The sequence below is a fragment of the Macrosteles quadrilineatus genome, unplaced genomic scaffold, assembly GCF_028750875.1.
Source record: "Macrosteles quadrilineatus isolate MER2022 unplaced genomic scaffold, UCM_ALF_1.0 Scaffold_8__2_contigs__length_117827958, whole genome shotgun sequence".
Lineage (NCBI taxonomy): Eukaryota > Metazoa > Arthropoda > Insecta > Hemiptera > Cicadellidae > Macrosteles > Macrosteles quadrilineatus.
Genome location: NW_026542601.1, coordinates 90,836,332 through 90,908,420, shown reverse-complemented (window position 1 = coordinate 90,908,420; position 72,089 = coordinate 90,836,332). Strand labels below are relative to the sequence as shown.

The 72,089-nt window shown below is 36.3% G+C and overlaps 1 protein-coding gene across 1 annotated transcript; it reads left to right on the top strand.

Moving 5' to 3' along the window:
• The first annotated feature begins 34,550 nt into the window (after positions 1-34,550).
• On the top strand, positions 34,551-37,154 carry LOC129000562 (uncharacterized). The gene has a single exon (XM_054427524.1). It carries the CDS (start codon positions 34,551-34,553, stop codon positions 37,152-37,154), a length of 2,604 nt encoding a protein of 867 aa, XP_054283499.1.
• The last annotated feature ends 34,935 nt before the right edge of the window (positions 37,155-72,089 follow it).

Below are 72,089 nucleotides of genomic sequence, written 5' to 3'. Positions count from 1 at the left end.
ATTAGCGTATGATAAATTTTTAATAAAATATAAATTTTTGTATACAGGGTGAATTTTAAATGAGTTCCCCCCCTACTTTTTTCTACATTTCTTAAGATATCATCTCCGGACCACGTCAGATCATTGTTTAGTAGTAAGTACTTCATTTTGACTGGGTATGCATTTTTGGCCGCCATCTTGGATCCGCCATATTGGATACAAAGTTTTTTTTTCAAATATAAAGGTAGGGTTGTGACCCATTATTTCAAACTAGAATTTTACGCCGATTACAATGCCGCAATTAGTTTTTAAAAATCTTGATTCGTTCTAAAGTTATGAGGACTTTTTATAACTTTATTTTTAGCGCATTTTAACTTTGTGCATTTACAAACTAAGACCATAATCTCAAAATAGTGCTAGATAAAGATAAGTATACACCACCATTCATTGTCGACATATTTTCACTTGGTTATGACGGATGTAGTTTTTTCAGCCGCCATCTTGGATCCGCCATTTTGAAATGTGATCAATTAATTTAAATATGAAGATGGTGTTGTGACCCATCATTCTGAGGTACTTTTTTATGCTGAACTTAATGCTGCAATCCGTTTTTCATTTGCATCTTTGGATTTTGAAATATTGAAATTTTAAATAAGAGTATTTTAATATTTCATCATGAAAGCTTGATAACCAAAAACGGATTGCAGCATTGAGTCCAGTATAAAAAAGTAGTTCAAAATGATGGGTCACAACACCACCTTCATATTTAAATTAATTGATCACATTTCAAAATGGCGGATCCAAGATGGCGGCTGAAAAAACTACATCCGTCATAACCAAGTGAAAATATGTCGACAATGAATGGTGGTGTATACTTATCTTTATCTAGCACTATTTTGAGATTATGGTCTTAGTTTGTAAATGCACAAAGTTAAAATGCGCTAAAAATAAAGTTATAAAAAGTCCTCATAACTTTAGAACGAATCAAGATGGTGTTGTGACCCATCATTCTGAGGTACTTTTTTATGCTGAACTTAATGCTGCAATCCGTTTTTCATTTGCATCTTTGGATTTTGAAATATTGAAATTTTAAATAAGAGTATTTTAATATTTCATCATGAAAGCTTGATAACCAAAAACGGATTGCAGCATTGAGTCCAGTATAAAAAAGTAGTTCAAAATGATGGGTCACAACACCACCTTCATATTTAAATTAATTGATCACATTTCAAAATGGCGGATCCAAGATGGCGGCTGAAAAAACTACATCCGTCATAACCAAGTGAAAATATGTCGACAATGAATGGTGGTGTATACTTATCTTTATCTAGCACTATTTTGAAATTATGGTCTTAGTTTGTTAATACACAATGTTAAAATGGGCTAAAAATAAAGTTATAAAAAGTCCTTATAACTTTAGAACGAATCGAGATTTTTAAAAACTAATTAGGGCATTGTAATTGGCGTAAAATTCTAGTTTGAAATAATGGGTCACAACCCTACCTTTACATTTGAAAAAAAACTTTGTATCCAATATGGCGGATCCAAGATGGCGGCCAAAAATGTATACCTAGTCAAAATGAAGTACTTACCACTCAACAATGATCTGACGTGGTCCGGAGATGATATCTTAAGAAATGTAGAAAAAAGTAGGGGGGGAACTCATTTAAAATTCACCCTGTATAATCACCCCTACATAATAGATATTTATCTATCCCCCAATCAACCTCCACCATTTTCTTACCCTAGTTGTTAATACACAGAGGGGTGTAAAAGTAGGTATTCAGTTTTTTTATGATTCAATTATTTTTACATAAATGTTTGTAGCCTACGTGTAAAAACATAAGCTACATTTTTATTGCAACTAGCTCATTTTGTTGTTTGTTCCTATCACGCGTGCTAATTGATTTTTTATTGTTTACATAACAAAAAAACGAGTTTCTAATAAATATTGCGTTCGTATGTGCCTAATTGCTAAATCTTCTATAACTTTAATATACGGGAATAAAACGGCTATATCTTTACCAATCTAGTATCCGAACGTAATAGAATTGTTTAAATATCACACGTAGAATTCGATCTCTCAGTAAGTTCGTTATATGCGTTATATGGGATAACCAGATTAGGGAAAACACTGGATGGTCAGATGGAGTAAAAATCGGATTAGAATCGGTGGTCTTTGAGTCAAACCCTTTAGAGGGAATGTTCGATTATGAGAACACCTGTGTCCAGAGAAATGACCGCCATCTTGGCTGTCTGGGAGAAATGTGGAGGGAATCTTGCTGCTAAAGGGGTGCTATGTCTTGGAAGTCCTAGACAAAGAGGACACATAGGGTGCTATGGAGTAGATCAAGAGGATCACATATTTAATACTTAATTGTTGCATGATAATTATAGGGAGGTGGTTTTTAAAGCAGTTTCATGAGGGTTTTGACGACTAAAGAAGACGAATGATTGAATGGCGAGGCAAACCTAAGGTACAATAAATTTAGTTCACAAATTAGTCTCTTACTTCAGGTAAAAATTAAGTTTTTAACTCTATGTAACCCAAAATATAAAAAGTAAATTAAATTAACCTTTTCCATTGTTTTTTCCAATTCTGTTTTATTTCTCCCCCCTCTTTTACTATAACACTGTTAGTTCTACTTCAGTTACACGGTTAGTCAAAGTTATCTATACTTACTTATTTAATACGCAAGCAGATTTTTTGTTACAATTACTCTACACCTCCGAAACTACTGAACCGATTGTCATGTTTTTGATGTCATTGGAAAGAGCGTAACGTGACGTTGTGCAGGAAACTTTCTTTTTAGGGAAATAATGAGAGAGTGAGGCCCTGGAGCCCTTTAAAGTTTCGTATTTCTCCATAAGATTAACATGGGAAACAAAAATTGTTATGGAACCCTTGCTGTTGTCAGAAATCAAAAGTGAGAAGAAGAGCATATGTTAATTGTAAACAGTCAATAATTTTACTAATTTAACATTTGTTTGCTACAAACATTTGCTGACTTGGTTGAAATTCGTTTTAAAATAACGCCTGTAATACTTAGCAATTGCTCGAATTCGAGCAACAGTACTAGTATATAATACAACTACTATAATACATAATACTAGTATATAATAATGTGTTAGTTCAGGTTACAAACATGGACTAGAATTATTGGTGATCTTATATATTGGCGATTTATAATATATTTTCGAGGTACCGAATAAACGTATTGGAAAAAATACACATGGTCTGAAACAAATCAACAAAAAGCTCATACGACCAAATGGCTGTTCACTGAAACAGATTCTGCAGTTAGTTTTTACATCGGCAACAAACATTTCCATCCGAAACACAAAACGATACCGTGTGTAACTTGTAACATAGCCAATGGAGAAGGAAAGGGCAGGAATCTAGTTTCAATAAAATGCTGCTATCGAGGATCGGTTGAGCTCGCAAATTCGGGCGGAAACACGGCTATTTTTTGTTGCGCCGTTTTTATCGAGGCAATATAGAAATGTAAGCGATACGGCTCTGTAATCTTCGATGCGAGAAGCCGAACCGATGAACCGTGAGCACCGACATTGTTGATACATGAGCTGGTTGATTGGATAACCCCACACATACACACATACACTTATATACTTACACGCATGCACACATACACGAATACATACATACATCGCACATACATACTTTCTAACTTGCACAGACATTTTGGTGTGCCATAAGGTTCTGTTTTTTGACCCGTTTTATTTGTTGTCATTGTAAATTAACTGCCGTTTGGTATTCAGTTATAAATAGCTTTTCCCTATACGGAAAATTTGATGGCGACAAAAAATTTTTACTGTTAAATAAAGATTTATTTGCAAAGTGTAAATAGAATAGTTTGTGAAATTCTGAATCAGGCTGTCACATAGTTTAGAGTCAATTGTTTTGTAAGTAAAGAATCAAACACAAAAATCTGTACAACCCATGAAAAAGCTGGCATATACAAAACATTCACTTAAAATTACTAGGCGTGAATAAAAAAATGTAGTTAAAATTTCCAGGAGGCGCTTTATTGATTGAAACTTCACTTGGAAAAACTAGTTTAATTGGTCTGTAGTAAATTGTCAAATGTATTTTATTCAAAAGTTTGTATTAATACAGAAAGATAATTTATTAATTTAACAAACAATTCCATGGATAAAACAATAAAAGCAAGGATATCAATAAAAGTCTGTTGGTTGATGCGTACTACAAAATAAAATTTCCCTCCACTTTTACAGCCAAGACGCAAAGGTGTAAATGAGTGCAAGTTTTGCGAGGGAAGGTTAGCTGTTGGGAAGGAGAGGGGTAGATTCTCAACACAAAACAAATCTATAAAGTAGCCCAACTCAGGGGCAATGGATTGCACCATTAGAAAATTAAACAGTTGCTTGATAACTCGATTATTCCAACAAACTTTCTATTTGTCCGATGAATAGAACTTATTTACTAATTGTTCGGAGCAAACTTTATAATACAGAGTTGGCCGCGGTGCGAACGCTGTTTTCACTTAATTCGCAATTAAAGCGTTGTGTTTTCAACTGTAAACGTATTAATCAACTGTTTTCAGGTTGTGTTTATGGGTCAAGCTTTAAAAAAATACTTGGTTGTTTCAAATATGAATAATTTTAATTGTGTAGTAAATGGGTGTATAATTAGTTTAGTTTAAAACTTATGTAAATTTTATTTTTTTAACTAAGGAGGGGGATAGTTGGTCCTTTGGAGCCTATTTTAGTTTGTATAATAAATAATGTCTACAATAATAGATCGACAATAATAGATAATCTTCTTATCTACAGTTGAGTTTAGCTTACATTATAATTCAAACACGACTTTTTAATGATACTTATACAATATCAATAGACATTGTCAATAGACATACGGCTCTATCCTATACTCTAATATGAGCAAGGTTTGCTTGTATGTATGTATGCTTGCTTGCTTGCAAAAAATATCTCGAAAACGTCTCCGACGATTTTCTTCAAAAGTTGTAAATAGTTTATTTCTGGCCTAAAACGAGTTTACTGCAGTTAGAACTGTTAACAAAAATATAATTAAGAAAAAAAATGAAACTGAAAGTCAAATTTTTTTAACATTAGTCTTATGAGTTGCTACGTAACCATGTTGATTGAATTAAATAACAAGGAAAAAGTAAACAAAAGACTTGAAGTTGTAGCATGTGTTCATAATAAGCCATCTACCCACAGTATACTAGCAAATTACAAATACAGTACAAAAGGAAAAACATCACTTGTTACTATTGAGCAAAGATTATACTGAAGATTACTCGATACATTGTAAGCCTAGTAAAGGCTAGCAGTGCGAAGTGTGGGATCTGTTTTTATGACGATTATATTAAGGTATATGCAATCCTAAAATGCTATGGGAAGGGAAGGAAACAGGTCCGCAACGTAGGAAGTGGTGAAGGAAGTAGTCAAGGCGAGCAGTCCGGAGTGTGGGAACTGTTTATAACGATTAGATTAAGGTATTTGCTATCCTAAAATGCTATGGGAAGGGAGGGAAACAGGTCCGCGACGTAGGAAGTGGTGAAGGAAGTAGTCAAGGCGAGTAGTCCGGAGTGTGGGAACTGTTTATAACGATTAGATTAAGGTATTTGCTATCCTATAATGCCATGGGAAGGAAGGAAAACAGGTCCGCGACGTAGGAAGTGGTGAAGGAAGTAGTAAAGGCGGGCAGTGTGGAGTTTGGGAATGGATTCATGTATCAGCAATACTAAGACTGCTTTCAGAGTAGACTAATGATTTTCCCCGAGCAAAGCTTGGTCCCCAGTTATTTAAGCATTATTCAAGGATGGTTTGTGTGACGTTTGGTGCAGATCCGTCAAAAGAGCTCCGCCCCAGTGGCTTTGGAGTTTCCCATGTTAACCTTATGAGTACTCATATTTAAATGGAATTACAAAATCTTAACAGCTGGTTCAACTAAACATTTGATTCTGTGATGTTAAATAGCATTAAAAAGTTAATAGGTTCACCAACAGGGTGCAGCACTATTTTTTTAAATTGATGACAACAGCTAATTTGCAACCAAAAGGTCAGTGAGCGTAGCAACCGAACTTTAACCTGGAGGCGAGTTAGCGTAGCGAACGAGCTAAACTTGAAGGCAAGTGTGAAAGAACGAATGAACGAACTTGAATAACTTGAAGCGAACGAACTTCAAGCAGGACGTGATTGAGCCATGCGAACGAGCTCATCTTGAAAATAGACGAGCATTTGACATAAAACCACATTAGGACAGGACGACGTCTGTTGGGCCAGCTAGAAATAAAATAATACAAAAATATTACAACCCTCTCATTTACAAATTATTATCTCACGTATAATATCACATTTCAACTTCAAAACCCAAAATCTTACAACCAAGCCAAAGATTTCAAGGCGTGAACAAATTGTCCACTTATTAGAACTTTGTTACCCTCACCTTCGGAGCAATTCTCTTTTTAGAGCCAAAATGGCGGCCGTTATTGGATATTTAGTGTGCAGCGAGCGCGCCCGCCCGGTCATATATCGAGCCGGCTTCAACATCATATAAATTCCACAAGATAGAGTAGAGCGGAGAGCGTCAATAGAGAGTGGACACGGGCAAGCGCGTGCGCACCCCGCACCCCTACACTGACCACCCACATATCATCCCTTTCTTTCTTTCTCTTAAACTTTTCTCCCCTTCCTTCGCAAAACTCATAACACGTAAGAGCGGCCTATAACCCAGGCACGTCTGCTGACCAGGCTGTGGTTCTCCCCCACATAAATTATGGCCGCTATAACCATGTCTAATTATTAAGACTAATGCACCTCCTCGGACCATCCTTCCTGTTCTCATTAACGGGATTAGTTACATAAACTCACCTTAACACACACTATTGCTTTCCGCAACTATTTCACCTGATTAATTTTCCACTTTTGTGGTTTCTATTGTTTTGGGTGGTTTGGGTTGGAAATGATGAATGTTTTTTGGTTGTTTCTTGGGAGTTTAATTATTTAAAGCAGTTTTTTTTTATTTGAAACATAACACCAGAGTGCAAAGTATTATAATACGTTTGGAGAATTATTTAGTGGTAATTGGTTTAGCATTTTTGTGTTGGACTTTTTTATTCGCATCTGTTTATTCTACAAAAAATTACTGCTGTACAACGGAATCATACAAATTACAAAAACATTTGAATATGACGTACCTTCGGTAATTTCAACCCTAACCATACTTGATATAAACTAAAATAAACTAACCTAAAAAATTTAACCTAATAGTACCCTATCGCAACTGGATTTAGCTCGTTCGCATTGCTCAATCACGCCCTGGTTGAAGTTCGTTTGCTACGCTTACTCACCTTTAGGTTGGAGCTCCTTCGCTGCGCTCACTTGCCTTCAGGTTTAGCTCGTTCGCTACGCTAACTCGCATTCGGGTCGAAGTTCGTTCGCTACGCTCACTCACCTTTTGGTTGCAAACCTCGTGCTGTTGTCATAAATTAAAAAAAAATAATAGTGCTGCACCCTGTTAGTAAACCTATTAACTTTTTAATGTTATCACATCGTTATGAACATCACATAATCAAATTGTTTAGTTGAACCAGCTGTTAAGATTCTTTAATTCCATTTAAATAAGTACTCATAAGGTTAACACGGGGAACTACAGAGCCACTGGGGTGGAGCCCGAAAGGATTTTTGAGATAAGAATATGCCTAAATGTTAATCGGGAATGTGAGCTATCATCATGCCAAATTTCAGCCCAATCCGTCCAGAAGTTTATGTGGGATTGAGCAACACACAAACACACAAAAAACGCACAAACTCACAAATTTTCAGATTTAAAATATTAGTAAGATAAGATATTGACTATAATAATATAATATTATATTAATTATATTATTATATTAATATATTATTTATTTAATTTAACATCAAAAAATCACCAAAAAGGGTTTGACAAAAATTTCAGTACATTTAAGGAAAAGTAAAAATTCACGCAGTGTCGCAGGGGGGAGCTGCAATTAACTAGATTAATACGGAAATGCAAATACATTTAACGACGTTCCAAAACTCATTTATAAAAGTTGGAATAAAACTGAAGCGAGCTCGGGGGAGCTGTTATGTCACCATTATTAAGATTTCCTCTCCATTCAACATCTGCATAATTCTTCCTCAAAATCTGCATAGCTCTCCCTCAAAAAAGAAAATACAATCTGCATAACCGTTTCTTTCTCTCTGTATAGTTTTAGTACCTGCATAATTCTTTTGCATATTCTTTCTCAAAATGAAAAAGAAACAATCTGCATAGCTCTACACCAAAAAGGGGAAAAATTATCTGTATTACTGTATCTCTTCTGACCGGATTTCAACGTGTGCATAATATTCTTCCTCGTTAAGAAAAATAGGTTTATACTCAATGGAAAAATAAACAATCAGTATAACCTCTGACTATTGATACAGCTCCAGTATCCAATATTCGACGGTGTAAATCTGCCTCATAAAGAAAAATAAACTGTCTGTTTTATGGTTTAATTCTCTTTGGCCAATTATAAGCATCTGTGCAATTACTCAAACAAATATGCATAATTGCCCTTTTAAAAGAAAATCACAATATGCATAACATTATTAATTTCTCCGAAGGTTTTTCAGCATCTGCATGATTCCTCCAAAAAGTCTGCATAGTTCTGCATAGGCCAAGTTTATGATTTATACATCGCCATAAACTGTTTAATAACATAAAGGGAGAAGATGCTCCTGTCTCGGTTTTACCAGCAATGACATTTTTCCTTCCCCTCCATCTTGCTTCCATAACGGACGAACGTTATTATTTCCCGATCAATGGCGGCCGCTTTTCCCGCTGTAAAATGTTTATTACGGCCCGTTTACTGCCCCTGGACCACTGCATTGATCGCGAGTAAAATTTCGAATTCGAGCGAATCGTCGGAGGGAGGTACACAGGCTTTACGTATTGAAAGATTCTATGCGATTAGATATTAAGGAGGAATAGTTCTCCTCAAATATTTTTTTCGCAAAAGATACTAATGTTTTGGATAAAAATGCTACAAAAGGGTAGAAGATCATACACAAAAAGATGCCAATTCACTACTTTATATTCTATATATGAAAAATAGAATACACTGAGCAAAATTCGAGAACTAATGAAGGTGCTATTTACTTTCATTACTGATCAAAAAATTAAAATTTTCGTCAATAATTCTGTCTTCAAAAACCCTTAAAACTATAAAAATTACTTTCTATAACAACCTTCTTTGGTAATCACGTTGTTTTAACTCTATAAAACTCTAGTTATAAAAACATAAGTAGTGGCAAACTACCGGTTTAAAGTCACTTGGGGCACGTTTTCCCATAAGAAATAACATGGGATCATTTTTTGGCCACTAAAACCAAAAATCCTGATCTTTTGCCTAAATATCCCAATATAATTGTCAAACCTTATTTCTTACTTATTCCCCATAAATATATTCGATATTAAGCTAAAAAAGCTATTTTTTACATTTATTGACCCTTACAAGTGTAAATGTAGAGTAGAGGCAATATGATGGTCCTATGACACTTTAGGCACGTTTTCCCCATAAGAATAACATGGTGAGCTTTTTTTGACCACTTTTTTAAAAATCCAGCTCTCGGCCTATACAAGCCTATATAAATGTTCAATACCATTGTATAACACTATTACAATTTCAAATCCATATCTATTCACATGTATATTCTCAAAATCGATCGAGGTTTGTACGCGAACTCGGGCGCGCTCCCGGCTCATGGCGTGCTCCCGACTTATGGTCAGGCTTCTCGCTCCCGACTCATGGTCGGTTTTCTCGTCTCTAGTGGTAGCTCTTGATTAAGCCTTGGGTGGGTGACCTCCCGTTGAAATAATTTCTAGTTAAATTGTTTAAAAGTTTTTTAATTTCTAGCTAAAAATTTTGAAAATTTCACAATTTCTGGTTAAAAATTTTTGAAATTTTCGAAAAGTCTATAAATAGAAGTGACATTCGGGTGATATTTCATTCTGGACCATGAGGCCCACCTGTCAACACTGCTCCGTGTCGCTCTCCACCAAAAGTAACCTGATTCGCCACTACAAGGTAATTCATCAAATGAAGGTGAAACTGTGCAAGGTTTGCAATTTAATCTGTGATAATAATGTGGCTCTAAAGTCGCATATATTACAAAGACACAAGAGTTGTAATTTTTGTAAAAGAAATGTTGTTGGACATTTTAAAAGACACGCCAATTCTTGCATGAAATGTCCATACACAATGATAAAATTTGTTGGTGAATCGATTAGAGCTGACCTTGAAAGTACTCTGAAGTCTTGTCCTCTGCCAATAAAATGGACTTTAGTTAGGAGAATCAAATTTATAAAATATTCAATGGATCAAAATGGAAAATTAGTTAATGAAAAAGAATGTATTGCAGATTTTAGAAGCCTTACTACCTTAACTATTGAGAAGAGAGATTTAAAGTCTCAAATTGAAAATGCACTTTTAAAGATTGATGCTTCTATACACAAATACCAAGCCCAAGGTAGTGGATGGATATATGACTATACAAAGTATTGGCAGTTGCACGTTTACAAGTATAAGCCCTTAACTCCAAAGTCATATATTCCCACACCAAAAACTATTCAATCGAAACATGCAGTTTTAAATATAAAAAATGCTGATAATAAATGCTTCCTTTGGTCAATTTTAGCAGCTTTACATCCAAGGAATTGTATCAATGAAAATGCTGAAAGGGTCTCTCATTATCTACCCCATGAAAGTCAGTTAAATATGACAAACATAAAGTATCCCGTAAAAATATCTGATATAGATCAATTTGAAAGACAAAATAATATAAGTGTTAATGTATTTGGGGTTGAAGACCAGAAATTCATATATCCATTAAGAACAACCAAACCAAATAGTGATACTCATGTAGATCTATTGTTATTACAAGATGGTCGTAAATCACATTACTGTTTAATTCGTGATTTTGATAAGTTAATGTTCCACTCTACAAAAGATGACCATAAGAAGCATTTTTGTAAGTTGTGTTTACAACATTTTTACACTAATGATATATTAGAACGTCACATAACATATTGTAAAAATTTTGATGCTCAACGAGTGGAAATGTCTAAACAAGATACATTACAATTTAAAAATTATAAATATCAACTTAAAGCTCCATTTGTGATTTATGCAGATTTTGAATGCTTTATAAACTCTAACAATCATACTCCATCTGGATTTGCATTTGTCTTAGTGAGAGATTCTAAGATTATTTCTGAAGAGTTATATAGTGGTGCAAATGTTATGGATGTGTTTTTCAAAAGGTTATTTGAGACTTATGACTTCATTAAACGTCAAATGGCGATATATATTCCCCTAGTAATGACTCCTGAGCAAGAGGTATCTTTCCAAAACTCAACGCATTGTCACATTTGTGAAAAGCCCCTATATCTTGATAGGGTGCGAGATCATTGTCATTCATCTGGTCAATACCGTGGAGCTGCCCACAATGATTGTAATTTAAACTATAAAGTAACAAAGAAAATCCCAATATTCTTCCATAACTTGAAAAATTACGATGGACATTTAATAATGCAACACTTGGGAAAATATAATCGTAAATTAAATTGTATAGCTAAAGATATGGAAAAATATATATCATTCTCTGTAGACGATTTAGTATTTTTAGATTCATACAACTTTCTGTCCCTTCCATTGTATAAATTGGCTTCCAATTTAAATAAATTTAGATTCATACAAAATCCACTACTACAACGTAAAGGTGTATATCCCTATGAATATATGACGGGACCAGATAAGTTTGCAGAGTCTCTACCCCCAATTGAAGCATTTTACAGTACTCTAACTAAAGAACATATCTCTCCCATTGAATATGAACATGCTAAAAATGTCTGGACCCATCTTAATATAAATAATTTACAAGAATATCATGATTTATATCTTAAAACAGATGTATTGCTACTGGCTGATGTCTTTGAGACTTTTAGAGACCTGTGTTTAAAGGATTATAAACTTGACCCCGTACATATGTATTCACTTCCTGGATTAACATGGGAGGCCTGTCTTAGAATGACTGGTATAAAATTACAATTATTTCAAGATATTGACATGCATTTGTTCATAGAAAGTGCAATCAGAGGAGGAGTCAGTATGATTTCCACACGTTATGCTAAAGCCAATAATAGATATATGGGTGAACACTATGATCCCAATCAAGAGAGTGTGTATTTAATATATTTAGATTGTAACTCGCTATACTCTACAGCAATGTGCGAGCCACTGCCTGTGGATGAATTCCGTTGGACTAATGAGATAGACTACAAATACAATCAAAATTATGAGTTTGGTTACATTTTAGAAGTTGATTTAAAATATGATAAAAGCTTACATGATTTACATAATGACTATCCATTGGCACCAGAGAAAATGAATGGGAAATTAATACCAAATTTAAATGACAAAACTAAATATATTTTACATTATAAAGCATTACAAAAATATGAGGAATTGGGGTTGGTTGTTACAAAATACCATAGAATTTTAAAATTTAGACAATCAAAATGGCTTGCACCCTATATTAATTTTAATATTGAAAAACGAAAAAGTGCTTATAATGATTTCGAAAAAGACTTTTACAAATTGTTAAATAATAGTCTCTTTGGTCGAACAATTATGAATCAACGAAAGTTCCGTGACATATATCTCAAGGATGAGTCACTATTAACAAAATATGTCACTAATCCAAGGTTTGACTGTAGCAAAAAGTTCGATAACAATTTACATGCTATACATTTAAATAAATTAGTTGTAAAGTTTAATAAACCAATATATTTAGGAATGACAATTTTGGATATTAGTAAAGTAATAATGTATGATTTCCACTATAATTATATGTCAAAATTTAAGAATAAAAGATTTCTAATGACAGATACAGATTCATTAATGTATGCTATAGTTACAGAGGACTTTTACAAGGAAATAGAATGTGACTTGCACTATTTTGATACCTCTGGATATAGTAAAGACCATTTCTTATACTCTGATAAAAATAAAAAAGTCACTGGAAAGTTTAAAGATGAATTAGGTGGTCATATTATGTATGAATATTGTGGTTTAAGACCAAAGTTATACTCTTACATTCCTCTAAAATGGTTATATGAAGAAGACAAGCAAGCTTTAGAGGTGAAGAAAGCTAAAGGAGCTGATGGTGCCACTGTTAAACATCTCCTCAGACATCAACATTATTTGAACTGCCTTGCAACTGGGCAAGATTACTATGAGAATGTGACAAGAATTAAATCTACAAATCATCATCTTCAAACCTTGACCATGAATAAGAAAGTACTATCCTTTGACGATGACAAGAGGTTTATTCTGGAAGATGGTATCAATACTCTTGCGCTTGGTCATTATAAAATTGATCAAACATAGTTATGTTCAAATGTATGTAGATATATTTAATGTTGCAAAATAAATACAAATGTTAAAAAGCTCCAGTCTTTTATTTATTTACCCTTACCATCCTCTTGATAGAATTGGTCAAACATAAATCTATATTTGCCATTATTCTTTGACCTTTCTTTGTCTATTACGAAAAAGCCATATTTAGTTTTATCCCAACATTGATGACAGAGATTTTTAAATTGGTCAAATGAAAAGTCATTACCAACATGATTGTGATATACATGTTTTAAATTTAAATCATCTTGTTTGAATAATATTAGGAAATTTACATTATCACGTAAATGTTTGTGTACTTTGCTGTAAGATTGACACAAGTAAAAACAGTTAATATTTTTGTGTCGACCCATTGAGAAAAATTGTGTAATATTTGGACTATTTATGTCATCAAATACAACAACTGACTGTGATTTTACATCATTTGGTGTGATTTCACAGTCAGTAAACGTGTGTAATTTCACTTCGTCACACAAACTAAATATTTCAATTATTTTTTTATATTTTTCTTGTTCTAAAGATTTAGATATTAAATATAAGTTTGTAAATTTTAATCCTTCCTTTCTTACAATTAAATTGTAAATTACAACCGTCTTCCCACTTCCACTTGGACCACAAATAACACATCGAATATTGGTAGGAAATAGACCCAACTTCTTTGGTATATTTTCCTTAGTATGTACTATTTTAAATTTATGTTTTTGTTGAATAAAAGACATTTTTTATATAATAAAAATGGTAAAAAATGATAAGAAAACATGTAAAAAGGGCAAAGGTTTATTCCTAAAGCCTTATAGGGGTCGAGGGTTATTGAATACTCTTATAAATAACCTTCCATTCCCACTTCACATACCATCATATCAGTACTGTGGACCTGGAACGAATATACGTGGGAATCTAGCCAAAAATGTACCTCCAAAAAATAAACTAGACTCTTATTGTAAAGAGCATGACATATTCTACATGAATAATCCCGATACCGCTGCTCGGAACAAAGCAGACATGAGATTAGCAGACTTGGCTTGGACTAGAGTTACGGCCAAGGACGCAAGTCTTGCTGAAAAAGCTGCTGCTTATGCCGTGACAAATTTGATGAAGGCAAAAGCAAAAATGGGAATGGGATTGAAATTTAATAAAAAAGATGGACAACTACCAGCTGTTAGAGGCCGCAAAAGACGTGCCTCACTTCAGGGGGGTGTACCTAAAAAACGAGCTAAAAAATCTAAAACCAAGAGTAAAAGAATGCGGAATAGTTAATTTGGATAGCTCATCTGGCACACATTGGACAGCATATCGTAAAAATAAAGATATTGTAATTTATTTTGACCCATTTGGAATCCAACCTCCAAAAGAAGTAATTAAATATTTTGAGGGATATAAAATCTTCTATACAACCGATCAAATACAAGATTTAAATAGTTCTATTTGTGGAATTTTATGTTTATCATTCATAAAAAATTTTTGTTTATAAAAATGGATTCATTTACTATAACATTTTCGGGTACAGAGCAAGAGCTTAAGTCAGTGTTCTTTCCTCCCATAGAATTAAATGATGATTATGTAATTGGATTAGTAGATTTTCAAAGTTATAATTCTATATTTAATGTTAAAAAACCTCTAAATACTTTAACATATTATAAAGTAGAGAAAAAAACATTACCAAAAGGAGATATCTCAGTTGATGATTTAAACCAGTTATTAGATGGTAAACTTAAAGTTATAATAGATAAAAATGGAGACGCATTAATTAATACTAAATCCAAACTTTTATTCAAAGGGCTTATTCCAAAATTAAATCAACTTAAAGGCAACAAATTAACCATTGGAGAAGGTGATGATGTTTTCTATTATGATCACAATGCTCCAGTTACAATAGAAATTTCTGAAGGAACATATGAGGTGGTTGAGCTTGCAAAGGAAATTCAAAAGCAAATCCCAGACTTTTTCCTTACAGCTAATAATAAAACTATGAAAGCGACATTACTTTCTAGCCATGTGTTTGATTTTACAAAACCATGTTTAGGGTCTGTCTTATTGGGATTTAAAGGTGTTTCTACTCCTGGTGTTCAGTTTGAATCTACAAATAAAATAAACATTAATAATGTAAATGTGATTAGAGTAAAATGTAATATTGCAAACGGGTCCTATTTAAATGGCAACAAATCACACACCATACATAGCTTTTATCCAGAAGCTCCTCCTGGCTACAAAATTATTGAAGTTCCAAGAAATATTATATATTTTCCTGTAAATAAGAGAAGTTTAGATGTTGTCAGTATTACATTTGCCGATCAACACGACAAGGCAATTGACTTTAACGGAGAAGAAACTACAATTACTTGTCATATAAAAAAGACATGAGAATTTATAAGAATTTATCCATAAGTGTACAAAATGCTAGGTTCCTAAAGTCAATAGGACTAAAGTTAAAATTTTCTATTAATAAAAATGGAAGATTTTCTAGACGTTACAGGGAAATCCCAATTCGACGATAGTGTGGTTAAAATTACAAATCACTCCTATGTTCCCCACAACACTTTGGCAATAAATAATTCTGATGAAATTCGAATATGTATTAATAATCAAGATTTGCTAACTCTCCCATGTAGGAGTTATCTGTATATTAAGGGAGAAATTGAAAATCATGATAAAGGTCATTTTATAAATAATGCATTTGCGTTCTTATTTGATGAAATTAGATATGAAGTTGCAGGTAAAGAAATAGACATTGTAAGAAACCCAGGAATTTCTAGTCTTATGAAAATATTGAGCTCTTACAATAAAACTACTAAATTGTCAAATGTAGCATTTGATTCTGACACGAATTTAAAAGAGTTCCATAAAGGTGGCAAGTTCAGTACTTGTTTGCCATTAGAGTTGTTAATGGGTGTATTCGAGGATTTTAATAAGGTTTTAGTAAATGTCAAACAAGAATTGGTGTTGAAAAGATCCAAAAATGATTTGAATTGTATATTAACAACCACTAGTGCTCCAGCCAGTGGCACTGCTGATACAATTCCCAAAATTACACTTAACTCTATTCAATGGGTCATGCCACATGTGATACCATCAGATGGGGAGAAGTTACAATTACAAAAGATGTTATTGCAAAATAAAAATTTGCAAATTGCATTTAGAAGTTTAGAGTTGCATGAACTTCCATCATATCCCAATACCACAAGACATACATGGTCAGTAAAGACATCTTCAAGTTTGGAGAAGCCTAGGTATATTATATTTGGTTTCCAAACAGCTAGGGATAATAGTGCACGAAAAAGAACTGACGAATTTGATCACTGTAAATTAAAAAATCTCAAAGTATTTCTAAACTCTGAATATTATCCTTATAGTGATTTAAATCTTGACTTTGAAAATGGAGATGTCTCTAAAGCTTATGAGATGTTTATGAGGTTTAGAGAGACTTACTATAATACTATCCCAGATCCTATGATTAGTAGGGCTGAGTTTATGAAGAAATATCCACTAATTATAATAGACTGTTCTAGACAGAATGAAACAGTGAAGGAAGGAATTGTTGATATTAAATTAGAGATTGAAACTGCAGACAATGTGCCAGCAAATACATCTGCATATTGTTTGATAATACATGATAAAGTGTTTGAGTACAATCCTTTGTCAAATGAGATAAATAAAATGTAAATAAAAGATGAAAAACATTCAACAAGAATTGGTTGACTCTGCAAATCAAATACGAGAGAAATATAGAGCTTTAAAACGTGGCAAGTTTCTAGAGGCTGAAGAGAGGTTCCAAACATTCCAACCTTTAATAGAGCCATTACAAGAATTAAAAAAAATCACAGCTATTGGCAAAACAGAGAGGCCTCAAATGGAGATACTCCCAATGACTCCATCTAGAATATCAATGATACCAAGATTACAACCATTACAACCATTACAGCAATCCACTCCACAGAAATTAGATTTTGGTCTTTTAGCATCAGACTATTTAGGAAATTACCTCAGTAAAAGTAGTATGACAGACACTACATATGGTATTAGACGAGAAGCAAATAAATTTTTTATTGGAAATAAGGAAGTTGATATTGCCAATGATGATGTCACAGTTGCAAATAAAACCTACAAGGGGACAAAAGGCTTGTGGCAGTTGTTAACTTTAAAAGAACCTGAGGATTATACTCAGGTTGATTTGCAAAATTATAAAGAGATTTTGGAAGCCACAAATGGACATTTAAAGAGTTACAAAGATGGTGCACCAATTTCAAGTAATAGACATACTAAATATCTTAATATAATTAAACCTCTTTTTAAATCTGTTGGTGAAGGTTTGAGACAAGTGACTGGTAATAAAATAGACTATATTTATTGGGATGATCCTAATGAGCTTGTAGATAGGTTAAGACTTCTTTGGCTAAGTCGCCAAGCCGGTAACTCAGGAGTGGATAATGAAATAGATTCCATTATTGAGGAATTAAGAGAAAGTGGAATTATTTATTAAATAAAAATATGTTTATAGATAAATTTTATCGTTTATATAATCCATATAATAAGCCTACAGAACCCAGGGCTAGTAATGAACCTACTTTAAATTTACAAGACGATAGTTGGAATTGTTTAAACCGTAAAATTGGTAATGTTAAAGATGGGGAGTTTGTAGATGATGTATCAACTTTGGGTCAGACATTAACTAGAAAAGGTGATGTATTTTTACAAGGTAAAACTAAATATGAGTTTTTAGAATCTAAGAATAAAAATTGGAATGCTAAAAAACAGAAAATTACTAATGTGGAAAAGGGTGAAAGTTTAGATGATGTGCCCACTTTACAACAGACTTTAATGCGAACAGATGGTGGTACATTTGTACAAGACAATAAAAATTATGAATTTTTAGAATCAGAGAATGGTGTTTGGAATGCTAAGAAACGGAAAATTACTAATGTAGAAAAGGGTGAAAGTTTAGATGATGTGCCCACTTTACAACAGACTTTAATACGAAAAGAAGATGGTAAATTTGTACAAGACGATAATAATTATGAATTTTTAGAATCAGAGAATGGTGTTTGGAATGCTAAGAAACAGAAACTTAGCAATTTGATAGAAGGTACAGATAGTAAGGATGCTGTGAATGTTTCACAAGTTCCAAAAATGGAAGCAGGCTATTGGGATTTTAATAATAAAAGGTTAGTACGTGTTAAACCTGCCGTTGATGACACTGACTGTGTTACAAAAGAACAGACTATAACTTTTGATAAAAAAGAAAAATGTTGGGATGCCAAAAAACAATATATAAGAAATCTGCCAATGGGGGAATATTTAGATGATATTTGTTTAATGTCACAAGCTATGTATTATGATGGATCAAAATTTGTATATGGAGGAAGAAAATTTAATTTGATGGAATACAATCCTGATTTATTAGTTGCCGACCCCACATCTTTGAGTGGATTTAAGTATATAGATAATAGACCATATATACCAGAAAACTATGTATTTAAAAGAATGGAAGATAATCTATTGATTGGGGCTAATGGTAATATATTTACAGTACAAGGAAAGAGTGATGTTATAAAAAATGAATGAAATTGCATACGAACTTCATAAGCCTGCAAGAAAGAATTTCATTAGAAGGTCTTTTAAAGTATTAGGTATAAACGAAACCATACAAATAGATTTAATTGATATGCAAAACTATGCTAGAGAGAATTCTGGCAATAAATATATTTTAACTTTAATAGATACATTTTCTAAAAAAGCTTATGCTGCTCCGCTAAAGAATAAGACGGGTTTGGTGGTTACAGAAGCCATTAAAACCATTCTACCAAAGGGGGTTAAAAACATTCAATCTGACAATGGAAAAGAATTTTTTAATCAATATTTTAGCAAACTAATGAAACAATTAAATATTAATCACTATCACACATTTTCTACAACTAAAGCTGCAATTGTGGAGAGGTTTCAGAGAACTTTAAAGAATTGGTTATATAGGGAATTTAGTGCTCAGGGGAGTTATAAATGGTTGGATTTACTTCCAAAGTTAATTCGAAAATATAATAATAAGGTGCATAGATCTATAGGAATGAAGCCTAACCAAGTGAATATTAAGAACAGTAAATATGTTCATGAGAGGTTGACTTCTAAAGTAGTGCAAGTTAAAAAGCCAAGATATAAGGTAGGTGATAGTGTGAGAATTTCCAAGTATAAACATGTTTTTAGTAAAGGATATACCCCGAATTGGACAGGGGAGCTATTTACAATAGCAGAAGTAAAGAATACAAAGCCTGTGACTTATATCTTGAAAGATGAAAATGGTAATATAATCAGGGGAGGCTTCTATACAGAGGAATTGTTAAAGACCAAATATAAAGACATGTATTTGATAGAAAAGGTTATTAGGAGAAAAGGTGATTTATTATATGTCAAATGGCTTGGGTTCCCAAGTAGCCAGAATTCATGGATTTCCACTAAGGATGTCCAAGGGAGCGCGCCATGAGCCGGGAGCGCGCCCGAGTTCGCGTACAAACCTCGATCGATTTTGAGAATATACATGTGAATGCATATGGATTTGAAATTGTAATAGTGTTATACAATGGTATTGAACATTTATATAGGCTTGTATAGGCCGAGAGCTGGATTTTTAAAAAAGTGGTCAAAAAAAGCTCACCATGTTATTCTTATGGGGAAAACGTGCCTAAAGTGTCATAGGACCATCATATTGCCTCTACTCTACATTTACACTTGTAAGGGTCAATAAATGTAAAAAATAGCTTTTTTAGCTTAATATCGAATATATTTATGGGGAATAAGTAAGAAATAAGGTTTGACAATTATATTGGGATATTTAGGCAAAAGATCAGGATTTTTGGTTTTAGTGGCCAAAAAATGATCCCATGTTATTTCTTATGGGAAAACGTGCCCCAAGTGACTTTAAACCGGTAGTTTGCCACTACTAACATATTTGTATGTAACTGTATCATAAATTGATGAATTGAGACTCCAAAGATGATTCCAGCATGTTTATCACCGTTGAATCTTTTTCAAATAAACTTTTATATCAGGTATCACTCGCACGTAATTTTAAGACATTTTAACTTGTAACTAATTAGTTTCAAAACTTTTGATCATGTATATTCCCAAATAATTCAGATTACGTGTGATGCAAACACACTGTTTAAACAGTTTTATTGAACCCCCTCAGACGAACTTCTACGCAGAAATATCCCTTTTACCCCAAAATTCATAATATATACAACTCTTTACATAAACACATGTAAGACGCAGAGTACGTTTATGAGATCCGTAACACGTGCGTTACCCAGAATGCTAAGCAGGTAAAGATGGCGGCAGAATTAATGAAGTCATAAACCGGCGCGGAAACTCCGGCTCTTAATTTAATATTCAATTTCATCGGGAGAGGCAGCGCGTTATAGTAGGGAATATTCCGACAGCGGAGCCCGTTACTTCACCCTTAGTGGTCGTAAAACTGAACTGCCGAGTCAGGGGATGCGAGCAGACTCGCTTACATATTATAACAGCATACTGCGCCAACCACCCTGAGAGTCATTTGCATGAGTGTTGGCGACAGTGGTGAGATAACATGTTACGTTGGACTTCAGTTTGGGAGTTCAATTCCCGGTACATCCAAAAAGATGTGTGTGGTTTAGACCAATGGATGACGGTTCGTTCCTAAAAAAAGTAACCTTTTTGATGGTTCGAAACTGGACCCAGCTGTCCTTGATTAGGCTTCAAATAAATATACGAATAAATAAATTATTCTGACTGACGAAATAGCTGATCTTAGTCAGTAACAAAGCTACACAGATCATCACACACCACTCTACACTCATTCTTCACTCATATTTGGGTTGGAATACGCACCTTGGTGGTATCCCCGTTTCAAATAATAAATAAATAATAATTGGTGTGTGGGGTGTATCTCTCTCTTAATGTCGTTTGTGAAATTTTCAACACGACATCATTGGCATATACACTACAAAAATTAAGAAATTCTTCAAAAAATTTAATAATTTTCTTAATAGCTTACTCCAAAACTTTCTTTTTGACGAATCAACATTTTCAACTAAATAGCAGTTAGTTTAGTAAATAATTCCGAACATATCTTTTCCTATATATTTTTTGGAACCTTGCTTTACATTTTTTAATTGCAAACTATCCGTGTAGTTGGCCAGATGTAAGATCGCAGGTTGGAGCAGCACTAAGGGCCCCCGGAGAGTCGTCAGCAGCGAGCTTGAGCAGACTGTGACGCGTTATAATTAGATAGAGACCTCAGCCCGCGTTACGGCCGCACATTTTGTTACAGCTCCAGAAGTAATTCCAGTTGCGATTCCCCAGAAATTGCCAACTATCGTGCTTCCTCCCCTCCACTACTGCAGCAATAACTTTCATGACTCCCTCAAGTTTTGTTAGAAAAACATTCGTGTTACTCTTGAAACTACATTGTTTTTTTTTTTTTTTTAGAAATGCGATTTCTACGACTTTTTACAGTACCATAATGGGAAATGAAGTGGGCGCACATCTTGTGAGTGCACCAGTGAAGCCAGTAAATAACTGGAAAGAATGTATAGAGTTTTCATGAAGCTTTAAACAAAACAACTCCTCATTTTCTCTCTTCATTTAGAGATTAAAAACTCTACAAACAAATGCAAGTATTTACAAGTATTTAAGTTACAATAATTGTTATATCACAAGTCAACATAACAAACAAAAGTATACATATTCAAACTTGAACCATCATAAGTCAACACAACAGGCATGCATATTTAAACTTGTACAATCATAAGTCAACACAACACGCATGCATATTCAAACTTGTACAATCATAAGTCAAAACACCAGGCATGCATATTCAAACTTGTACAATCATAAGTCAACACAACAGGCATGCAAATTCAAACTTGTAAAATCAGAAGTTAAAAAATCACAACAAGCATGTGAAATAGAAGTCATCATAAGTAACATAAGTGTTCATATTATTCAAAATTGTGATATCACGAGCTAGAAACATTCCAGTGAGGAAGTCTCTGAACTCGCTTTAATCCAAGTTTTGCTTCTCAGGTTAAGCAATCTCAGTTTAATTAAGACAGTGGGATGAGTTGACGAAGCCAAAGTGCCTAAACGCGAATCACGACCGCATATGCGTTCTCTCTCGCTCCCTCCCCCAACAATCTTTGTCTCTTCAATTTCTCTATCTAAAACACGTGGTTTGGGTTTATAAATTTTGACTTTATACAAGTGCGGCTTTTTGAACCTTTTCTTAAATCATCTTAAATTGGTAAGTTGTATATTTAAATCGCTTCTTGCAACAAGACTGGAAAATATAAATAAATGGATAGTATGGCTAAAAACGAGGATTGGTACTTTTATCATGTCACCGGAAAAGCTGAAAAGATAAAAAAACAAATCAATCTGTATTGTTGTTTTAGGACGTTAGCTAATAACAATAACAACAAATAACGTCATCAATTTGAAGGCGGCTATTTGGCTATTTGACTTTTTACAAGCAGTCATGCACAAATTTATGTCAAAAGGGAATACCTAACTACAAACTTCAACCGTAAAAATCTTGTTGCAAATCTCTGTTTAGTAAATTACTAGTATTTTCTTTCGATTTCATTTACATGAAAGACAGGAAGATCCTTAAATAAATAGTGTTTGATATAAAAAATGTACCAACTTACAATCGAATAAAAATAGTTTTTGGTTTGCAACGTAAATAAAATGAAACGCTCTCAAGTGTGTGAACACTGCACAAATATTCACAACTATTTCAAAACCATCTTTTAGATTTGTATACAATTCATTTACGTATTTTCACCCAACTTCATAAAACGTTGGTAGTGTATAACAGATAGACACGTGCTTGTTACTTTCAATAGATAAATTAATTTTTAAGGAGTTTTCTGAATCAAAATAATTTCTAGATATCGGAATTTCAAATTAAACCCCACTGAATGGTAAACACTGGAAAGGGGAAGTTGAAATTGGCAACACTTTTAAAAATGTCGCAGATTAATTCTGCAGTGGAAATGAATCAAAGCAACTTAGAATTCAAACGAACCGCAGAATCTACATGAAAAGTTCTTTTTATTTGAAAGAATATTGAGAGCTCCTTTCAGAATTGCGCAAGTTTTTACAAGACCGTCACTCCGATTTGACTTTTAAATAGGCTGGTGTTTCATTTTCAGCGGTTTTATATCTTCTTACTAAGACGGCGGGTTTTATAAACAGTTCTAGTGGTCTTGAGGGTACTTTTCTGTTAAAGGGAACATTCATTATTAACGATGATTATTTTCTCGATATATCGATATTAACAAATTAAAACATATCAGCTGACAACTACGATAAATATTCATACAAATATCGTTTAGTATCAACAGTAATCAGTATCAGTTTAGTAATCATGAAATGAAACTGTTCTAAAATAAATAACCTAACATAACTAACCAAACTTGCTGTGTAACATTCCATGTTTAACTTGCCTTTTCTGCTATCAAAAGGAATTTTTAAATAGTACAGCAAGTTTGGTTGGTTATGTTAGGTTAGCTTAGAACAGTTTCATTTCTTAATCCAATAGGCTATTTTAGCCTAAACAAGATCAGTTGTCAATATGTAATGGATCGGTAAACAAAAATATCGATATATCGAAAAAATCATCGATAATAATGAATGTTCCCTTTAACAGGAAAGTACCGTTTTGGGTAATATTTAGTCACAAAATGTGAAATCGTTGACATTTTATTCAAATTTTAATTCAGGTTTAGCATTAAATAAGGTGTAGTTCAAAATTAACTTAGTGATTTTTATTGTATGTGTCCTTTATCAGGTTTTGTTAATAATATAAAAGACGGGATTACTTAAGTAATTTAGTCTTACATTATGTCCAACAGCTCAGGGGCTACAAACATGGATTTTAATATAAAAGTACATTGGAATGGATTTCTTCTAGATAATACAATTGTACACTAAATAATAATTATACCCTCCTGAAATTTAAGTTGATCCTTACCTGTTTATTAAGACGTTTTATATATGGAAATGAGTGTCTTACCACCGTTAAAAGTATTTCATTTGAAAATAATTTATATCTAACCATTCCAATTTTACAAAGTCACGAAACTTACCAAAAATGAGTGAGTTAAACATTTAGACTAGCCTACACCAATTCAATCAGACGTCAGCAACGTTATATACACTTCAAACGGGCTTTTTGTTTTACAACAGGATTTAAATACGCCTGTATTAAAGAAATCGATGATAAAATGAGAGGATGATTAATTTGCTTATATATTCATCAATTAATTGTCAAACAATTATTTTTTCCGTTTTTCTCCAAAACCCGCTTAGGGGAAGTTTTCAAAAATGGTTAATTTTGGGTACACCATATGGGACTATGTGGGAAAAGTGTATCCCGAAAGGAGAATAGGTAATTGAGGCGGGCGAAGGTCGCATCGAAGAATGAAGCGACAGTGAAGGCGAAGACGTATCAATGTACAAATGAAGAGAAATATTTAATTTGATACTTAGAGGGGCAGCTCTTACTAGTAAAGTGATACCCACTTCAAATTTTAAATAAAAATATATGTTTTGACCAATACGCTTTATGATTTAATAGCTGCCCCGTACTAAGAACACGAACTCTGATAGTCATGTCCACATGAGGTGACATCCACTTCAAATCTATATAAATAAAAATGAGTCCCTTTTTTGATGGTATTCCATAACTCGAGAATGAGTGCACCGAATTGGATGTTTCTTTTTTGATGAGTTCCTTAGTGTCAGTGGCAGGTTTTATGTAAGGAAATTTTTAATCCATCCAACCGTTATTTAGTAATTTGATTTTTTTAATAAAAAAAAATTGCTTTTATGTTAGCTAACTCACGTCAACCTGGAGGCGAGTGAGCGTGGCGAACGAGCTCTAACCAAAAGGTGAGTGAGCATAGCGAACGAACTTCAACCAGCACGTGATTGAGCGATGCGAACGAGCTCATCTTAAAAATTAACGAGCATTTGACATAAAACCACATTAGGACAGGGTGACGTATGTCGGGCCAGCTAGTTTCAAATCAAATAAAACAAATTTCAATGAGTTCAACCACATTTTCTAACAAAAAAATAAAATACTTATTTTATCAACCATGTAAATCGATCAAGATACACACCAGTAAATTTGAGCTAAAAGTTAAAATTGTATAAAAATGCAAAAATGTAAAAATAGACTCGACATAAATGAATACAAAATGAAAGCTTTGATCATGTTACTGTAAGCCACGTATTTGCATTTCCGCTCTCACAATGTGACAATGTACTGCGGCAACATGAAATATGCAAACCTGTCTACAGCTTTGTCAAACTACACGAATGCTAATGAAATTCTCGCCCGACATAAATGTCATATTTTGTTACGTTTGTCGCTGAAGCGGCACAGATATTGTAACAGAGTGTCATATTGTAAGTGAATATCGTGTTTCATGATGAATACTTGAATATTGTTAGAGTATTAAATGAGGGTAATGTTTGTTGATGATATTTTATCTTGTTGTATATGTACATACAACAAGATAAAATACGCTATTAGAATATTTTAAAAGTGTTTTAGTATGCGTTCTTCATTTATTTAACTACTAGCAGAGTACCCGTCCTTCGCACGGGGTTAGAATAAAAGTATAAAATGCTTATTGCAGTTATACTCAAGCTTTGCGTTTGCAATAAGGGAGGACACATTTTGATAAAATTTGCTTTTTTAATTTTACAGTATTCTATAGTATTACACATCTACCATAGCCATAATGTTCTACCACTTCACCTAAACAATAGAAAAAAATAAATTATCAACAATTCGCAAAATATCACAAATTATTCATGAAATTAAAAACATAAACATAACTGTAAACAATCCTACTTTGATAGCTCTCATTGCGAATCACAGTTTTTTGTTGCTGCTTAGTTCAAATTAGCTGTTTTCATAAATGCAAAAAAAATATAGTGCTGCACCCTGTTGGTAAATCTTATAAATTTTTAATGCTTTTCCATATCATAGAACGAACTTTTTTAGTTGAAACAGCTGACTAAATTCTTTGATTCCCTTTAAATATGAACGAGTAATGTCCAGTGGTCGAAACTCGACCAAAAATATGTAATGTACTCACTTATGTTAATATTTCACCCCACACTGTAAATAAAACATGTGATTGGAGTTTCTTCCATTTGTTTTGATTTTCTGTTTATATTTCGTTGTTATTTCGTCACCAGCATGGCAACGCATAAGAGCCATGTTAATTTTTTCAAATTTTTAAACTAATTTTTTGCGCTTATCTTTGAGCCTATTTAAATTTATAAAGGGATTCTGCACACCTACAGGAAAATTGCTTTCTAACGGTATGCGTAGATTTTCCCTACGATGCACATGAGCTGAGAAAAAAGGTTTTAAAGAAACATGCTTGCCTATTAATATATAGATAGATACTCATAAGGTAAACATGGGGAATTACAGAGCCACTGGGGCGGAGCCCGAAAGGATTTTTGAGATAAAAATATGATATATATGTTAATCGGGAATGTAAGCTATCATCATGCCAAATTTCAGCCCAATCCGTCCAGTGGTTTGTGCGTTATTGAACTTCAAACACACAAAAAAATAAACAAACAAACACACAAACTTTCACATTTATAATATTAGTAAGATTACGTATGTAAATATTTTGGTATGTATGTACTGATGCGGTAAAATTTGAGTCAATTTCAAAGATGAAAGTGTCTTGTACCTTTTTAGTTTTTTAGTTGATGGTAAATATTCTGTAATTTATTTATGTTTACAAATTTGTAGAGTGCGATTCAAATCCTAGTGTTGCCGTTTTTTTAGATAATAATAATCTAATTGATATTCCAATGAAAAATTTAACTGGACCCAGAATCGTTCCCGCTCGTAAAACTGTTGAAGAATATGAGGAAAAATTCAAACTTACGATCGTTGAAAAAATCTTATTCTTGCCTTGAAAGTAAAACAAACTCGTCGCGTACGCCATTGATACAATTAGTATTTCAAGTACAGTATTTTAAACACGACACACTAAATTCATTACATTTCTCTATCGAATGTAAAGTACACGTAGCAAAGCACTCATTCAAGCATGTTAAAAGAGTAAAATATGTTGCAATTACTAAAAATCTTTACAGGTGTAATCCACTGTGAAATGAAATTCGAAACGAATCGGAAGCGAATCTACGTGAAAGGTTTCATTTTTGCAACGTTTTATGTAAAAAAGTATATTGAGAGTGGTTTAAAAGCGGCGAAGTTTTTACAAGCGCAGTTTGGATTTGACTTTTAAATCAACCCGAGGCTTCTCATGTTTCATTTGCACTTCGAATTTTCCTATAATTTCCCCCTTTTAAGCAGCTCTTTGTCTTTTTTGAGTTGAACAATTCATCGTAAAAATAAACTACGTAAAACATGAACAGTAATATTCTTAATTTTTACTATATGAATCCACAACTAAGCAGGTTAATATTGACTTTGAAAATTAATAAAATATAACAACCAACCTTATCATGATAGTTAAAATGGGTCGAAATGGTGTTAACAAATAATTTAAAAATAATGACGTATCAATTATAAAATTTAAAAAAATGCACATAATTTTAATAAAATAGTTTCTTATGATTACAGTTTGATCCTAACACGTAATACCTGTCTATAACCAAATAGATTGTATTGCACGTATTACGATTTCCTAACTAAGAGATTGGAAATATTAACTAGCTTTCCCGATTATTAAATCAACCATCAACCATAACATCGTGGGCAAAACCCTCCTTTACTAAAGACACCTCTTTATTCATTTAATATTTATCCTTAATAAACCATTAACCCATAATTTTTGCAAAAACACGTGGGAAAAACTAAAGCAATATTTTGAGATCCGTGAGACTAATATTGCTGGTAAATGAAGCGATGTATTTACTCAACCCCTCCTCTGTGGTTGACAAATGTCAACGAAGTGCCAGGCGATATTAATATGACAGCGGCGACGTGTCAAAATATTATGCCACGGTGATGTCTCATAACAGCTGACTAATGTAGCAGTCAGCTGATTTCATTGTTGTCTGTCACCCAGCGTTGGACCACCCTGAGTTTGTATTGTTTATTGTGTCGATGTCTTGTCCAATTACACGTGTTTTTAGTCTGCAGAATGTTTTATTTTGTCTATGGCAGGAATTCGTAATTTACAAGGTTTTGTTTTAACTTTCTGTTGATGTTTGTATGTTTTGTTGTAAGTGACCTTTATTCCTGTAGATAGATAAATGTTTTGAATACAATTTGTAAGTGCTATTAATCCTACTAAAACCTTTATTTTCCAGCCTCCAAAGAGAAAGCAAAACAAATACGAATCAATTGTGATTCCATGAATTCTTGATGTTAACCATAAAAATTACACTTTTACATTAAGTATTAGTTTTTCTTCCTTCTTTGTAAATCTCTGTTACATTTTTGTCTGTTTAAAAAAGTAACAACTAATCATAAGGCTAGTTTGAAATTTAATATCAATCATTAATAAGCTTTTCTGATCTATTTAACTGGTTCCATCATTTAATAAATAACAATGTGATATACATCTATTGATAAGTTTTCTCTATTAACTTTTGACAATGATTTTTAATGTGGGAAGAAGTACAATTGATCACAAAATTATCAAATATACTCACGTTACTAAAATTGTATACATGATCATAAGTTATAATCTTAATAAGGCCAAACTATTTCAGATAATAATTGTATCACTTTACTAACTCATAATTTAAAAGAATATTCGTGATACTTGATGATTCCATCAATTAATTCAATTTCTTATTTCTAAACTCATTAATCCGGGGATCTCAAATAACATTATTTATGAAATAATTCCCTTAATCTTTAAACAAATCTTCCTTTCATAGCCATATTTGTTTTCTCATAACAGTATCTCACCAGTGAAACGAAATATCATTATTCATACTTTTACGATGACGGTTTCACTGTTTATAAATTATAGCCGGGTTTGAAATTGTAAACATGATTAAGAAGAATGCTTAGTCAAGTAAGACTACCTAATACATTCGAGTTTTACTTATAATATCTATCTAAATACCATGTACGGTTGATAGGTTTTGCCTTTGAGATTTAAATAAATAATATTTGTTTAGTTAGTAATTACAGCTTCGACGATTTTATCCTGACTACAAGATCCTAAAGATTCATGAAAAACATTCGCTGACCGAAATCATAAAATATATACATATACATTTTGCTACACACATATATATACATTTTGTATATACATTTTGCTTCTTATAACAAAGTGCTGAACGATGACTGCGATTACTTTTTTTTTATACTACCATTATTACTAAAAAATGTTATCACTTGAATAACTATTATTACATTATAACCTACTCAAATGTCAACCTATTAGTTTTCCTTACCTAATATAACTCTACACGATAGGTCTCATTCTTAATGCTAAATCATATTACCAACACAAACAGTCAAAACTATTCTCCACCTGTCATATAACACAACACAAAACAGGCACTCACAAATCACCGATGATGATAACACATTCACAACATTCTACAGTTCCAATTAGCCAAGGCTCTCTGTTTATAACGTGATATTCGCGGCGTCGTTCCATTTTTCAAAACCGCTTGTATGTGTCACATAAATTCCACCAGAATATGTTTTATTGCCGTTTATTTCCGTTTAATTATGTGGCCGATTTGTCCGTCTGATGTCGTCCTCATTATGCTGGTCGTGTGTCATAGTTGTGTGTCATAGCAGCCAGTTTGTCACAAACGTGTGTCATAGTTCTGTCACAAGCAAAGCCAGTCTGTTTTTGAAACTGTACCAACAGTTTAAATTGCTAATTTAGAAGAATAGTGTTTTGATTATAATTTGATGTAGTAGTTTCTTTACGCGTTCTTCGCAACGGTATGAGAACGTAGAAGAGAATAACCTGACCAATTATAGAACTAGAATAAACACCTTCTAAATAAGGAGTCTTATCCAAAATTCCGACTAGTAACACATGTTTGGTATATTTTAAAATGTGCAAAATTATTTTATTATACAAAACTACATTTTAGTTTGGAGATTTTACCTAGCTAAACACAACGGTGAAAACCCGACTGTAATATCAAGTTTCGTTCCGAAGTTATGATTCTTAAAAGTCTAGGCTATTTTAATTCTGTGGTCGCTGAGGCTATATTAAAATCAATGACATTCCATGGTAGAGATAAATTTCAATACCCAAGGACGCTGTCGCGAATGAATGGCGTTCGGCGATAAGGGACCTTGAAACCGATAAGATAACGGAGCACCTCATTCATACTTTATCTCTTTAAATGTTAAAAACCTGCCTCAATTATTGTTGCTATTTTATCAATATTCGAAATGCTACCATTTTTGACTTGGTTGTCCGTTTGAGGTCGGGTTTGCGGCATTGTATTTTTCTAAAAAAAACCTTTAATTTTATGTGAATATCAACCTATGCTTACCTTGCAGGATTTCTTGGGATACCTGAGGAGGTGCCAGAACAAATTACTTTTTAACCAATCATCACTAATGTTTTAAAATAATATTTTATAACCAGTGAATTTGTCTACCCATGCTGCTTCGCAGCGTTGAAATAAATGTCATATAATCAAATAAATTTGGTCACATAATCAAATTTACGATTTTTGATTGAGTAATTGAGTTAAGTATGATTTATAATTATTTTTGAGTCTAAAACATATAAAAAACATAAACAATACTGAAGCTGTCAATTTTTAATTAAAAACAACCTAAAAGATAATTTTTATGTTGGTTGTTCACCTTGCGTTTGCTTGAAACTCGTCAGATTTGAATAACTAATTTAGCTTAAATGAAAGCCGGTATTTCACTGACATAGACATAGACATATTTTATTCACGAATTGGCATATTTTATATGGGAATTGACTGAAGGTTCTTAGACCAAAATGTATAGGATTATCCTACTAATATATAATTATAACTGGTGAAATAGTCTTAAATTGAAGTAAGAATTCGAAAATAAATCTAATACATGTTTTTGGTCGATTATACAGTACAGTAGATAAATGCATACCGGATTAAGAAAATACCCGAATTGATGGGTGTTCAAATAAGTGAGGTTTATGTCTTCATTTTTTTATTTATGTACAGTACTAAGTAGTACTAGTAGTTGCTTTATCCAAAGTTCAGAAGAGAACAACTCGGTTGTACTTGAGAAAGCAGTTACACACCTGCCATTTATCATAGAAACGAAACCAAATTTGAACATAAAATTATCCTTTATAAAATTATAATTAGACTAGAATCAATAGCTTTGTAGATATGTAAACTTAGTAAGTTTCCGAAAGGGGGCTAAGCTCATAAACAGGCCTAAATGTTTGGCGGGTTTAAAAAGCTGTATGAAAAATTTCAGCCCATGCGAATTGGTGCTTTTTGAACTCGGCCAGAACAATGCACAAAATCCTTATCTACTTTACGACTAGATGATAAAGATAAATGTTAAGGGTAGGTCTAGTAGTTCAAATACAAAGTATGTTAAAGCTACTGTGGAAAACAGCTTTCGTCGTTGATTAGTTACATATTTTCTATAATCAATGGCTTAACTAGTGTTGCGATTTTCCTCATCATCTCCATGGTTTTCCTTTAGTTTCTTATTTTACTCCGTGTATTCACTAGTTATCTTGAAAGGATTGATAACACAATTATTATTTGTTTTAAATAATAGTTTTGTGCATATGATATTTTTTAACACTATACAGATATGATCAAAAATGTTTAAAGTTTTTAGCACATAGTTATTGCACCGTATTAGAAGCTAGACTAGCGTTTTCATGGGGTCAAAAGTCGGCTGTAAAAGTAGTAAACCAAAGTAGTAAAAGTTACAAGCACTCATGTCTTTGTAGCTCTAGACTCTTTCACATAATAGTTCAGTTACGACAAAAGTTCCGTAACAGTTGTAGCTTTAAAAAGACCCGTTGCAACCGGTGAAAAGCTAAACCGTTGTCTATGTAGTGAGAAATAATGTAAATTCTGCTACATTTTTTAGCAGTACAATGCATATTTGAAATATACTAATACGACTCTTGTTAGGTATGTAATGAAATGTGAAAATAATATATGCACAATTTGTGTATCTAAGAACAATTGTTAAAAAATATATAAATAAGGAAACAAATACGCATGGAAAAAATAAGCTCCTTAGATTTTGATGAACATTTGCTGCACGATATAGTTGAATACGGTTCATTTGAGTAGGCTACCCAGCTCTTGCGGGGACCAATCAGAGAGCAGCATTTCATCCCCACCCCTCCCCCTAGGCCACGCCCCCTTTTGCCCCACGTGGTCTAACCTCTGGTGTCCCACGTGGTCTAACCTCACTTTTGTTTTCGCGCCAAACATCTAACCTCACTTTACGTATTGCATACGTAGGTTCCCGCCAAACGAAAAAAACTTCACCTTCCCGCCAAGTAACATAACCTCACATTTATTTTCGCGCCAAACGAAAAAAATCACCTTCCCGCCAAGTAACATAACCTCACTTTTGTTTTCGCGCCAAACGAAAAAAAATCACCTTCCCGCCAAGTAACATAACCTCACTTTTGTTTTTGCGCCAAACGAAAAAAAAACACCTTCCCGCCAAGTAACATAACCTCACTTTCGCGCCAAACGAAAAAATCACCTTCCCGCCAAGTGACTTTCGCGCTAAACGAAAAAAACCTTACTTCTTCTCCGCCGATTCCCGCCAAACAACGTAACCTCACCTTCCCACCGAGCTTCACTTTACGTATTGCGTAGGTTCCCGCCAGCTTATGTAACCTCCGTAATGATCAACTCTTGCCAAATGAAATAGCCTCCACTGAGTTATATGTCCTGAATAATTACACAGATTGTTTGATTTAAAATATGTTTTAATGCCGCTACATCTACGATTTATATTTACATTCTTATAAAAATATTTACAAACACTAAACTAAACTTCTTCTTCTTCTTCATCATCACGGTTCTGTAACAAAACAAGGAAGTATTAAAGGTGTGTATTCTGGTTGCTGATTGGTTGTAATAAGCTTGTACCTGATTGGTCATAAATAGGTGATCTGTTGTGTGATTGGCCAATTTTAGCTATTTAAACTTTTCAGTACTTATTTTCTTTCACTTTGCTCTTGGCAATTGAACGTGTTGGACGTGTGCTCTTGTGTTTGATGTTTTGAGGTTATGTTTGCAAGTTATTTCTAGTGTTAAATGTTAGTCTGATTATTTATGGTACATCAGTGGTAAGTGAACTTTGTTTCTTTAGTGTAACGTATTGCGCAATCGGTGTGCTATATTTAGCTTTGTGTGCGCGCAGCTTTGTCCCTACCACATCTTGTGTCTCTGTGTCGTAGTGTGCAATCGGTGTGCTATATTTAGCTGTGTGCGCGCGCAGACTGTGCCCTCTCTAGATCTTGTGTCTCCGCGTCCCTTTTACTTTGCTCTAGGCGTTTGACGACGATGGATGTTAGTATGGCTGATAACGTATCTGATGAAGTAGTTGAACCCGTAAAAGTAGTTGAGCCTGTTAATTTGATTAGTACTGATCAAACTTATGTAAATAAATTTAGATTGTATGGGAGTAAAACTGTATTTAAATTCACCAATCCGCCTCCAGAGACTAATGAGATTGATTGGTTGAGACAGGGGTTTGCACAAATTGTAAATAGTATGAAAGAACAAGCTTTTGAAAATGATCAACTTGGGTTTACTTTGGAGAGTCTCAACTTGAAATCAAAAGCACCAGGCTATGTAAATTTTCGTCCGGCTACTGAAATTGATGAAAACGTTTTGTGGCAAATCTTTGGCGGTATTGTGCAATCAAACTCTGAATCCATCAAATCTACCGACACCTTTAAAGTGGAATGCACTAGAATTAACCTTCCTGTAGGTTCTGGAAGGGTAAGACCAGGGTTTTACAATACGTTTGACGAGGAATGCAAGGCAAGACGGGGAATTGTTGTCATTAATAATAAAGATAAATTGTGTCTTCCCTGTGCAATTGTAGTGGCTATGGCCAATGTAACCAAAGACCCCCTTTACAACGCAGTAAGGAAAGATGATGGAAAAAGACAGACTGTTAGGGCTCAAGAACTTGTGTGTCGAGCTAGGGTTGAAATGCCCGAGGGTGGAGCTGGCATCCCAGAACTTGAAAAATTTCAGGGGTTTTTGAGGGACTACAAAATTGTTGTGTATAACTATGACAGGAAAGGACGTGATGTCTACTTTGAGGGAAATGTAGAGAACCCAAAGTTCAAAATTAACTTGTTGTTTCACAATGGACACTACAATGTGATTAATTGCTTGACTGCTGCTTTTGTTTGTAATTATTTCTGTGAAGCCTGTCATGTACCCTACGACCATAAAAGAGAGCATCGTTGCTCAAACATTTGCCCACAGTGTCAAACTATCTCACCTCCCTGTGTAGTGGAGAGTGGTGGTGTTCTGTGCCCTAAATGTAACATGACTTATAAAAATCAGAGATGTTTTATCGCGCATCAAGCTGATAGATGTAAAAATGTAAAGAAATGTCTAGACTGTGGGAAATTGGTTTGGATTAGAGATCGATCTAAGCCTCATAAATGTGGTGAAGTATATTGCAAACCTTGCAGTTCATTTGAAGAACCTAACCACAAATGTTATATGAAACCAGACACAAGAAAGCCTAAATCCAAAGACTTTTTGTTTATTTTCTTTGACTTGGAAACCCGTCAAGATGAGTCTCTGCCCTCAGATCCCGAGTCTAAATTGCATCAAGTGAACTTGTGTGTGTCACAACAGTTTTGCTATCAGTGTATTGAGGCTAAATTTTGTATGGCTTGTAAAAATCGTACACGAGTGTTTAGTTCTGAACCAGTCACTCAGTTCATGGACTATGTGATGCAAGTCCGTAGAAATTTTAAAGATGTCTGTGTCATTGCACACAATGGGCAGGGCTTTGATTTCCAGTTTTTGCTCAAATATGTGCTGGAGGATACAAAGTTCACTCCGAAACTTGTAATGCGGGGAACTAAGGTCATTTTGATGGAGATTGACAATGTGAGGTTTGTTGATTCACTTAGTTATTTCCCTATGCCTCTTGCTGCACTACCCAAAGCCTTTGACTTGCCCCCGGAAAAGAAGAAAGGCTATTTCCCCCACCTCTTCAACACCCTTAAGAATCAAAATTATGTGGGCCCTATGCCGCCAAAGGAGTTTTACTGCCCAGAATCTATGTTTGAAAAATCACATAAAGATTTTGAAAACTGGTATAATGATCAAGTTGCAAACCAAGTTACATTTGACTTTAAAAAAGAAATCCTAGAGTACTGTATGTCGGACGTTGATATCTTGGCCCAAGCTTGCTTAAAGTTCCGTTCAATTTTCCTGCAAGAGTGTAATGTTGACCCGTTTCTTGAAGCTGTAACCATTGCCAGCGCATGCAATTTGGCCTTCCGTCGGAACTTTTTGAAGAAAAATACCATCGGCATCGTTCCTAAAAACGGGTATAGGCTTACAGACGCTCAATCGGCAATCGCGTTACAGTGGCTATCATGGGAAGAGGAGAAACGTGGAGTTAGAATTGAACACGCTGGTCGTGGAAAAGAAGTTAGGATCAATAAACTGAAAGTAGATGGGTTTGACGGTCAGAATATTTACGAATTTCAAGGCTGCTACTGGCACGGATGCCCTAAATGCTTTCCCTATGACCGTGAACTTGCTTTGAAAGAGGACCCCTCTGACTCACTCCATTTGCGATATGAACGGACTAAATCTAAAATAGCAAAGTTGGGTGATAACGTTGTACAAATGTGGGAATGTGAATTTAGAAAGTTAAAAAAGACAGAAAACCTAAAACATCTAGACAAGTTGCCGATACTCAACAATTTACCTCTGAATCCGAGGCAAGCATTTTTTGGGGGCCGAACCGGGAATGCCAAAACCTATCACAAATGCGCCGAAGGGGAAACCATTGAGTACGTGGATGTATGCTCTCTCTATCCCTGGGTATGTAAATATGGCAAGTACCCTGTAGGCCATCCAACGATCTATGTAGGAGACAAAGAGTGTAGACAGAGAGGTCTCAATGTTGAGGGTCTATTAAAGTGTAAAATACTTCCACCTCGTGAGCTCTATCACCCCGTTCTCCCAGCCAAAATGAATGACAAGTTAATGTTTGTTTTGTGCGCGACTTGTGGAGATGGTCAGATTCAAAGTGATTGCGACCACGAAAGTGGTGACAGAGCACTTATTGGGACCTGGACCATGGACGAAGTTCGTAAAGCTGTAGAAAAGGGTTATGTTGTACTCGACATGTATGAACTTTGGGAGTATAAGGTAGCCACATATGAAAATGGGGGATTGTTCACTGACTTTATAAATAAATTTTTAAAAATGAAACAGGAAGCATCTGGGTACCCGGGTTGGTGTGAAACAGACGAGGACAAAAACAAGTACATTGACGACTATTTTAAGAAAGAGGGTGTCCAACTAGAAAAAGACAAAATTATCAAGAATGGTGGTTTGAGGTCGTTGGCTAAACTGATGTTGAACTCGTTTGGGGAAAATTTGGACAGCGTGAAAATCAGACCAAAGCTACAATTGTCAGGGACCCAAAAACACTTTTCAAAATGTTAACTAGCCCTGAAATTGATGTAAATAGAGTACAGATTGTCAATGATGAGGTTCTTGTTGTTAGCTGGGAGTACATTGAGGAGGTTGGGGAACCATTGCAAAATGTAAATGTTGTGTTGGCAGCTTATACTACTGCCCAAGCGAGATTGAAGCTCTATGAGCATCTAGATGCTTTGGGTGGTCAAGTGTTGTATTATGATACTGATTCTGTATTGTATGTATACAAGGGTGGTTTGTACAGAGTTCCCACGGGAGATTATCTAGGGGAAATGACCGATGAGTTGGCCGAGTATGGACCAGGTTCATACATAACAGAGTTTGTATCTGGAGGGCCAAAAACCTATGCATACCTCGTGTGGTCAACAAACAAACAAAAATTGATTCCCGTTTGTAAAGTAAAAGGGCTTACATTAAACATGAAAACTTCTAAAAAGATTGGATTTGACAGTTTGAAAGAGATGGTCCTTGGTGATGCTGCACAAACAATGGACATTGAGGAAAATAGAATCAGACGAACAAAGGATAGGAATATAGTTACAATCAGTGAGGTCAAACAGTTTAAAATTACTGGACCAAAAAGGAAACATGGTAGCAATTATGATACACTTCCATATGGGTTTAAAATTCAAAAAACTCACCAAAATCTCAACTCCTGAATCACTACTATCACTGTCACTTAACTCCTCCCAGTCCCCAATATCCACCTCGTTCCACCCGTTCCACCCTCCCGGTCCCCAATTGACCCCAAATTCCGAATCTGTGTCTGAATCGTTGTCTTCTTCAATCAAATTTAAAAATTCACATACTCTGCGATATAAATAATGTTGAACAAAATCACTAACGACCAGCATCAGAGAGATCATGTTGGACACTGAACACATGTTGCACATGCTGCACATGTGTTGCGCTCCCCTCTCCACTATCACTACATACCTTTATGGTGGCATATTCTGTGTTTCTTGGTGGTAACGGTGGTGGCCTGAGATCCAAGGGTCGAAGTTCTTCGTAGATTGGCTCCACTGGTCTAAGAAATACCACCCTTGTCTTGACGATAAATGGCGACGGCTCGTCGCGCTTGATGGAGAATATCCAGCCGAAACACGATGCGAAACACATGGTGGCTGAGATCCAACTGGAGTGGGGCTATTTTTGAATGTGTTTGTACATTGAGGCGCTCAAATCTGGAGGGACTTGAGCTACTCCTTGTGCATGTGTGAATGATGGTCACTGGCGCGGCTGACTAAAAAGCCCGTAAACCATGTGTGAAGGTCACTGGCACGGCTGACTAAAAAGCCTGTAAACCATGTATGAAGGTCACTGGCGCGGCCGAAAGGCCCGTAAACCATGTGTGGAGGGGTGAGTGTCATTCCACTTGGAACCTTCTCGCCACCATGTTGTCCCTACTTGAGCTCTCAGCTAGAACAATTACTGATAACATGTTTCTTTTAAATGCTGTAAAGCAAGCAGCAATCCCACCTGTGATTAAAGATTACATATTCAATTACCACCATGAAAACTGTGGCTATGTCTACTACCATATTTGTTTTCTCGACAATGAAGAGTTTTGTAAGGATTGTGGAGAGGCAGCGAATATTTCTTTTCGACGGTTTGGAACAATTGTATGTGTAGCAAAATTTAAGACTCCAAGAGATAGATGCACCATATGTGCAGCACGTCTATACAATTGGACCAGATTGAGAAGATGTTCCTGTCTACAATCTTTGATCCCATCCTTGAGAAGGTGGTAAGAAAAATTTTGGGGGAACGGAGACGGCAACTAGTTTGTTTTTGGAGGCCGTCACGAGCTGCGGCGGTGGAGGGGCCGCAGCTTTTCTGGGGGGCAAATAAAAAGACTATTCTATTTGGAGCCTTCTTGCCATCATGTTGTCCTTGTCTGAGCTTTCAATTAGGGAAATTTGCACAAACGTTATCCTTTTCCCTTATGTAAAAGAAAGTGTTGATCTTCCATCAACGCTAAGGCAGGACATTTTGAACTGTCATAGAGAAAACTGTGGTTATGTAACCCTAAACTACTACGAGTCTTTTAGAGGCTCTAGTAGGTTATGTATTGACTGTGGAAGAATGGTTGATCTTCCTTCTCGCTTAAAGCGAAGAGGTAACTACATGTATCCAAAGTTTAAAGTCCCCAAAGAAACATGCCGCATTTGCATGAATCCGTTATTTATCTTCCATAAAGTCACTTGTAAATATTGTAAAAACTAAATGTTTGTAAAACAAAAAAAATAAACGGAGGTGGCAACTAGTTTGTTTTTGGAGGCCATCACGAGCTGCGGCGGTGGAGGGGCCGCAGCATTTCTAAAAACTTAATAAATTATCAATACACTGTCAAGTTGTATCATTTTAACAATGGATGTCAGACGTGCTATAGCTGAAGAGCTACACAAACCTGCTAGAAAAAATTACACTAGACGGAAAGTGACTCTTAAAGGGTTGAATGATTTGTACCAGGCCGATCTCGTAGAGATGCAGCCTTATGCAAAGCTAAATAAAGGTAATCGGTACATCATGACTATGATCAATTGTTTTTCAAAACTCGGGTTTGCAGTCCCGTTAAAAGATAAGACAGGTCCGGCAGTTGCCAAGGCACTTGAACCTATTTTGATAAAACATAAGATGAAACACTTTCAAACCGATCAAGGAACCGAATGGTTTAATAAACATATTGGTGCTCTCATGAAAAAGTATAAAATTAACCATTATTCTACGTTTTCTGATTTAAAAGCTAGTATCGTGGAAAGATATAACAGAACTTTGAAACAGTGGATGTGGAAAGAGTTTACCGCAAAGGGTACATATGAATGGTTGTCATTACTTTCTGATATTCTCAAACGATATAATAACTCGGTACATAAAACAATTGGTATGAAACCAAAAGACGTGAAACAAAAGAATGTAAAGGAAATATTAAAAAGGATAAACAAGAAGGGAAAAAGGGTGGCACCAAAATTTAAACTGGGGGATAGTGTTAGGATTAGCAAGTATAAAAGAGTTTTTACTAAAGGCTATCTGCCAAACTGGACAAACGAGGTTTTCACCATTTACGCCATCAAACCGACAAAACCACCTACATATGTACTCAAAGACCATAACGGTGAAATACTAAAGGGAGGGTTTTATGAACAGGAGCTAAATAAATCAAAGACCGGAGATGTATATTTAGTTGAAAGAGTGTTACAGCGGAAAGGAGATAAAATAAAAGTCAGATGGCTTGGCTTTGACAAGAAAAGCGACACGTGGCTTAGTAAAAGCGACATTCTTATTTAGAGCATCCGGTGACGGCTCCGTGTAGATCAAGCAGCTGCATCCGGGCGTATTTATAAACGATAGGGTGAGTGTGCTACAATCAGTTGAACACGATGCGTGTGGCGCAGCAGAGTCCCCCTTTGACGGTAAAAAACTATGACGAGTATCTCGGCGAGGGTCTGGCATCTAAAAATAAACATGGCCATCTGCTACCAGACTCCATTCGCGGCATCCTTTCAGGCCCCAGCAACTCGGGTAAAACAAATGTTGTGTTTAATTTATTATTCGATCCAAATGGTCTTGTTTTTGAAAATATCTACATTTTCTGTAAATCTCTGAATCAGCCCAAATACCAGTTTTTACCATTGGCTCTACCTAAGGAAATTGGTTATTTTGCATATGGTGACAACAACTTGGTAGTTCATCCAAATAAGGCTAAACAACATTCAATAATGATATTTGACGATATATCCTGTGAGAAACACAACAACATTACAAACTATTTCACTATGGGTAGGCATAACAATATTGACACCTTTTATTTGGGTCAGACGTATAGTGCTATACCAAAGCAGCTTATTAGAGACAACGCAAACCTTTTAATACTATTCAAACAGGATGATATGAATTTACGACATGTATATAGCGACCATGTCACTACCGACATGCCATTTGATAAATTCAAACAGTTGTGTTCACTGGCGTGGAAAGACAATCATGGGTTCTTAGTTATCGACAAGACTCGGGACACTAATAAAGGAAGATACCGTATAGGATTTGACAGTTTCATTGAGGAGTTATAATGGTTAACATCTACACCTACAACGACCTTAGAGGTTACGATACCAAACTTCATAATGTTAAATCTAATCTTTGCACATATTACTATTCCGATAAGAAAAAGTTTTGTGGAAACTACTGTAGCAGAAAAGGACGTCATGGTCACAAGTACAATAGGCGGTGTTGGAGACATAAAGTGCCAAAACAGAGCGCTGTATTACCCCCGGTTATCTTGTTAATGATATCTGCGAGTGAACGTACATACAACCGTGAAATTTGGATTAGATTTTTGGAAAAATGCGAAGAAAAGAAAGTTCCACTTGAACTGGTGGTCTATCACGAAGATATGAACAACTGCACAGTTAGAGAGTCCCATAATATTATTTCGAGATTTAGACCGTTTCCGGATATTTTTGGTAAGGTTTTACCATTGCGCAACCTTCATGGTAGCATTAACTTTACCCAGATTTACCTCCGAATGCTCGAATACGGTTGCAATATTCCCCACGCAGCAAGATGTATAGTATTGACTGAACGGACTCTACCAATAAGATCACCTCTGACGATTTATAAAACTGTGATGGCTGCGAAATGCCATATCGATGTGAGTTATAATGTAGCATATGGTCCGGTACCTCCGGGATTACCGAGATCTCGTGGTAAACCTTATGCTGGGGTAAACAACTTGTGCCAAGGACTGTTTACAACAGAATTTCTAAAGGCTGCGTTGCCAACTTTACAACAATATAGCGAAAGTTTTGGAATAAGTTTCAATAATGGTGTGTATACGATAACTGATCGTCAACTGTTTGACCAATGGCGTGAGTTCACTGGAGCGAATCCAAGTGAATTTTGGTTATTGAACTCGTTTCTGTTGCACCACAATGGAATGAAACATCCAATGTCTTTTTTGCAGAGGTATATGGAAAAAAGTGACGTTAGTGAGCGGTATACCGTAGTGGAAATACCACAATGGAGAGATAATTGGAAAAGAACGTTTGTTTTTCGGAATTGGTCAAAAAGGTACACTATTCCGCAATTTGATCTAGTGACAAAAAGATACTACCGAGATATAGATATTACCTCGGGCATATCTTTGAAAGAAGTAGTGCACTACCTACGTAAACATAAGAAACGTGCACTATTTTTTCGGCAGATTGAATTGCCTTAAGAGGCTAGCTGTGGTGTTTTAGGCTCATTATCAAAGATGACGCGGAAGAATAAACATCTCACTCTGCAAATAGCAGAGTTGAAAGAAGCAGTTAGGCGTAAATTTAGACAGTTTAAAGATGGTAGTGTGGAGAGTGAAAAACTGCTGGAGCAGCAATACAAACCGTTAATTAGAGAACTGAAAAAAGGCGAACCAAAAACAGATGTTAAAATTGAACAGCTTTCTAAAGAAGAGCCAATGGACTATGAGAGCGATGACGATGATTATATTGGTCAACCGTTTAAACCAGAGGCCATATCAACACCTAGAGCTGAAACTAGTCAATTGGAAGAGGTTGTTTCGTCTCCATTAGGCTTCCAAACAGCATCTAAGTACATTGAAGAACAGTTTGAGAACCCGTTAACTAGAAAATACATGACCCAGTTTATACGAGACGCCGGTGGAAAACATAGAACTATTGACCACGACTATGGTCCAAGGTTTGACGAAAGAGGAAAAACTTTAATGATTGGTAACAAGGTGATGGAATTTGACACTGACGGTACCATTATTGTTAACAACACGAGATACACACCTTCCGAGGGGCTCTATGAGCTTATATTTAAAAGACTGCCAAACAGCGATGTGTATACAGAGGGCGATATAAATGCTTACAAAAGTATATTGATTGCGTCAAATGCTCACAAAAAGGGTTATAATTTTGACAATCAAATTAGACGTGATAGTAGTTTGAAATACAGACACGTGATCAAGGATCTGTTTCCCGTCAGACAGGGTAGAGGAATGTCGTGGAAAAGTACAAAGTCTCGCGATATAGTGCATTGGGATAATCCCAACGAGTTGGTCGATAGACTAAAACTGTTGGTAGCATCAGCTGAAACGGGAAATACTTCACACGGTAACGAGATTGTAAACATTGTAGAGGAACTGCAAGAAGCAGGATACATAAAAGGTAGCGGAAACAGTCGATACAAGTCAGTCTCACGATGGGCATAGACAAGTTTGGACGTTATACTAAGAAGGAGAAGGGTCTTGTTGGACCCAAAGGCGAAGGCTTTGCATTATCACAGGATGGTAGCTACGATATGCAAGGTAAACGTCTGTGCAATGTCGACGATCCAAAAGACAATCTTGATGCGATGAATTTCAGATCGCATGCGAATTCACTTTTAAACTGTATGACACTGCAAAGTGGTCATTTTGATGCTCAAAACACACGTGTATGTAACATAGCTGATCCAGTTGATGTTAAAGATGCGGTAACAAAACAATATATGGATCTTCATACCCCGCTAAAGTTCTCTGACGCCACCGCATACTCGATACACCATTACCGGCTGCAAGATGTTGCTCCACCAAAGGCGGATGGAGATGCCGTTAACCTATCATTTCTCAAGGAAAACTTTATAACACGAGGTGCGGGGTCTTTTGATGCAAAACAGTTGGTCATACAGAATGTTGCCTCCCCAGTTGCCAACAAAGACGCTGTAAATCTCGAGTATTTCAATAAAAACACGTTGCAAAAAAATAAAAATGGAGCTTTTGATGTTAAAAATACAGTTATTCAGAATGTAGCACCCCCCAGTAAAGGGGGAGATGCCGTAAATAAACAATACTTGGACAATCACACACCTTTACAAGGCGGACTAGCATGGAATTTCAAGAATAAACGGTTAGGACAGGTCTCCGATCCTTCCCACATTCACGATGCAGTTACCTTGCAATATCTACAAAATAATTCAATTTTACCCGATAAAGATAAACATTGGGACGTTAAAAGTAAACGGCTGACAAACGTAGGTAAACCACGATGGTTAAACGATGCTGTAAATAAAGAATACGTCAAGGAAGTGGTGGCAGATCTGGCCTATACACTGTACAAACAGATAAACAGGGGGAGGGCTAGTTACCCTAGTTTTGAAGATTGGAATACACAGGTTGTCCGGGAGCAGTCTACATGGGATGACTTATTTAAAACATTGTAGTACGTATCAGTCATCAGTTATAAAATGGCAGGGAAGAGGAAAACATCGGTTAGACGCAGACGAGCAGTCACAGGAAGAGGTATTATATCCTCCGTTGTAAACAAGGCTGTAGATTTGTTACCATTTGAAGCTCACTTACCTGGTTATAATTACTGTGGGCCAGGTACAAAATTAGCCAAAAGATTAGCTAGAGGTGACAAGGGAATCAACGGATTAGACGAAGCTTGCAAACAGCACGACATTGCGTACTCGCAATACAAAGATTCTGAGAACAGACGGCAGGCCGACGCTGAATTGGCCGAGCACGCGTGGCGACGATTTAAATCCTCAGACGCATCTTTGGCTGAAAAAGCAGCTGCTTGGGCTGTTACTACAGCCATGAAGACTAAAACAAAGTTAGGGGGTGGTAAAAAGAAGAAGAAAAGCCCAGTTAAGCGTAAATCTCCCACCAAGGGAAACGGGTTGTACCTTAGACCGTACCCAAAGGGTAAAGGTTTGTACCTAAGACCTTACCTAAAACAAGGGGCCGGTAAGAAAAAGACAAAGAAAAGAGTTGGTAAAAAAAAAGCTCGATCCCGATAAGGCCTTTGACAAATTATGATTTATTACACTATGCAAAAGAACTACGTATACCACACTTTAGAGGAGTTTATATGAGAGACACTCTACCTAGCGCACCAAAAGAAAATGAATCGGCTATTGTAAACTTGGATTCTAGTTTCGGCAACGGCACTCACTGGGTGTGTTATAAAAAGGTAAAAGATATCGTGTACTATTTCGATAGTTTTGGTAATCTCAAGCCACCACGTGAACTTTTACAGTATTTTGGTAGCTGCGACATTTACTATAACTACGAGCGGAAGCAAAATTTCAATTCAGTTGTATGCGGACACTTGTGCTTACAGTTTCTCGACAATGTTTAGCTTGAGTGGAAGGGGTTCCTATGTTTCAAAAGATTACTTCCCACCTGTTGACGTTAGTGAAGGAGAATGGGAGATTGGCCTTATAGACTTGATGACGTTTCACTCGATCCCAAATATTGAAGCGGGTAAAAATAACAAATTTTATTACGGCGATGGTAAAATGATTGAAATAGCTGAAGGGGCTTATGAGATTGAAGATTTAGAAACTGCTCTAAAAGAAAAAGTAGGGAAGGATGTGGAATTGGAATTGAAAGCAAATAACAATACGCTAAAATCGGAAATAAAGTGTAGCCAAGCTATTGATTTTACACAAAGTAACACGCTTGCTCCTCTACTGGGTTTTGATAGTAAAATTTTGAAAGCAAGTGAAAAACACGCTTCCGACCGAACAGTAAGCATCATTAATGTAAACGTAATACGCGTAGAGTGTAATATAGTTCGAGGTTCATATGACAATGGAGCTGAGGGCCATGTCATACACGAGTTCTACCCAAACGTGGGTCCAGGCTATAAAATAGTGGAGGTACCCAACACAATCATTTATTTGCCTGTGAACGTCAAGAGGATAAACAACGTTACAATCACTCTCAAAGATCAAAACGGTGAGAGAATCAACTTGAGAAACGAAAATATATCCATCAGGCTGCATATAAGGAGGAAAAATGGGTTTGGTATTTAGGGAGGTCACAAAATCTTTACCCATCAGTAAGCGTCAAGACACTGTACGGTTAACATCAACCAACACAAAGTTTTTGCGTTCATTAGGATTTAAAGTTCAAGATGTTGGACATAGAAAATAAAGCAGAGTACAGTGATGTAATCGCAGGTATTGAGTTTCACACTCATAAACCGTACGCTTCATCGACCTTTAAGAATAACGATGAAATACGTATACCAATCAGTCAACAGGACATAATAACTGCACCGTTTGACAGTACTCTCCATATCGTGGGCAGAGTTAGCGGAAAGAAACAGGATGGAACCGCTGCAGAAGTTCATTTTGTCAATAATGCTGTGGCGTTTCTTTTTGATGATATTAGATATGAAATCGGGGGTGTCGAGGTCGATCGAATAAAAAATGTAGGTATAACAACCACCATTAAAAACCTGTTATCGGTACAACAGGGTGAACTGGAAAGTTTAAAAAACGCTTGTTGGTTAGGTTCTGGGAAAACGGAGAAAATTACAGAGTTTTCATTCAGTGTTCCTTTGCACATGTTGCTGGGGTTTGCCGAGGACTATAAGCGTGTAATTGCTAATGTCAGACAAGAATTGATTCTTTTGCGGTCATTGACCGATTTAAACGCAATACACAGTACAAATGCTGCTGAAGTAGTTTTGGAAATTACAGGAGTATACTGGAGGGTGCCACACGTTACCGTATCTGATCCTTACCGTTTGAAACTACTAAAGATGATTGAAAAAGATACAAAGGTACATTTACCGTTTAGATCGTGGGAACTGCACGAGTATCCATCAGTACCACAGACCACTTTACAATCGTGGACTGTAAAGACCTCTAGTCAGCTTGAAAAACCCCGTTACGTAATAGTAGGATTTCAGACTAGTCGCAAAAATGACATAAAACAGGACATGTCATGTTTTGATGCTTGCGATCTAAAAAATATTAAAGTTTATTTAAATTCGCAGTACTATCCATATGATAACATTCACGGTGATTGGTCTATCTTCTATGAAATGTTTTTCCGTTTCCATTCTTCGTACTACGGGAAACAAAGCTATCCAGCAGTGGACAAAGAAAAATACAAAGACAAAGCACCCCTGTACGTTATTGACTGTTCAAAGCAAAATGATTCCATAAAATCAGGCCCTATTGATGTGCGCGTAGAGTTTGAGTCGGGTACAGCCTTTACAGCAAATACGTCCGCGTACTGTTTACTTTTACATGATACTCACATGACATATTCATTACTGACAGGTACTGTTAATAAGGTAACCGTTTAAAGAAAATTTAGTATGAGCGATGACGTCGCAGGGAGCGGATGTAAGTATAGAGCCGATGCTCATTCCCAAGAGCAAGGAACCTATAAATTTACTAACCGGGGTTTTCTTGAAATCAGACTATCATTTGGATAATGACCTAACAAAATGTGTCGTGACGGGGATTTTTCTAAATAGAGGGCTCGGAATATTATTTAAAGGTAGAAAAGGTTGCGTTTATTGGTCGTACGATGCATTTTGTCAGCTTGCAGCTCACTTTAATGACGTCACCCTAGCACTCGAGGGTAAGAACCAATACTCGTTCAAAGTAGATACGGGGGAGGATATTAGGGTAAACATGGTCTTTGGTCATCAGTATGCTTACGTCTCTGACGGCGAGCACTCTATAACTCTCAACCAGAATGAATGGTGCATGTTTATTAATAACCTCCCTCTAATTTACATTTCACTTAGGGAGCTGTTTTACCAGGACGATTTAATCAAAGAGTGTATCAATCAAGTCCTTTCCGGTGTGAACGAGTGTACAGATCAGTTACCTACTTTAATAGCCGAACGTTTGTTTAACGAGATATCACTGTACAAAAGGTGGCCAAATGGCGTTTGCAGTAGTTGAGTTTCAAGCTTTCACAGATAACGATAACAAATTTATAATTAAAGAGTTGGCCGTTGTCGGTGGCTCTTTGAACTGCCAAATTATTTTCAAACCACCTTATAGTATTACAAATTTAAATGATAAAATGCAAAGAACCGCTCGCTGGTTAACTCGGCATCATGGTATCCGTTGGAATGAAGGGTCTGTACCATACAATGAAGGTTTAATTACAGCACTTTGCATTCCTTTTAAAATTATTTACACAAAAGGTAGGGAAAAGGCAGAGTTTTTGCGAGGGTTTCATCCCAACGTACGGGAAATCTCTGGCCCGTCCATTTACAATTTCTGCCTACCGGGAATAAGCTGTGTCACCGGTGACCATAAAAGGTGTGCATTCAGCGCAGCCTACACTCTACAGTACTATTTAAACCTTTCACTCCATGAAACCGGTCAGTATGAGCTTGGAGATGGAGAACGCCTGGTCACTGTTGTCTCAGGAGAGCAAAGAGCCCCACGGGGTTCTAACAGACAAATTTGTCATGAAATTTAGTAGATTTTTAGATTGGGAAATTTTATCGTCCCATTATGATTTTTCCATTGAAATGCTCAGAATATACTTTCACAGAGTGAACTGGGCTCCAATTTTAAAGCGCCAGAAATTCCCCGAATACTTTCTTCGGGAAATGGCTGTAAACTTTGACGGGTGCTGGAGTATTGTATGTAAATATCAAAAGTTGTCGGAATCTTTTATCCACGACTTTGCAAATAAAGTAGATTGGGACAATGTAGTTTTATATCAAGATGTAAGTAGTAATTTTGTAGATAACCATTTAATGTACATGGATAGAGATGTTCCTTATTAAAAAACGGATTATAGTTTGAGGTGTTTCCTTGTGTGTATGTGAGTATGTGTACTCGCCCAACAGGCAGGCTTAAAATCCATAAGTCCAGGGGCTGGTACGGAGGTTGGCCTAAAAATCGTAAAACATTGCGTTATCCTCCCTATGTGTGAGTGTGTGTGAGTATGTGTACTCGCCCAACAGGCAGGCTTAAAACCCATAAGTCCAGGGGCTGGTACGGAGGTTGACCTAAAAATCGTAAAACATTGCGTTATCCTCCATGTCACCTAATTTCCCTCTCACCTCGGACTATAATCTGACAAAAAAATAACAAAAAATTAAAAAATCTCTGTCATTCTTAGTAAATGAAATGTCGTAGGCTAAAATGAACGGTTCGCCTAGTAAATGGCCTGATGACTTTCAAAATGAACGGGTTGACAGAGACAAAAAAAACATATAAAAGTAAAATATCCTTTGTCAGTGGCAAAAAGGGTTAATTGAAAGGCTTCACCGAGTAAATAACCCTTTACATTTGTCAAAGGACCAAAAAGAATGGGAGGTGGCAAATCTGTTATGGAGTGGCCATCACCGTAGGCTGCGATGGTTGGGGCAGCCTACCCCAGAGGTTAGGACTCTTGGTGAAGCTCTGGTTTAACAAAAAGAACGCGCTGAGACCCTACGGCCTAGCCTAACAGCTTACCGTGGTGTGGAAACTGGGTCACTTGTCTAAACTCCAAAGAACAGGTAGAATCTCTCCACAAACAAAACATTTGAGTTTGTCAAAGTCCAAATCACAGATATTTGTAACAAACCAACCACATTCTTCATCAGCACCATCAATCAAAAATGAATTACACACTCTGCAGCAAATGAATCTATTGAATATCGGATAGTACCAGAATTTCACTAAACACTGTCCGTACTCCATAGTCCACGCAGCGGAAGTACCTAGAGGGTTCTCTCCCTCCTGTCAAAAGTACCTAAAGGGGGGATCTCCCCTTGTGATTTTATATTTAGAACAAGGGTGCCTATTTAAGCACAAAACACGTGCAAGCTTCTCAAAGCCATGGCTCCTGTCAACGTGTGTGTTTTCCTACTGATGCTAGTGTCCTCTTCTGACGCTGCTCCAGAAAAACGTCCAAGAGTAAGTACTAGTAACATAAAGTACTAAACAAAACACACATTAAAATGTAAACTGATTTGAATTTCTTTTCAGGAAGAAACCCCTCCTAGGACAAGAGACAGAAATTATATTTTAACAAGTACAACATTTTTAAGTGACGAGCGAGCTACATTCGTTATCCAAGCGGTGGGTTTATTTGTATGATTTTTGTTAAACTTTTATCCACCATTTAAGCTGCATTTACAACATGTCTATATTTTTATTTAGATGGCTGAAGACCGTACATCTCCGATTGACAGGGCTCTTGTGGAAGCCGAGGATGCGGCTAATAATTCACGGGTGAGCTTGGACCAGCCTCCACCAGTCTACACTACATTGACCCCTGTACAAAGATCTCAAGAACCCCAACCATCAACATCTTTAGGGTTGCCAAGAGTCCTTCCACAATGGATGCGAGCTCACCCTGAACCATCAACATCCACAGGAAGAACTAGGGTAAGGAGATCGGGATTAGGGAAAATACATATAAGTATACATTTAGGCATACAATAAACACTTACCTATGTTTCCAGATGCAACGGTCTGCTGCTCAGTGTGTATCGTGCCAAGTTGAAGCCGACCGTCAACAAATTCGAGAGTTTAGGCTGGCCGACTTTTTACAAAGATGGAGTGGTAGCCGACCGGAAGGTTACGATCTAATTGATATCTTGACAGTAGTTCAGACTGTCAGAGTGGAATTGCAGGACACACTATGGCTAACTAACCACTTTATGGAGGATACAAATGTCCCAGATATGATCCGTACAGCACCCGCAATTTGGGAAGACATCCGAGACTCGTTGGAAGCAATACTAGTTTCCACTGGAGAGCGAATAAACAGAACCAGAGATATCGATAGCGATACCAGTTCTAATGAAGAATTACCCTCTGCAGGAACAATCAGTTGTCGTATTTGTTTTGAAAATCTGCCGACTATAGTATTAATGACTTGCTGGCACACTCTTTGTAAAAATTGTGCTAATCGTATTGTTAGGTGTCCATTCTGTAGAAAGGCCGTCCTCGGCAGGAAAGAATTATTTTTCTAAGCCCCGCCCTTGCACTCCCCACTACCCCGGTATAAAACCAGAGGCATCTGCCGAGGGGTAGCCACTCTCCACATCCCCTACAACAAGGTAAATATCGCTGCTGTAGTTTACTAATGTAGCTTGTAGTATAAAAATAACAGCATAGGTCCTCTTTGCTATCATATTTACATAGTTCCCATAGTTTTTAGGGATCGACTGGGGATCAAACCAGCAACCTCCAGATTTGAAGGCAAACACTATAACCACTCGGCTATCCAGACAAATATTATTAGGACAATATTATTTGGTTTTAGATGGATCTTTCTGCAAAGCTGTCGTCTTGCGAGGTGCTCTCTTCCCCATTGAAGGTCCCCATCAAAGATCTGACCGAGCCGGCAAAAATTCAGTCTGCTAGACGAATCAACACGAGATTCGGAACTATGGTGATCGTACTACACATCACCACATCTGCCGGCGAGGAGAGGGTGACATTTTTACCATCGAGGTTCACCAACCTCCTCACAGACGAGGATCTAGAATTTTTCACAAACTCTAAATTGTATAGTGTTAAATGTACGGGGATGGTGGGGAATTCCCCAAATGTGCTTGTTTATAAACATTAGTTTTTAGCATGTAGTTCAGTAGTAGTAGTAGTGCTCAGTAGTTTTAACACTTCACTCAATTCTTTATAAATTAGTAATGTGTCTTGCTTGTAGAATAAATATTTGTAACATTATAACTGCGTTTTCAATTCCATATGCACCCTCAAAATAAGGGAGGGGGGTATTATATGGTATAATACTAAGCCAGTTTCTCTGGATACAAGTACGATACGATATAATACCTGAACCTGGGGGTGTCCTTCAGACACTCGGACAGTCCCAAACCCTGTCCTAAAGGGTGCACAACAAGTTTTCTATATACTATTTGCTAGGGACATGGAGGGAAGTTTTTTCGTTTGGCGAGAAGGTGAGGTTTTTTTGTTTGGCACGAAAGTGAGGTTATGTTACTTAACGGGATTTGACGCGAAAGTGAGGTTATGTCACTTGGCGGGAAGGTGATTTTTTTCGTTCGGTGCAAAAGTTAGGTTATGTTACTTGGCGGGAAGGTGATTTTTTTTCGTTTGGCGCAAAAGTTAAGTTATGTTACTTGGCGGGAAGGAGAGTGTTTTTTTTCGTTTGGCGAGAAAGTAAGGTTATGTTGTTTGGCGCGAAAGTGAGGTTAGACCACGTGGGACAAAAGGGGGCGTGGCCTAGGGGGAGGGGTGGGGATGAAATGCTGCTCTCTGATTGGTCCCCGCAAGAGCTGGGTAGCCTACTCATTTGACTGTGGGAACTAACGTAGGCATTCCATATTTATATAGGAAGTTCATAGAAATAAAGAACGTCCTTGCAAACACTGATTTGGTATTTCATCTAATGATACGAACAATCAAAATTTACTTCGAACTACCTTACACGCAGTTTTCTCCCCACACGCAGATGTACAGTCTTTGTGGGGATTTTTTCCTTTCTACTTTGCTTTACAGCCACGATTGTAATTTTTGTAATTTGTAATTTTGGAAATAAATATATTCTTATTCTTATTCTTACCCTCGTGAAAACTACAGCCTCCAACGAGTCGTAGCTCAAGGAAATACAAGGACATAAGTAAATATGTTAACTGGGATAATGGATGTGTAAAACAACAGCCTAGTTGATTCAGTCGCTGTTCAAATTTTTAAGTTAACGAATTGCACATGAAAAATAAGTCGTCGAGTGCTAAAATTGAGTAATCGAAATTCCCCAAGGCGTTCAAAAATACCCAGGATGAGTAATGGGCTATGACCAGCTTGTATAAATAAAATGAATGGCCGAGGTGTCGGCTACATGATTTAACGACCAACGCTAACTCTGTCATCTTGTCTTCACTCATATGACATACGCATTCGCGTCTGAAAACTTCATTTTACCTGGCCACTAAACTGTTTTTGTAACATTTTTAGCTTTTCTAAAACATTCAAGACGGATAGGATAATTTGTCATTTTGAATTTCAACGTAGCTGATATCTTTATAATTTTAAGAGGTTTCACTAAATTTAAAAATAGTTTGGGAAACAATTTATTGTTTATGGAACAAAATATGTATAGTAAATAGTCTTAGTGCCCGTTATATGTTAAATAATCCTACTCCAAATTATAAATATGTTAAATATTTATTTAGTATCAATTATGATAAAAATTGGATTTTCCCGTATTGTATAATGGATTATAATGGCAATTAAACCTTAATGAGGTACAAACAAATTGCTTTTTGTATTTATTACTTATCAATACACATTATTTCGCAATCGTTGCTTCTATAGAATACATTTTTTTTCTTTTGTAAGGAAAGAACTAACAATTTTTTAATATCTGACAACCGATATGTGATTTTTAAATATATATGATGTCCAGAAGCAAAGCTGAACTTAAAACGTATTGGGTGGCTGAGTGGTTATAGTGCTCACCTAGTCAAGTTCACCAGTTCGATCCTGAGTAGAGACAGTCGCATTTTAGAGGTTCAAAACTAGATCATTGGTCTGGCCTTATAAATAAATTATCTTAATCAAATACAAAGCCAAAAGCGTGATCTCATTCCATGCTACACTCACCATGCATTTATATACAGCATGATATACGCACCTAAGAGTTTCGCTATAAAGAACTGATTAGTTGAATGATTAGCTTTATGAAGGGAGATGATATTTTGATTCACCTTATATATTTTTTAATAATTCACATAATTACATTGTACTGTAGGATTTTTCAGCTTCGATTATATTTGGCGGCTTGCAGGAGAACTCATACAGTATAAATATATTACAATGGCAGAATAAAATTTCATGATTTACAGAAAACTGTTTTCATCTGATGAGGACGTGCACCTAGCTTTCATGACTCCCCCCTTGCTATACCACTGAAGGCAGTTTGTTCAACGGCCAAGCAGCATTCAGAGCATAACGAAGACAAGAGGAAAGTAGTTTGGCTTGGGTCGTTCCTCCGGATAAATATCGCGGATAAATTCCCCTTTACTTAAGTTAACCGAGAGCGCGAAATCTAATAAACATAAACTCAGCCCGCCTCGCACTGAATCTTTCTTTATATTTCGCTATTTCCTTTCTTCAGAAATCTTTTTATCTCGGGGCTTTAAATTAGAGGTAACGCCGAGACCGTTTGTTTCATAGGGGGATATTTTGGAGGGTAAATTAAGGTGAAGTTTTGGAGGGGATGTATCGCACTGTCCGCGGCAGCGACCTGAGGATTTGTCTAAGAACCCTCCCAAGAACTCTAAGGTTCTTGATTACCGTCAGAAAATTTATAACCGAGACATAAATGGAGCTATTAAAAGTGACCTCTCCCCTCTGGCGCTGGCATTGCTGATTGAAAGTCCCTAACGAGAGGGTGGGGTAAGGGGGGGGGGGTGAAGTATGATGCTGTCTTGGTCAGAACCCCCCTCTCCACCAGCCGCTGCAATAACATCATTAAGGACTTGGCTAATCTGTCGATTCGACTAATCGAGCTGTAGGTTGTTCACTGGGTCGATAATCCATTTGTAACTGGTACAACGTCTTGGTAGCTTCTAAAATCCATATCTGTATTAGCATAGGATACAATATATGTTGTAGTTGTGTAAAACTCCTTAAACGTTCCAACATAAAAATTAATAATACTTTTTTTACTTAGCTTATCTATTTTAATCTGGAATAACGTAATCTATTGAATTTCCTCTTTTCATGTAAATCAACGCTTACAGAAATATCGTGCTTAAAACATTTTGTTATAACATTGGAAAACACAGATAGATGTTAAGTTGATTAGCTACACTGTATTTTATAAGCGTATGCTTACCTATCACTCCATCAACTTCTAGAGTGTGTATAAAACTTACATTCTCTACTCTACACTATGATGTTGGTGGCTCAGTCTTCATCATTACGGACTACGGATCTCCAGCAGTAATGACAGTTGACGTATGAATTATCTCAAGGAATATTTCAGTAAAGAATTTGTCTTTTGTCTGATGGCATGGGTTCGACTTTTGGTAACACCACTAAAATTTAGTACAGTTTCATTATTTTGTCCTCCCATTCCCCCCATATTTTGCTTGATACGTTCCAAATTTCCTTGGCTGTCGTCTCACGTATAGGAACCCATGTGGACAAGCAAATTCGAGGTTGAGGGTGCAATAAATTAGAAATACATCAGTGATATTTATGTATCACACACAACCCTACCAATTCACCTAATCATCCCCTGGTTCGATTCCCCGCCACAATCTGCTCTAGATATTAATTTCCCTCGGTCGCTCCGCTCGACCTCTGTCAAGGTCGTAGGTCTCCACTTGTCTCCAGAACGCTTCATGCAGTATTCATGTGATTATTGCCACCAACTGTCACTAGACCGCCCGATTGCCAATCTAGACCATGTTCTCTATTATGTAGTTACGGACACGCGATTAATAAAACTCCCCCCTACAACCCCCCCCCCCCTACGACCCCCCCCCCCCACAACGACCCCCAGACCCAAATTGTCCAACAGCACGCGACGTCAACTTGTGTTACGCCAATTTTCAATAATTCCTTTGCCCTGTCGGTGGGCCTTTAATCTTTCCTTGTGGCTATTTCTGGACCTTTATTGAAGCCAGGGAGAAAACACGATCGGTTAAATTGTTGGAATTTAATCAGGTCTTTCGGACAAGGGTTGGATATTTTTAATTCCGAACCGTGTAAAACTTGTTGCTGTGTTTTGTAGTTACAGGTTATATAATTTAGATATATTTTCATATATAAATATTATATACATATAAAATGAGTTATCATTTTCAAGACAATGCGAAGGATAGTATAACCTCTCCAAGTACTTAATGTTATTGAACTTTTGCAATACATTAACAGTAAATAACAAACCTGGTACAATAATATTGCATGTTAATTATTGAAAACTATTTAGGTATCTTATCTCTTTTGTTTAAAATTCAGTGGCACTTTGCAAATATTTTACTAAAAACTAATGTAGTTGTGTGAGCCAGTCACAGATTGCTCTAGTGTCTAAAACTCTATATTGTACCTCATTTTTTTTTACTGACATAGTTACTGGGTCATGACAGTTGCTATAGCTCATAATAAGCCATTCCATCAGTTTGAATTGGTAAAAGACATGGTGTAGTCGGCAGCAATCAGTAATTTATATCAGTACAATCTATTTGTAGGTGGTTCATATCAACTAAAACAAATTTATCAAAAACCTGGCGACAAATTTAACATGGGGATGGAATGTCTAGTTGTATAAATAGTCAAAGCTAGAACCCCAAACGCTTTTAATGGAATGAATTCCGAACTCTCCGTTTGTTGGGAACATGCCGTGGACTGAACCTGTCACCCTCGCACTGAAAGCTAACAACACACAAGTGCTTATCACTCAAATAGTGCAATTTTTTCGCCTCATAAAATATACACTACAAATAGATGGACATTCATACATCAAAAATCACAAGATCAAAATTAAAAACGCTGCTATGCTATACAGTTATGTTTTAATAAAGATATTTCGTAAAAAGTAATAACATTTCAAAAGTTATTAAAGTTTCAACACAATTTGACACAAAACCCATTCTTAAATATCCGTAAACCCGATTGTGTAACACTTTCAATTCATTTGCGAAGCGCAGTTTAAATAAAACGTAAATTCCTAATCCGAAAGGGAAAAAGACACTAAATAAGAAGAGCCGGAGCGATTCTTTAAAGAAGGGAGAAATCTGGACTAAATATGCATGAAAATGTCAAATCAGGGGATGGGTTGTACGCGAGGGGTAGCGATCCATTCCGCCATATCTGGCGCACATAAACATAAATTGCGCCGCGCAACCTGATATTCTGGCGCAATAAAACCCGGTAATCTCTTCGTATCGTCATCGCAGACCTGAGCGCGAACGCCTTAATGGCCGGCAGGAAATTGTGCCGACAATATATCTCGGGAAACAGATTTATGAAAGTGCTTTCTTCTCCAAACTCGGGAAAGCGAGGTATAATATAAAGGGAATGTATACACCCCTCCCTCCCTCGCCACAATGTTCACCAAACGGCTCTTTTCATTGGTATTTCTCCGGATTTATCAACGTTGTTTCATAAGCAGCCCTCTTGTATTCTGGAGGTGTTCCACCCTCTACAATTGATGAGGACTCAGGTCGCCACTCGGCGTCGAATATATCACGGCAAAAACACAAGTCTTGTCGCCGGACGCTGGACTGTACAACGGTGTGACATAAATAAGTGTTGTAAGGCAAGCTGACGTCGCCCTTATCATTCCTGTAGGAGTGCGATACCTATCGGTAGTGATAGTAACTTCATTATCACTAAATTGAGTGCCAAAAGAAACTATAGCTTTTGTCAACGTATTTTTTGTGACGCAAAGTGATGAATGATCCATTTGTAAAATAGCAGTGCAGTTATAAAATCAAAAATGCTTTTACCATGTATTTTAACGAAGTTGGTATTTTTACTTATATTCTGAGAGAAAAAAACTGGTCTTTCTCTTATCTTACGTCAGCTTTTTATGAAACAGCATAAGTAATTAATAGCTCGATGACAATAATGGAATCTGGGGCGAAAATCTACCTTGCTTGGGGTAGTACCAAAATGATTATAATCAATTAAAGCTTCAACAGTGGCGAAATTATCTTTCTTAAATTCATAAAATCAAACAACCAATTATTAGTTTAATTGAATGCAACTTAACTTAATATAAGCTATTAATTCAATCAACTTACATAGAGTGCAACCATTGACTATAGCATTAATAGTCAAAGGTGCAACTCAAGAGTTAAGGTTAGAGAACAGCTTTAGTTTATAATCCACTAATTACCAATGGATTTTAGTTATTTGATATTGACGTGAATCAGGTTTGTACCCACACTAAGCCCTATTTTCTCATTTATGGAAAAAAATAATGCAGTTTCTCCACAAATACAGGGTTCCTCCATCGGATGAGGATAGCTTTCACAGTACTAGAGATCCCCCCTTTAAATGTATTCGATAAAGATTACTCTATATAAGTTAATGACACAAACCTTTTTACAGTCATTATACTTGAGTTTTTATACTTTAATCCTTATCCTACACAGCTCAAAAACTCCCCTGCCCCTGAAACATCTCCTTTTCCATCGTCAAAAAGCTCCCGACACATTCCCCACAAGGAACCGGATAAAACAAAACTATTGTACAGCTCAATCACTTTTCGGACAAAACATTTCATCAACGGAGACTCGTGGAGAAAAACGAAGGGATTGTCCAGGATCAATAAGGGAGGGGATCAATATATAAAGGAGGTGTCCACAATACAATAAGGTTTGATGGCCACGATGTTGACTGTGTTGTAATTGCCATCGATATTGCGACGATTCCTGCTGGTCAGTGGTCGGTGTATTATTGGTTCCTGATCCTTGCTGTGCTGTAACACTATTATTGGTTCCTGATCCTTGCCGTAACACTATTATTTGTTACTGGTTACTTAGCATTGGTTCCTGATCATTGTTTGCTGTGATAATTCGTTCCTGATCATAGCTGGGCTGTAACACTTTATTGGTTCCTGATGCTTGCTGTAACTCTATTATTTGTTCCTGGACCTGATCATTCCTTTGCTGTAACATTATTATTGGTTCCTGATCTTTGGCGTGCTGTAACTAACACTATTATTGGTTCCTGATCATTGCTGTGCTGTAACACTATTATTGGTTCCTGATCCTTGCCGTAACACTATTATTTGTTACTGGTTACTTAGCATTGGTTCCTGATCATTGTTGTGCTGTTACCCTATAATTCGTTCCTGATCATTGCTGGGATGTAACACTTTATTGGTTCCTGATCCTTGCTGTAACACTAGTATTTGTTACTGGTTACTTAGCATTGGTTCCTGATCATTGTTGTGCTGTAACTTTATTAATTGTTCCTGATCATTGCTGTGCTGTAACAGCATCATTTGTTCCTGATCAAAGGTGTGCTGTAACATAATGCGTGTACAATTGGTTCCTGGTCTTTGCTGTCCTGTAACACTTTATTGGTTCCTGATACTTGTTGTAACTATATTCTTGGTTCCTGATCCTTGCTGTGCTGTAACACTATTATTGGTTCCTGATCCTTGCTGTCATTATTTTGGTTCCTGATCATTGCTGTGCTGTAACACTATTATTGGTTCCTGATTCTTGCTGTGCTGTAAGATTATTATTGGTTCCTGATCATTTCTGTGCTGTAACACTATTTTTTATTACTGATCCTTGCTTTGCTGTAATACTATAATAATTTTGTTAATGATTATTGCTGTGCTGTAACACTATTATTGGTTCCTGATCCTTGCTTTGCTGTAATAACTATAATTATTTTGTTAATGATCATTGCTGTGTGGTGACAGACTCTTGCTTGATCCTGGTACATGATGTGCTGTAACACTACTCCTGATTCTTGCTGTGCTGTACCACTCTTATTTGTTACTGATCCTTGTTATAATATAGTACTCTTGATGGTTGCTGATACTTTCTGTGAAACACTACTCCTGGTTCATGTATGTGTGTGGTTCATGGCTTAAACTAATGTAACGAATCCTTTTGGGGCGATTCAGTATTTTAAAATAGTGATCTTCCAGAGATCTGCCATGTAATCATGTAAAGTATAAGTGTGGTAAAAGGGAGATTATTATGCTATTATTTTATTTAGTTTGTAGTGTAATCGTGGGTTTTTGTTTTATAGATAAAATGTATATAACATTTTAATTTTTCAAACATTCCTTTAAAAATGTTAACTATATTGTCTTGGGAAGCAAACACGGGCTAATTAATTTTTATCGTGAAGTGGCTACTATTTTTTACGCCCACCAAGAAGACTTTAATCATTAGAGTTCTCGTAATCATGAAAAATCGAAGATATTGTTAGATCTTTTTAGTCTTGAAAAGTGTTATCATCAAACAAGCAAATTGTTTTTAATTAACAGAACTCATAACTTATACTATAATCTTCTATGCAATGTGATTCGTATAAGTCACAGTTATGATACAAAATGTGTATTTTCTAAAATTATTGAAGTATTTTTAATTTTTCAAATTGCATCCTTCCACAGACGAGTTTGTGAATGAGAATGGAAATCTCTTATCATCATCAGTGAATTGTAAGAAGCTGTTTCATGTTATATGACGATTCGTAGCAGCTAATCCTTTCATGAATGCAATCTAGTATTTTTCCTTAAGGGAAATATTTTTCTTTAGTAAAAGATAAATACAATCACACCAGTCTCAAATACCTACCCACCCTCGTAACCAGGGACATATCCGCGGCCTTTAATAATAAAACTCGGGCAGCGAAACGCAATTTGTAAAACGTGACAAGTAAAACAAACGACACGGAAGTTTTGAGGGGGGGGAGGGGCGGTCAATATCTACGTAACGCATGACGTATTCATGTAGACATAAACAAGAGGAATCGCTCGACGTCGGTGAATACACTGCAAATCAGGCCGGACTGAAATATTCACCGAGCTGGTCTGTATTTGTCCAGGTTTGAGCCCCCCCCCCCTCTGCTAGGACCCAGGGGGCTCCACTTCCTTAATGCACTTTGTCGATACTTGTATTGGTTTATTCAATCGTCTCGCTGTCGGGTATATGTCATCCGGGATCATTCTTTACAAGCTCCTTCTTATTGTAACGCCGGTCACTTTGTGCTTTTCTTCCGAGTTTGTAAAGAATCATGGACGTGCGCGATTTTCAGATTTTGTCGATTCCGTCAAAATCTTTTGTGAGATACGTTCGGGTGTTTCTTGGTGAACTTTGCACCAACAAAAGTACCTGACTACACAAAAATCCCTATGGTTTTGCTATTTTTATTTTATAGAATGATTAAATTTGTAATTATTAATAATGCGTGGTTTTTGATATTTACTGCAGTTTAATTAATTATTGTTTGCAAACGTCGTTTTTGTATTTTTGTTTTAATATAAGGTTTTGGTTGTTAGGAAATACGCTTGATTTCCTTTATTCATATTGAGTAGAGGATTTAGCTACATATATATAATAATAAAACTCGCCCCCAAAGGGGAGGTAACTGCTCGGTGTTGGTATCGGCATTTTCAAGTAGGCCACAGACATGGACGACTGGGCATTGGGTCCCAGTGACATTCCTTTATCCAGGATGGAGGGGTGTTTAGCTCTAGGAGAGATGGAAGTGCATCATATTCTCTAACCTACCTGTCTCTGTGGCTTCGGCCTGCTTGTTGTGTGCGACCAGCATTCAGTGTGGCAAATCCTCGACTTTGGAAGTAGCCTTTCCTGGAGGTGAAAACGGGCAAGTACCCGCAGCTCATGGGGACACTCAAGGGAAACGTAACTTTCCGCAGTGTGAGGGTAACGGTTTGTAGGCACTTATGCAAACCAATCCCTGTCTCTGAGCACGGACGGTATGGTTATCTTGAGTGTGGGGGGTTCTTCCCGGAACCTCAATTGAGTCAAGGGTGTCGCCACCTCTGGTGGATAGGTTCATCCGGGTGGGTCCCACTTCTATACCTGCCTCCTTTTGGGAAACCCTGATGGCCTGGCAGTGATGTTGGGTCTGACGGGCAAACGAAGTAGATCGGGTGCTGGGTCCGAGCCCGCCAGGGGTATCCGGGGATCTATCGCTCTGGTTATCTCTGGTTTCCCAGCAACTGGGTAAGGCCTCGATCGGGTAGTGGTGTAAATGGGAGGTTGGGGTTCCTCCGTCAGCGTGCTGACGGTCCCCTTCCTTCTGGCTATGATGGCGGGTTCTGCCTGTCAGGGATTAGATAGGTCCCGAGTGTTGCTTGCACTAAATGCGTCGGGGCGCTCCATTATGGTCTTCTAGGGCTTTGTACCTGGTGGAACCCAGGTGGAGTGACGCTTAAACAAGCAGCCGGAATCCCTGGTTAGGATTGAGGGGCAACCCTCTTTCCGAAGGGTCTGCTTCGGCAGCCGGCGAGCCTGATGACCTTAAGTCATCCGCCCATGATGTGCTAAAGGTTGATGCGTAAGCTTCGGCCTACATCATGGGGCCCGGGTATGTCTCACGATAGGTACCGGGTACGTAGTCAGGGGGTTTCGGCTCTCATGACAAAGAAATAATAATAATAATAATAAAAATAATGTTGATAAAGTTGATAAAGTCGTCTTAACAAGCGTGCGACGACCGCGGATATCTTCGGTGTGTGTGCGTGTGACGACCGCACATATCGTCCGTGTGCGTGCGTGCGACGACCACGGATATCATCCGTGTGTGTGCGTGCTACGACCGCGGATATCTCCACTGTGCGTGCGTGCGACGATCGCGGATATCTCCGCTGTGCGTGCGTGTGACGACCGTGGATATCTCCACTGTGCGTGCGTGTGACGACCGTGGATATCTCCGCTGTGCGTGCGTGTGACGACCGTGGATATCTCCACTGTGCGTGCGTGTGTCGATCGCGGATATCTCCGCTGTGCGTGCGTGTGACGACCGCACATATCGCACGTGTGCGTGAGTGTGTCGGCTCGCGCGTGCGTCACTTATTATCACCAGACGGTCAGATAGGTCCATCTCTTATTCTGTATATTGATCTGCAGGGGTGGGCGGGGAAGGGGCAAGACAACTGACCGCTCGGGGCAAACAAAGGCTTACTCTCCACTTATTTGTTATTTCATGTTATTTGAAGAAATCCTGCAGCGGGTATTGAGGGACGGACTTTGCGAATTACAAGTCACTCTCGTGTCCTCCGGGGCTCCCCCCCCCCTTACACCCCCTCATGTCTCCCGGGGTGGCGAGACACCGACAACTTACGTTTTATACTCTTTCCAACAATCGAAACTCTCAAAAACTGTTTCCCTCCATTTCTTCCCGGCAAACAATACGCACCTCTCGAGCCTGCGGCGATCTTCGGACACTTCCCCTTCACCCCTACTTCGCCTCCCTTCGCACTGAGTCCTGAAATTATACGTTTCATTTTGGAACTTATATCGTTGGAGTTTGTGGTTTTTTGAAAGTTTGGAATTTACTTTGTAAGGGAATAATCATTATTTACTAGCATAGACCAATCGATACAAGTATGTTTGATCAATGGCACTATGTTGTCAAGATTAAAATAGAAAACTTAGTATTTTAGATTTGGAATTATTATAATTTAAATTTGCCAAACATTTCCACTGTATTAATTTATATTTTTCATTGAAATGGTGACCATATTACGTGTGGCCATTAATTAGACAGAATATCGCTACTAACTGTATGATGATAAATTGTTATTAAAGCAGAGAGGTAAAAAGTAAGAACTTTCTTAGTTTTACGAGCTTTAACTGATACTTTGAAAATATCAATTATTCAAGCATTTATAGACTTACATACTTACTTAGCATCTGGGTCAAAAAGTAGTACATTTAATTGTAAATTTTTAGTAATTTTGTTCTGACGTTGAAGTAGCAATCTTTACAATGAAAATGGGCGGAGTTTAATAGATTCACTGACAAAGTGCATTGATTTAAATTAATCACTGTTCTGATTTCTGTCGAATATTTTATTTTAAACTATTTACCACCCTTACCCTTGACCTATTTAGTTCACAAAATTTAGTCAGTTTGAGGGTAGTCCCCCACTACTGTTTTCTCAAAATATATATGGCATAGCTGATTGATGTTTTGGTAAACCTCAGCTGTGATAATTTAATAGGCAAGCATAGTTCTTTAAAACCTTTTTTTCTCAGCTCGTGTGCATCGTAGAGAAAACCTACTCATACTGTTAGAAAGATATTTTTCTGTAGGTGTGTAGAATCCCTTGATAAATTAAATAGGCTCAAAATAATCACAAAAATGAATTAAAAATTTAAAAAATTAAGATGGGCTTCAAGGGTTGCCATGCTAGTGACTCGAATTAACAACGAAATATAAACAGAAAATCAAAACAAATGGAAGAAATTCTAATCCCATGTTTTATTTACAGCGTGGGGTGAAAATAGGGAAGTCCTTACACTGGATGACCTCTAGTATTATACAAATGGGAGGTTTAAAAGGGATAGATTTCTTTTCCTAAAACCGCCTATATTTTGTGAACGGAGTATAAGCCAAACATATGTTACATCACATGTACTATCATCCTTATCAGCAAGTAATGGACATAATAGAGTTTTATACATTCTATAATAGACTAACCAACACAAGTGGGCATGCGGATTGTTCTATGATTATCTATGATTCTATTCTTTGAATGGTCCATTCTACTATGGCTGATGATAATCCGTATGGAGATTGAATAGCAACTCTACTCATTCTACTACTTATTCATTTGGTCAGTGGGGGCGCGAGCTGGTCTAGTAGTTAGAGCGCTTAGAGACTTCGTTCCAAGAGGTCCCGGGTTCAAATCCCGTTAAATCACCAATGGATTTTATCTAAGTGATAATACCGCAAACCCTAGATGTGTGCCCTGAAGTAATGTGAAGAACAATCCCAGGCTCGTGCCTAGCGTCCTAGGAAAAAATACTCTAAATTTAAATTCACCACCTTATAAACTTATAGTTACCTTAATGTATATTCAACTTTTTCACTGTCCTCACGTAAGTCAATCTAAATCTCCACCGTCCACAGAGTGGTAATTATAACGTAATTTCCGTATTGATCGGACCCCAAGATCGCCAGTGTGAGCCGAGTCCCAAGGGAAAGGCGTGATTCAGAACCTCTGTTTGCGCTGACCACTCAGGCCGGACCTTTGATACAAAATTGGAGAAAGAGAATCGCCAATGGACTCGGCACGTGAGAAGAAGAAAAATCTCTAAGTATTTTCCTGACGCGCATGCAAGTGGAGGGTTCCAGATTCTTTCGGAAACCCCGTGGGAAATGTTCACCCCAGGGGCTCAAGTTTATACACTGTATGGTTCGGTCATACATGGTAAATCTTTTCTTTTGTAATATCAATCTAAGCTGATCGTCATAATACAATAATGATATGTTATATGTTCGGTGATACTATGAAAGTGAAGCATTAAGCATCGGTAGTGTGAGAATTGAATTGTGTATAATGTAGTTCAAGTCCCATCTTCAAAACCCAACTGTAGCCAATTTTTATTTTTTTAGTTACAACGCCAGTGATATTTATTTGAGAAAGTAAAACGCTTTTGATGTCCTTGTGATATGTCGGGATCCGACCCTCACTCGCCGAAGTTAGGGACGCTAACCACTAATTTAGAAACATATCCCGAAGAATAGAAACTAACAATTAAATACAAGATAGTTGATAGTTGAACTGTTACTGAGTGTCTTCTATCTAAATCCTTTAATGTGTTGATATATATCTAATGTGCAGCTGATGATTTATAAAAGGTTGTATAGCTTACAGTAAGCTGCTCTTTCAGATTAGCTTGGTTAAAAAGTGTATGCTAAAGAAATCAGTAAATAACAAAGCCAACTCTGTCGGTGGCTCAACCACGTGCATTTTCACACTACATCTGGCTACAACTTAACTCAGATTTTGTATGTCTACTCCCGTACTTTATCAGATGTAGAATTTTCAAACATAAAGCTAACGATGACTACAGTCTTAAGATAAATTAGTGATTGGCAATGCATACTGGCGGCTTCGAACCAGCGACTTCAGGCTTGTAAGCTAAAGTTACCACTGAGCTAGAGAGTTCGAAAATTTGATGAGTATTGAGATATTGTACGAAATGGTAATACTTTTTTACAGCTTGTATGTTTCATAATGTATTGGGACGCTTTTTTATCATATCTGAATGCTCAAAAAATCTGATTAATTCGCGGAGTTTGAACTATAACCAATAAGATTGTTATTACGTACTATAAGGAGATCATTAGTTGGTCAGGGTTTCATAGATTAGAAGTATTTTCTCAAGCAAATGGTTTTCCTTTGACAGGAATATATTTACCTACTGAAAAAAACATTGTTGTAAATATATGAAAGGTGCTTTTAAAGAATAAGCAAATTGATTTATATCATAGTCGTTTTGTTGTTTTTATCACGGAATTAGGACCATCCCCCATTGTTGACCATTATGGCCAACAATGATGTTTAAACTTAGTTTGTTGCTATTGAAAATAAATTGTAAAGTTAATAGATTAAGTTTAAATTAAACACATTTAAATTAAGTAATTTTGTTGTTTTGTAAATTTTACAGCTCAGTAAAATTTAAGTCAGTTTTTAGGCTAGACGGGATAAATAATATTACTTATACGCTAAGAATGTCGATTTAAACTTACTCATTACTCATTATTTAAGTTTAAAACGACAAATGTAGGAAGAATATATAATTGTTTTTATTTTAAAACTGGAACTTATTTTGGTCTCAATTTCGAAGATAAATAGGTTTAAGTTTGTTTGATATTTTTAAAGCTAAAACTAAACTGTGGTTTCCCGGAGCGAGTAAATGATTTACTTCCCTCAGTGTCCGCTGGAGGCAGCACTGCTCGGCGGATCAATCTCCCGCCATAATGAACCACCTGATTGGCAAACTTTGTCGCTTAATTGGCGGGAATGTGATTTCACAAGGCGCCATTTTGAATAAGAAGAACAATATCGCATTAAATGGAAATAGTTGGGAAGCTCATTCAACATACAGTTCCGCAAGTTAGTTAAGTATATTATTTAAAATGAAGGTTTCATACTAAACATAATAATGATTACCTATATTGTTATGAACAAGTTTAACTTAAGGAATAACAATAGTGAATTTCAAGTGTGTTGTCAAATATGTATTTTTTTCGTTTGTTGCCTCTTTTCATATTGTTTCATTTTTTCTTTTTTTTCTTCATCTTTTCATTTTGTTCATTTCATATTGCCTTGGCTTACATAAAATGTTTCAAAACGTAAACAATCCACTCGCCTATCAAACGATGGCTAAAATTGTATTTTTATCGATATGTAGTATCAACACAACAGCGTTTGGCATTATTTGTTTAGTTCAGTAATAATTCAACGATTTTTGTATTAAATAAAACTGCGTGTATACTCAACTAGTCATGCATTTCCTTCTATGAACTTTACTAAATATTGCATAGCTTGTGCAAATTTACACTTAAACATGAAATAAAAATTATAACATACTGTATATCTCTAAATGCAAATTATTTTCAAATTCCGATCGACAATAAAATAAATAATAACGTAAAAGGGTTAAAACGAAAATATCCTTAGAAACGTAAGCAGAGACTGTCCAAATTGACTTTAAATCGTAAAATATTCATACATAAAAAGGTTTATTTTCAAAAATTCTAAATTAATCTCACCACACTTCACCATATACCCATTATCAAAGCCAAAGCGGCCCTCAAACAAAGGACAAACGAAATGGATTATGGGGGAACAATCCAGCAATCCTGGGCTTGTCACTTTAATTGGCAAAGTTGAGCTGGGCTGATTGACTCGGGGGATGAAATGTTTTTATTCTGGAGGGTTTGTTTCTTTATTTTTCCGTCTTGGGCAGGTAGACCTTTCGTTCAATCTAGAGATGCTTTGTTGACCCCCCCCCCACCCCCCTACCACGATTACTTCGACAAATCAACCCCTCAAATTGGCGACCTTTGAAGTCCGGTTCTTGATTTCTTTAACGTTTCTTTAAAACTTAAGCATCCATTCTGGAAACCAATCGTTCTGTGGTCCGAGTAAATTTGATCAACCTCTCTTCAGTCTGTCACGGATTGGATTCTTTGGTCCAGTAAAGCCTCGCTCGGAGCGATACAAAAGACTTTCGGGCAGTTTAACGTTCCGAGAAAAATCGGGTTTATCACATGTTTCAGTTGACTGTTTATAGTTGACTAAATATTACGATATGAAAAATAAACTAACCAAGCAAGGAGAAAAGATGAAAATATCTTCTAAGTAGTTTTTATTCTGATCGGGCTTTCGGGCTCCACCCCAGTGGCTCTGGAGTTTCCCATGTTAACCTTATGATTTTTCATATTTAATAGGAATTTCTTAACAGCTGTTTCAATTAAACAAGTTGGTTCTGTTCTATGATTTTCAATAGCATTAAAGTTACAAGGATTACCAACAGGGTGCAGCACTATTATTTTTTGTAATTTATGACAACAGCTAATTTGCAACTAAAACGTGAGTGAGCGTAGCGAACGAACTTCGACCTGGAGGCGAGTTAGCGTAGCGAACGAGCTAACCTGAAGGCAAGTGAGCACAGCGAACGAGCTCCAACCTAAAGCTGAGTGAGCGTAGAGAACGAACTTCAACCAGGACGTGATTGAGCCATGCAAATACTTATGAAGTTAAACGGGGCAAAGCCCGCGGGTACAGCTAGTATTGTATAATTCTTTTGTCATCTGTCAAAATTCTTGTTGAGAAAAGCTTTTCATTAACATTAGACTATAAAGCAGGTTAAATTTAGCTGTTTCCAACTCACTAGTTAGAGCACCATATATGTATTAAACTTTAAACGTAAACGAAACATAATTTCTTACTTGCAGTAAACTAATATTTCACAACCCTGCTTTTGACTTTGGACTACAATGAGTATATTTGATTGTTTTATAGTTTAAAAAGGTTGTGTAATAAAAGAGTGGGTGGAAGTGAATGTTAAATTATGTCCTATTTCGGCTTCCAGCTTTAAAACTAAATTAGCTCTTTGACAAAAAAGTATTTTCAACGTAAAAAGTACCCCTAAATTCAATAACACATTTTCAGTTTAAATGAACTTGATAAAAATCCAGTTTAGCTCAAAGCGTTCGGATCAATTTCAGGTAGATACGCCTTGGGGATAAACATAACTCACTTTACCGTATAGAAGGACTCTTTGATAATGCAGATTTCCCATCTCTGACGGTGACGTCACCCCTGGGGACCGATGACGTAGAGACAGAGATAAACAGCTGGGGAGCGATGACGTCACAGAGACAGAGATAAACAGCTTTTGCGATGATTCCGACCAAGAGACTTCCGGTTTTGACAAGCGAATAATTCGATTCCGAGTATACCTGACGGGACTTGCTGGAGGGTTCAGCCTCCTTCTGACAAACACTAAAGGTGAAGTGTAGATTCAATTTTAGTTTCTGGTTTTCGATTATATGAGAAGGATATGTCATTTACTTCTTTTTAATTAGAAGAACCTGTTGTTGATTTTGTGTCTTAAGCTCGTATTTATTTTATTGTACTATTTTCTTCTTTACAGAGGGGGGACAAATGATTAGACTAAACTGAGTTTTTCTAAAAATAACAACTCTTTCAATTTAAACATTACCAAAGGCTGCAAATTTGTATGTTTTACTTATAAAAAGCTACTTAACATTCATACTGTTATATTTTTTCCAAGGCTGGTAGTAATAAATCTGTAATAGGAAAAAAAACAGCTGTTTACCATTGGTTGCTGCTTAGCAATTTATTGTTTAAATTTCAGTAATGGTATAAACAACTGTTTCATTGTTTACTTTCTCTAATACCTTAACGTTTTATATATTTAAACGTTCTAATTGAATTTTAAGTATTTTATAGTGCTTATTTCGTGTTTACATTTGTGTATCTAACTTTACTGATCTAATAAATACGGTGCAAAAAACGAGCTTAGTCTAATATTTTGTCCCCCCTCAGAGTTCATATATTCATTCAGTACTAAAATGTTCAGTAAAATAAGTACGCTAAAATAACTATGTGAATGGTTAAAATGTACCATTCTGACGAACAGTGGTAAAATGTACTATTTAGAATATTTCTTGTAAACAAATTTTAAAGTAAAATCAGAGATTATTTTCGAGGTAAATAAGTGGTTTAACATACTAGAAAAACATCTACATCTTTATAATTAAAATTATGTTAAAAAAACTTATGTAATATTTTCCCATCCTCCTACGGAATGGTATGAATGAATGTGTTAATGTTTAGACGAAGAGTCATTCGCGTATCGGGTCTCGAAATCGATCACCATTTACCACCTTTTGTGTATGTTTACCATCTAGCAGTGAACAGTAACATTTTAAATATGTTTTAAGTTTTGTTAGACTATTTATTTCTGTTTATACTCCGAATAAAAATATGAAAATTTTAAATAAAACAATCATGACATTTACATTTTATGGTAGCTTGGAGGAAACAAAAAAAAAGACATTTCCCGGGCCGTTAAACATTTATTACATAATATTATCTCTTATTTAGTGGTATAGAATTGGAGTTTATCCATTGATCATCTGCATCGAGTACGCCTTCAGAATAGTGTACGCAAAATGAGTGCTGCGTTCGTTTTGCATACCCTGACGCCTTTCTCTGGTCTCATTCTTTAAACATTCATGATTCTCGCTCTTATCCTTTTTTGGCTAAGGTAGAGGCAAAATGTGTTCAGTCTCCTCTTTTATGTTGCACGTAAATTGCCTTTTATTAATGTCTGTTTGAATGTATATTTATTTACTGATGGTTCAATCCATAAACCATCTTGTGTCATGTAGTTAAATGTATACCATATTTCTTTATGTAAATGATGTATCCATTTAGTGAATAAACTAATTTAAATATATTTGTATGACATATATTTTTGTTATTTGTATCAATTAATTACAAACAATTCTACCACCCCAGCATACCTTCTGACTGAGTGAATTACCCCGTTCCTGGTTGGATTTTTACGCTGATATTCCATTAAACTTTCAGATTTATTCCCTGTTTACTTAACATTAGGTTTGATGAATACTTAGGTTTGCTGATGTAGGAAAGGATATACATTTTGATATTTTTAAAATGTTAATAGTTTAATTAAAATGAATTGGAAATTTTGATAAACATAAATCCAAGTCAGCAAACTACGAAATTTCATTAAATTCTACATAGGTACAAATTTCTATGTTAAATTTACAGCTTTTCCGTCATTTTTAAAGTATAACAACGCTGTGTATTAATCTTTACTAAAATAATATAATTTCGTTTATTTTATTGAACTATTAATATATTGAACGATAATAAGTGCATTTACCACAGCGTTTACTTTTGTGCTCTAAGTAAATTGAGTGCTTAAAACCGTGTGCTCTTATATTGCAGATGTCTGTGTTTCTTTGTTTTGGTAACCAAAAATAAATTTTAATTTAATAAAAATAGACAATACTTTACAGTAGTGTACAACTTAATTAAATTTCACCCGAAGAAATTACAGGTGAAAGTGTTCGGGGAAAATGAAACTTTATAATGCAATATGGAGCTTACCCCGGGATCGGGAATACGAAAGAACAGCGGGATATTTTCATTAAGTTGTCACTGGGATTATCGCAAGACGGGCGCGAGGCACCTCGGAATGGAAAATGTTGATTTATTTCAAATTAGCCGCGCCTGATATTCCCGCGCCGGGGAGGGGTTGTATATTACCTCATAGGTGCGACGGTGGATCTTCTCAGCCAATGGGGTGGCTTCGTTTTATTAGATCCATAAATTCATCATATCAGAGGGGAGGAGGGTCAAGATGCGATGCCATTGGCGCAGTGCGGCGTCTTGCTCCCACCCTTCTGGATATTAATATCGAATTTTTTGGCGGGAGTTGCGTGAGGGTGTGCGCGCTCGGCGGTCACTCATCCGGCGGAACTGTCATTGCGGAGGACTTTGGTCAATACATCCGCACACGCACGCACACACACAGCGGCATCTTCCCCTCAATCAATACGGCACCCCTGGAATTGTTTTCGCATCGGCAATAGAGATTGCATACTTGTGAATATTTCATAAGGGTGACACCCTTCGTGTGACTCGCCCTACAATAATACATCGGATACATGATCCCTTCACATAAATATCTGGATATTAAAGCTGACTGCGCTCGCAGCGTAAATGGTTGGGGAAGAAAGACAGCGCGTCAGATAGGGGTTTGTAGATTTATACTTTTGTAAAACCTTACAGTTTGAAATATAAACCCCGTATTAATTTTTATATAGTTTCATTACTGAACTCATTGAGCGTCCAATAAACAAATAGCTCCGAGTCTAAGTTTAATATTACTATGGTTTAAACATATGACCATATAGATTAAGCATCCTTTGGTATTTCCTTCCTCTAGGGTTTCCTCTAGGTCCTATAGCCCGGAATTGTTTTCCACAATCCATCAGGCTAGGTCTAAATTCACTTAGATAAAATACTTTGGTGATTGGAAGGGTTTGAACTCGAGACCCCGGGGAATGAAGTCCGTCCTTTGGGAAACAATTATGAGATATGTTTCTGGCCAGTTTATGAAGAAGATTGTCTTGTTATTTATTAAACTGAACTCAAATAACTCCTAAAACC

What these genes read in the sequence shown, in the direction of transcription:
- LOC129000562 (XM_054427524.1), top strand. Translation starts at nt 34,551, where the DNA reads ATGGCCAATGTAACCAAAGACCCCCTTTACAACGCAGTAAGGAAAGAT.